Source organism: Magnolia sinica, chromosome 1 (genome assembly GCF_029962835.1).
Source record: "Magnolia sinica isolate HGM2019 chromosome 1, MsV1, whole genome shotgun sequence".
Classification (NCBI taxonomy): Eukaryota; Viridiplantae; Streptophyta; class Magnoliopsida; order Magnoliales; family Magnoliaceae; genus Magnolia; species Magnolia sinica.
Window position 1 is genome coordinate 93803110 of NC_080573.1, and position 72089 is coordinate 93875198.

General features: G+C 40.0%; 1 protein-coding gene across 3 annotated transcripts; it reads left to right on the forward strand.

The window, feature by feature from the left end:
• The first annotated feature begins 37593 nt into the window (after positions 1-37593).
• LOC131251724 (glucomannan 4-beta-mannosyltransferase 9-like) lies at positions 37594-57352 on the forward strand. 3 transcript variants are annotated; one of them, XM_058252647.1, is made up of 10 exons: positions 37594-37746; positions 38093-38577; positions 38709-38807; positions 39907-40159; positions 46687-46797; positions 52283-52419; positions 54385-54498; positions 54906-55105; positions 55634-55828; positions 56744-57352. In XM_058252647.1, the coding sequence occupies exons 2-10, from the start codon at positions 38248-38250 to the stop codon at positions 56904-56906; spliced, it is 1602 nt and encodes a 533-aa protein (XP_058108630.1). In that variant the 5' UTR covers positions 37594-37746; positions 38093-38247; the 3' UTR covers positions 56907-57352. The 3 variants fall into 3 exon arrangements, with proteins under 3 accessions (XP_058108630.1, XP_058108639.1, XP_058108622.1); XM_058252656.1 differs by having other exon boundaries at positions 37635-37746; positions 38096-38577; XM_058252639.1 differs by lacking the exons at positions 37594-37746; positions 38093-38577; positions 38709-38807 and adding an exon at positions 39574-39741.
• The last annotated feature ends 14737 nt before the right edge of the window (positions 57353-72089 follow it).

Genomic DNA, 72089 nt, shown 5'->3' on the forward strand with positions numbered 1-72089 from the left:
GACCCACTGTTGTTAAGTCACTATCCCAAAATCAGATTGATTAAACAATCCTGGTCTATGATTGGTGGATATTTGTTTGTTGCAAGAGGACCGTTGAAATTTTCATCTTTAATAGTCCAATAAATGTCCACCAATACAATGGTCAGATTAAGCTTAAAATTTTTGTTAATGATACTAGCCATTGAAGTGGGACCAGTGCTGATTACTTGTATGCCAGGTGCGCAGTTTTCGAGTGCCTACGTATCATCTACCATGCTCTGCCAGATTATCAACGTTTTTCTCATTATCTTATGGCTTTAGAAAAATGAGAAATTTACGACCGTGGACCCCACCTTTTATCCAGCGGTTTTTTTGAAGCAATACAAACTTAGAATACGCAGTTGGACCTCCTCGTACGGAGTCGAAATTTCATGACGAAAATACCCCTCCTCCTGACGGAAACAGATTCGGTACTCCCCCTGCCACCAGCTAATGGCGGACTGTCGGCGTTCAGTGAGCCCCACCATGATGTATGCTTTTCATCCATGCCGTCCATACATTTTTCCACATCATTTTATGGTATGAGACCAAAAATGAGGTACATCCAAATCTCAAGTGTACCACGTTACAGGAAACAGTGTTGAATGAGCGTCAACCACTAGAAACCATTAGAGGGCCATAAAAATTTAGGATGAACTTGATTTTTGTTGTTTCCTTTCATCTATGCCTGTATGAACTAATCAACAGATTAGATGTCAATTAAACAGTTCATTGGGCCCTAGGAGAAATTTAATTGTCAATATCCAATCAATATTATCTTCTTGTTGTGTGGTCCACCTGAGATTTATATCCCTCTCATTTTTTGGACGAAGGATTAAAATGAACTGAAAAAAAGGATGAACGGAATGGATGAAACACATACATCATGGTGGGGCTCACAGACCACCGACCACAGCCATTGGGTGGTGGCAGGGTGAGTAGCCAATCCGTTTCCTTTCCTTTAAACCCCTGTTGCTTTCACTCCCTTCTCAAAATAACAGTCTTTCACTCCTTTTCAACGATAAACCGACGCACGGAGGTTATTCTTCTCATTTTCCTCGTCGAATCTTAGTGAATCATGTAGATATCATCATTCTACATTTGCCATTTTCTTTCTTGGCTGGGGTTACGTGAAATCTCATGAAGTGGCTGCATTTGCAATCCTTGAGAAGGTTGAAAATATTCCCTCACTCCAAAGCACCTCTCTTCAACCTACATTTGACCTGTACTACGGTAGTCGGTGGTACAAATATTTTTAAAAAATGCTCGGCTCGTACAATTGCATTGCATGCGAAGTTCGGTCAATTCCATGTATTAGGCTTACTCAATTTCATGTGTTAGGCTTAGTTAATTTTATATGTTGATCGGTCCAATCCATGTGGAACTCGCTCAATTCCATTTGAAGCTCACTCAATTCCATGTTAGAGCTCACTTGATCTCATGCTATGCTCGCTGAATTTCATGTTTACCCTGCTCAATTTCATGCTAGCATCGCTCAATTTAATGTTAGCCCAACTTAATTTCATGGTACGTAAGATAAGGTCAATTTAATGTTTGCTTCGATAAATTTCATGCCAGAATCAGTCAATTTAATGTTTGCCCAGCTTAATTTCATGCCTAGATAAGATAAGTTCAATTTAATGTTTGCCTCGATAAATTTCATGCTAGTATCGCTCAATTTAATATTTGCCCAGCTCAATTTCATGATAGATAAGGTCAATTTAATGTTTGCCTCGATAAATTTCATGCTAGGATTGCTCAATTTAATGTTTGCCTAGCTCAATATCATGCTATGCTCGCTCGATTTAATTTTTGCCCCGCTCAATATCATCTTATGCCATCGATTTAATGTTTGCCCATTGAATATGATGTTATGCTCGCTCGATTCAATCTTTGCCCCAGAATATCATACTATGCTCACTCGATTTAATATTTGCACTCAATATCATGCTATGCTCGCTCGAAATATCATTTGCCCACATTAATATGCTATACCCGCTCGATTTAATGTTTGCTTGCATAGCTGAATTTATAGTTTGTCCCGCTCAATTTTCTGTTTGCCCTGATCAATATCTAGTTTGCCCGGCTGATTTTTTAGATTTTCCTGTTGAATTTTGTAGTTTGCCCCCCTCCATTTCTAGTTTGTCCCATTCAATTTTCATGTTTGCTCTGCTCAATTTTAGTTTGCCCCGCTGATTTTCTAGTTTACCCTGTTGAGTTTCATGTTGGCCCCGCTCAATTCCATGTTTCCCCAGCTCAATTTCTAGTTTGCCCCGCTCATATTTTCAATGTATGAGTTTTGGTTGTTTATTTGATGCTAGCTCAATGAATTTATTGATGTACTTATTTGATGCTAGCTACGGTCAATTTAATGCAAGTTGATGCGCATGTGTTAGACTTAATCAAATTTATGCGTTAGGCTTATTGAATTTAATGCGTTGATGGGGATTACATACACTCGATTTAATATTTGCTTGCATAGCTTAATTAATAGTTTGCCCCACATAATTCTATGCTATGCTCGTTGAATTTCATTTCGCTCAATTTCATGTTTGCCCTGTTGAATCTCACGCTTAAACCCCCCCCCCCCCCCCCTGAATTTCATATTTGCCCTGCTCAATTTGTACGTTGTCTTACTCATTTTTCCAGTTTACCCCGCTCAATGTCATGTTAGATTGCCTTACTCAATTTAATAAAATACGATACGAAATCATTCATAGAAGGCCTAATCCATATAAGCTCTGGTTGTTTACATGAAAATTTAACGCGTTACTTATTCTTTATTTCCTTAAGCTTTGTATCATTCTCATGTATAAGGGAAAGCGAGTTTTCGGTCTTTTATTATTTTATTGAGTTTTGTCTTATGGGAAGCTTCCGTTGTTTAACGATTTATTGATAATTTGTCATTGTAATGAATTTTACAGATAATGGCTACGAGAATCATCTGTTGCTATGGCGGGGAGTTAGAATGTGAAAACAAGCAATGGACGTACACGAGTGGAAGTACGAAAACTATTTCGCTAGATGTTGATACTAGGTACGAGGAACTTCTATCTAGAATGTACAGGATTATTAAGAGAACACCAACAGATTGTGATATTCAGATGAAAGTTTTGTATCCATGCTCCAATAAATCAATCCCTCCAACCGTACTTGAGGACGACGATGATGTCAAAGTGTTCCTGGCAACACAGTTGGAGCATTCGAAAAAGTTCATCCCTTTAGTCATCGAGACAATCGAACACATTAATATGGCATCACACGTTGACAGTGTGGCAGAAGAGCATGGCGTGGAATTTGAATATAAGCCAAATCCATTACAAGTAGTAGGAACAAATGATCAACTGTCTGAGCAGCCCCAAACATCAAAATTTGTGAGTACCCAAGCCTGCGGTGCACGTGACATTGACCTCATTTGTGATTGCATGACACCGCCTCTAGCAACAACAGCAAATCTGCCGTCATCATCCACAGCCTGAAGATACATTAGTCCTGAAAGCAACATCCCACATCCAAACCTTCCCGAAACAACAAACTTCAACACCCGTCAAGTTCCTGTGCCGTTTGATGATGCTGCATTCACTAATGCAGCAATGCTGGAATATACGGATTCGTTGAGTGAATCGATCGAGATAGCCGTTGAGCAAACATTTAAGGATAAGAGTCAGTGTCAGCATGTTTTGAGCCAATTTGCCTTTCAAAATAAATTTCAGTACAGGGTACTGTACTCAAATTCTACGAGATTTACGGTTGTATGCTTCGAAGAAAGATGCGAGTGGAGGGTTCATGCATCACGCGTGGGTGATTCAGGAATTTTCAAGATACGGACTTATACGCCAAATCACACGTGTGGCATGTCATGGATGAGGAGTGATCACCGGCAAGCAAGCAGTAAGTTAGCATGTGATTTGGTTGTTAGCCGCATAGAGCAACGCCTAGGGTTGAGGTCACGTGATATTATCTTCGCCATGCAAGAGAAGTATAATATTGTTATCAGTTATAGGAAGGCATGGGCAGCCAAGGAGCTTGCAATCAATCAGGTGATGGGGTCTTATGAAGACTCCTACAATCAACTCCCCTTGTATTTACATGAATTGAGGACGGTTAACCCAGGGACAGTGACTGCCCTACATGTTAACAAAGAGACTTTCAAGTTCGAAAGATGTTTTGTTACGCTCGTACAATGCGTTAGAAGTTTTCAGAAATCATTGCGGAGGGTATTAGCCATTGGCGGGACACACTTAAAGGAAAAATACAAGGGTGTTTTATTCATCGCCACGGCCTTAGATGGGGACAATCATATATTTCCAGTTGCGTTTGGCATCGGGGAATCGGAGAACGGTAGCAGTTGGAATTGGTTCCTTACTTACCTTGGCGATGCGATAGGGTCTCCGGAGGATCTTGTGATTATATCCGATAGACATAAAGGTTTACTGAAAGAGGTACCCCATGTCTTCCCACGTGCAATCCATGGCTAATGCGCATATCATATCTACAGAAACTTGGTGGACACCTTTAAAGACAAGTCATTGGAGATGTACTACTGGCGGGCAGTGAAGACATGTAGGGTGGCTAAATTCGAAAAATTAATGCATGATATCGAAATGGCCAACCCCGCAGTACATGCATGGCTGACAGAAATCGGATACGAGAGATGGGCATCTTCACACTTTCCAGGAAAAAGATTCAACTTGGTTACTACAAACATTTCCGAGTGTGTCAATGCCCTCTTCAAAGAAGCACGCGAATACCCCGTTACGAAATTGATAGAAGGGGTTAGATTGAAGATACAAGAATTGTTTTATAAGAGAAGAGAATCTGCGGCATCGTTTATAGGGCCATTGACACCATGGGCGGAGCAGCAGTTAAAGGATCTTGTGCAGAAGGCGCGAGATGTTCGCTGTCATCCTATTTCTCGAGACGAGTACTATGTTGTGGGAGATTATAATGATACAGTCAATCTCAGTAAGTTTTCGTGTACATGTCGCGAGTTTAGCGTGAAGGGGTATCCCTGTATGCATGTCTTGTCAGCATGTATAAACTACAATCTCCCTCATTACTCATACTGTTCCCCATTCTACACGGTGCAAAATTACAAAGCCACGTATAGTGAATCGGTGTACCCAGTACGTGACAAGAGTGAGTGGGAAGAAATTTCGGTGAGCTTCAAGGAGTATTGTGCGCAAATTAAACCCCCAGGACAAAGGAGGTCAGCTGGCAGACCCAAAAAGCTTAGAATTCCATCGCGTGGAGAAGAATCGAAAACAACAAAGTGTGGGCGATGCAAACAAACTGGGCATAATCGCCGGAGGTGCAAGTTTCCCATATCTGAAAAATAGCATACTTTGTAAATTCTTTAGTGTTTTGATGTATAGCATACTTTGTAAACTTGGTGGATGATGAATGAACTTTCTACTTTGTCCCACTGTATTTTCAATTTGTCCCGCTAAGCTCGTCGAAAAGGAAAATGCACATGAATAGTATATGCAAGGCAATTGCCAAGATACTAGAATGAGCAAAACCAAAAACTGATGGCTGATAGACAAGAACTTCACAGGCATAGAAGGGAAACCCCTTGGCCCGCTCATTTTCATGAGAAATTCACTGAATTCCTAGTTTGCCCCCCTCAATTTCATGTTTCCCCCACTGCGTTTCTATTTTGGCCCGCTCAAGTTTAAATGGCTACAAAGCAGGGCTGGACCACAGTTCCAAAGCACGATCGGAGGTGGAAGTGGCACCGGGAATAGAAGGATTATGCAACTAAGGATTGGAGCACATGCAAATAGTCACACCAATGAGGTGAATTACATCCACCTGAGATCTGCTGCAGAATTTGGACTGCAAACTAGCCTCTAGTGGTTCCCAACTAGATGATTAAGATAATCCAATGAGGAGTGACTTTTGATTCTCCATCCAAAATGGGCCACATGACTGCATATGCCTAAATTGACTTAAATTACATGCACGGTGGATGAGTTGCAAACATTTAATAGACGATGGGAGAACACACGTGAGTCCTTGGAAATGACGTGGACAAATGAGACCTGACATCATTAGTGTACCTTCTACATAAACAATCCACACTCAATTATAATTTATAAGTAACTAATATAACAATCCACGCTCATACTTAAGTTTGCCCCACTGTTTTCCTAATTTGCCCCGCTCATAATTCAGTTTGCCCCGCTGTTTTTCTAGTTTGGCCCGCTTATATTTCAGTTTGCCCCGCTGTTTTTATAGTTTGCCCCGCTCATATTTCAGTTTGCCCCGCTGCTTTTTAAGTTTGCATCGCTCATATTTCAGTTTGCCCCTCTGTTTTTCTAAGTTTGCCTCGCTCATATGACAGTTTGCCCCGCTGCTTTTCTAATTTGCCCCGCTCATATTTCAGTTTGCCCCCCTCGGGTGGTAGACTCTTAGGAGTTTCAACACCCAGTCAAGCGTTCGAGTATCCATAGGTGATGAAATTCCACTAGTGTGAGTGTGTGGGGGTATGTGTTCATGTTTCCCCTACTAAATTTCATGTTTCCCCCGATCAAATTTCTAATTTGCCCCACTCAATGTTTTCTCAAAGTGATCGTTTTATATATATTGCAATAGAGAATTCCATCGTTTATAGTTGAAAAGAGGAGTCAAAAGAGATATTATGGGGTGAATTCCATCGTATATATATCACTGATCAAAAGTTTCCATGTGGGGTGAAGATATTATCACGTGCACTCCACAGATTCCATGAAACATGCATCAAAGCAGCATTCCTCTTCTGCTTATAGTAAGGAGAAGATGATTTCCTAGTAAATAAGGAAACAAAGTCACCATAGGAAACGAAGAATGTATTTTACCCAAAGACAATCAGTTTCCTGATTCATCCTATTGTTTTCTGATCCCATTCCCACCTATTCATACAGCATACCCTGCGTCCACTCATTGTGTAGGCCACTGCACATGGGACAAATTAATGGCTGGCTAAGCATGTTTTAGCTGTTCATTTGTTTTGTAGACTGTGCCCCATCTGATGGATCAACTGCTAGCGCCCACTGATTACTGAGCCAGACCGTTGAAGGAGCAATGCCCAACTGATGGACAGCTTGGATCTTGCAGTTGTTTACTATCTAGGCACATGTGATGGCATGTAAATCGGCTGGATTGTAAACGCTTGAGACTTTGAAGTCTCATTACATTCTTAAGCATTCAAAGAAAGGATATTAACTGTTAAGAGCAATGGAGTTTAATTGGCAAACTGGAAAAAAAATTAAAAAATATTAATTAATATTATTAAAAGTTAGAACGTGTGTAATTATAGTTTATGGTGTGAATGAAGCAGAGGGAAATAAAGCAAAGAAGAAGAAAAGCGGGGGAGACTAGAAGATCAGCGGGGGAGACTAGAAGATCAGCGGGGGAAACTAGAAGATCTGCGGGGCACACTAGAAGATCAGCGGGGCAAACTACTAAATCAGCGGGGCAAACTAGACGATCAGCGGGTGCTATGAAAGGTAACATGGATGAGTTGCCACAATGACAATTTCACATCAAAATCTAGCCCATCAAAATGTTAGGGTGCTTTGCCTGGGAAGGGTGGCTACGAATTGTGAGCAAACCTTTTGTTGGGGGGATTTTCAGATATTGGTAGCATACATATTAGCAGAGAACATTAAAAACAAACCATAGATTCAAGAATTCCCAGCAAATATCACCCGAAACATAACTACATCCATACATTCTTCCCCTATATACCTAACCAGTAGAAAAAACATAAGGTACCCAACTACAAACTATTAAACTATTAGGTGGAAATTCTCCATTTCTTACAACCCACAAAACACAAAACACATAACCACAACCATGGCTTCACCCGAGACCTAATGGTCCTGTGAATCAGTTGGATGTGGCTCTGCTCCATCCTTTTGGACGCAGCATAACACTTCCTTCAAGGTGCGTAAGATCTTCTTGTTCCATTGCTCTTGTTCAGTTACTTTGGCCTTCATTTCAGTCCTGAAATCAGTTAATTCAGACCGAACCGATGTCAACTCCTCTTCCACCCGATTGAAGCGCTCATGTATAAGCGGGGGGGCCACAAAATCTTCGTCGATGTCTTCATCATCGTCTTCCTCTTCTGCCTCTTCTTCTTCCTCCTCCTCTCCTTCTCCTTCTTCATATCGTTCTCCTCTTTCAACCTCTTGTTCCCTGTTCAATTTCATCCTTTTAATAGAATTAGCGTCAATAAAATTCTGCGGCTCAAGCCTCGCATTGCAGTTGAAACTAAACCCACAGTCCTTCGCTATCTTACAGACCAACCGTCCAAAGGGTAAGGACAGATTGGAATTTGTGGCCGCCATCAATATATGCCGCATTACAATAGATGGGTAGCAAACCTTTTTGCGGGTACCTACTAAGTACAGAACCTCCAACATATACTGTGTTAGTTGTGTATGATTACCCGATCTAGGATACACATTGTACGTGAAAACAAGGTGGAGGAACCTGTAAACTGGAAGCATCTTTGTTACCTTCAACCAATTATCAACCTTCAAACAATTATCATCCTGTATCCAAGGCTTGTTTTCACCACAAACATGAACAGTCCTCTCCTCCTTGTACCTGGACCTCTTCGAATCCTTATATGGAACAACCACTGTCCCACGTGGCACCCCAGAAATCCTCTCAATGTCAGTAATACTAAAAGTTCTCAAGGAATTACCGATTAACACGTCGAAGGTCATTGACTGTAGACTTGGATTTTTAATTGAAGCGTAGAAATGTCGCACAGTATCAGCGTCGGCATTGTTGTAGGGTGTGAAGATGGGATTCCACCCAAGTGAGGCAAGCCACTTGCGCTCTTGGGTATCGGCGAACAAGTCCTTATGCACGTACCGCTCAAAGCATATCTTGCGTTTGACGAATCTTCCAAAATCCACTGCTTGTTCTGCCCCGACTCCCCGGCCGCGAGACGTTGACGGACCCGCCCGAGACATGGATGGACCCTTTTGAGGTCCCGAGGTAACTCTCTTCTCCCGAGTAGCTGCGACCGTTGAGGTTGGCGCTCCAGTGTCCTCCCTTCGCTTGGAGCGACGATTGTATTGTTCTTCTTCTGTTTCCTGTGCACCACGCTTCTTAGCCATAAGGCTCACCATTAATGGGAATAGTAGCCATGAAGAAACGAGAAGAAGGAAATCCCCCATTGGAAATTATCAATGGGTTTTGTTTGAAATTTTGTAGATTTCGGTGGAATAAGATAGAAAAATGAAGAAAATGAAGGAAATGAAAGTGGGTTATGGGATTTGTATGGGAGTAAAGAAGGGAGCAAAGAAGGATTTGAGAAAATAAGAAGGATTGTGGAAGAAGATTTTAGAGAATGGAATGAAGATGATGATGGGTTTAGGATTGTGAAAGAAGGGAACGTGACTAGAAGATGAGAAGGTGTGTGGAAGAAGAGGAAGTGGGTTTTAGGCAATGGGTTTAGAAGATATAACTTACATTTCGACCGGGCTTCAGGCTTCGGGCCTGTTGTTAGGCATTTTAATGGTCAAAACCGTCGACTGGCTAAAAGTACAGGACAGCGAGATGGGGTCGACCGGGTCAACCCGGTCGACCGGGTAACCATATATAAGGTCAACATGTATATAGCAAGATGGGGTCGACCGGGTAGACCCAGTCGACCAGGTAAAAGTGTATTAGAGCTAGATGGGGTCGACCGGGTCAATATAACAGCAATACCCGGTCAACCGGGTTGACCCGGTCGACCGGGTAAAGGGCATATTCCAAAAAAAAAAAAATGAAATAGATCCAAAACCAAGTTTCTTCTTCTTTTTTCCTTTATTTTAGGGCCTGGCTGATAATCCTTTATTCAATCGTTCTCCTCTTTTTTGTCAACCTCACTCAGCAAAACCAAGATTCAACTCAAATACAACATATGTATAGTATTTTTACGGATATTTGGAAAGAGAAAACCCGATTAAATGCTTCAACCTGGGGTTTGGGTCAAGGGTCGTCAGAACCTATCCAACACACGAAGTTTATAAGGATAGTTGGAAAGAGAAAATCCAATTAACCTATGATTTAGATCAAGGGTCGGATCTCACCTCTTAGTTGATTCCCCGATTGTATTGTCTTCCGGTTCTCTTTGTGTTAGTTGTGTCAGGACACATGCATGCGGCCATAGCTACGAAAATTGGAAGAGAGCTCGAATTTGTTACCTTTTATCAGCCACACTTCGCATCCACTACGGTAGGACCGAGGTCTCCTTGCGAATACACCCACACACACTTCGTCCATGTTGCTGGAATTGTTGTAGGAGTGAGTGAAAGAGAGGGGTTAAAGGGTTTTATACCCTGGTTTTAGGTCAGTTGGCCCCAGCTTTCGCTAATTCACCCAAATGGCCTTGTTAGACTTTATTCCGGTCACCATCTCTCAATCAAGGGTCAGATTTGACTGCCCCGCTGCAAGGACATATCTTCAATATTCAAAGCGAAAATTGAGGTGAAATCTGAAGGCCGAAATGCCCCAGTTGACTGTCCCAATTGGCTGGGCCATTTGTTTAAAAAACACAAGATTTTATTTCATGGCTATAGCGATATGCACTTTACAAGTGCCCACTAGTCGATGTGATTCCTTCATTTACCCGTGCGGTCCGGATCTATCGTCCGTGATGTACCACAAGCCCAATGAGCCCAAAGACCTCCCACTCAGTCAGATTTTTTTGCCCTTCACTGGGCCATGCATAGCCCGATAAGACAGTCGCCAAGTACAATTTGCACCGACACCAGGGATATAGCAATCCAATGGGTCTCAAGACACTCCACTGCCAACACCATCATTACCTCGAAATCCATGCCATCCACCGTAATACCATTCAATCCCTTCCAAACCACCTGGCCAAACGGGCCTTAAAATCAGCGGGGGAAACTAGAATATCAGCGGGGGAAACTATAAGGGACTGGATGGTATTGGAAGGGATTGGAAGTTAAATCCCGGGATTGGCCGGGCGTGCCAAACAGAGACGGTGATCTGACCCCAATCCCATAGATCTTAAGACAACCCACTGACAACATCATCATTACCTTTAAATCCCATCCAATCCACGCTAATCCGTTCAAATTTGCCCCGGACGTGTTTGGTTCGAGGGATTGGAAGGGATGGGAAGGCTTAGTCTTGGGATTGGCCGGGCGTGCCAAACAGACGGGATATAACAATTCAGGGATATAGCAATCCCATGGATCTCAAGACAATCCACTGACAACACCAACATTACCTAGAAATCCATGCCATCCACCTTAATACCATTCAATCCCTTCCAATCCACCCGGCCAAACGGGCCCTAAAATTTGCCAGGGACGTGTTTGGTTCGAGGGATTGGAAGGGATGGGGAGGTTTAATCCCAGGATTAGCCGGGCGTGCCAAACAGACTGGATGTAGCAATCCAGTCTAATAGCAATCCCATGGATCTCAAGACAATCCACTGCCAACACCATCATTACCTCGAAATCCATGCCATCACCGTAATACCATTCAATCCCTTCCAAACCACCCGGCCAAACGGGCCCTAAAATCACACCTCAGCTACAATCCTGGCCTTCAATTTCTAAAGCTGGATGTGAGCCATTCAAAATTCCTAATGTTGATTAGAGTCATCGAAAAATCAGCGGGACTAACATGAAAATGAGCGGGGGAAACATGAAAATCAGAGGGGGAAACATGAACATCAGCAAGGCAAACTAGAAAATGAGCGGGGCAAGCATGAAAATGAGCGGGTCAAGCATGAGGATGAGCCGGCCAATCTCAAGCACTGAGACACAGCAACAGCATACTTGATCGATAAGCATAGCGAGGCAAACGAAAAATATAGTGGGACAACGTATAAAGTTCATTTCATCATCCACCAAAATTACAAAGTATGCTATACATCATAACTTACAATTCCGACGAATATGCCAAATTTTTTTAAAAGTATGCTATCCACCAAAATTACAAAGTATGCTATACATCAAAACTTACAAAGTATGCTATACATCATAACTTACAATGTACATTCAACGATGTATATAGTACAATGTATACAACATATTTCGAAAATTCATCTCATGCCCTAAACAAATATCATCTACAAACTAGAGACAAGCAATCATATGCTATTGACTTCCTCCAAACAGCGGTGAATTTTTACATGTCTATTCCCGCCAAGGTGAGACCGCTACACAAAATGTCGATGTATTTCATTACGAATATACCACAGTCATAACCATTGTCCTGCTTCGGCGCATATTCATCGACTCTGACGGTCCACTTCTTCCCTTCAAGCGCAGTGCTGTCTCCAGTAGCATGGAAGAGGGTGGGGAGTGCATCAGTCATCATCTTCATCTTTTGCTTGTACTTCGGCAATAAACGGGTGCACAAGCTATCCACAATAACAATTTCTCTTGCTCTAGGATAGATGACTAGCAGAAACCAATGTGAATTATCGTGATTTATGGGCGCATAGACCTGTTCGTGATTCACAGGATAATATATTAGTCAAACATGATAGAAGACATAACAGTAAGAGATGATGTTCTGCGACAAGTGCATTACCCATTCATAACACCAAATTGCTTTAGCGTATGGTCTATCTCGCTGTTTGGCAACTGCGTAGGCCGTACCCATCTGACCTATTAGCTCGGCCTGCTCTGACGCTGATATGGATGCCTGGTATGCAGTCAAAATAGGCAAACACCCCTCAAGGCTTTGCTGTTACAAACATGATGAACGTTCACGTCATGTAAGAAAATCAAATTTTCAAACAAATTATGGATTAGCGCAATAAACAGTTACCGTAAAATACGTAGGACAGAATTTACAATCTTGAGGATATGCTATTGTAAGGTCGTTATGCCTTCTCTCAAGGAACTCGATGTATGTGTCGATAGCCTAATCAATAGGATAGTACGATTTAGTCATAGATAAATATAACACATAATTATATGTCAAGATTGTATAATATAGAATAAATTAGTAATACTTACCTCGCTATCAACCCACGCATCATTCAGCCATATCGTACCGAACCATTTTCCCGCTGCCCTGGCTTTGTTTGCTTCATACCAGTCCTCTACCTCTTTAACCTTATGTGCGGATAGTATCCTGAAAGGATCCATCTGTAGAGGAAATAGTATCGGAGATGTTGCAAAAGCTGTTACTTGCTCGGGTTTGGGAACCGCCGCAGGGGTTGTTTCGAATGCAGATAGGGACAAGTATGGAGAAATCTTGTAATATGACGGCTTCGGTATCCTTTTGGTTCTCCTTTCATAAACAGGATGAGAAGTGGATGCATTCAATACATTACCTTTGACATTACTATATGACTGCACATCTAGGTCCCCATGTCCATGCTCTTTATCTTCAATATCATTTACTTCCCCTCTCTTCCTCAACTCCTCACCCTCCTCCGTCACAAAACATTCCCTCCGTGTACGACTACATTCTTTTTCCTTAATAAACTCCTCCCTCTCATTCACTAACTTTTCCTTGTCCTCAAAAAACAAATCCTTCTCCCTCCAATTGTTCTTTTTCATTCAGCAACCTCTCCCTCTTGGCAAACATTGCTTCTTTCCTTCTCATCTCTTCCCTCTCTTTTCTCAATTCTTCCCTCTCCTTCTTCAATTCCTCTCTCTCCTTCTTCAACTCTTCCCTCTCAATTCGAAATTCCTCCATAAAAATATCATTCTTCATAATACCCCCCCTCGGTCCCTCTCCCTCCACGCCTTTCTCATCGTTATCATCTGACTCATCCTCCTCATGATCAGTCTCATTACCCTCATCATCATTATCTTCCTAGGTCTCGGTAAGCTACAAGATGTATAGATGGATATGTAAGAGTAAGGATAAATTTACAATGACAGAAATTTATAGTTCATTTTTCATGACATCTCACCTGAAAACTGTCACACACCGAGCGTACGGCATCCGTTTCCCATTCTCGTAGAGTTGGTTCTAATTTCGTAGCTACTAATGTCTGGAAAAGAACAAAGAGTAATGGTAAATAATTAAGCGTATACGTCAACTCAAGCAAAGTAAATACTGCTGATATATAAACTTACCGCTTTACTCTCGAAAATAACATTTATTCTGTTGTACCTCCAACATTTCCAGCCTCGGTATTGAATGAACCGTGGAATTTGATGGGGAACATATGAAATAATACACTCTTGTAGGGCCGGATATGTCTCTACTGCCCATACCTGTTAGAATGAAATCAATATATGGTTAAAAATCTATAATTGAATATAGAGGGAAAATATAGGAAAGAAAAGGTGGTCTTACTTGTAAGGGAAGGACGCAACCACATACAGTGTACCGACGGGACATTGATGTGGCAATAGCAGATTCGATTCCTTGCAACATTGTATAGTATCCCAGACTGCCCCAGGGATACATATAGAAATCATCTAGCGAGTCCACCAAGTGAATATAATCCAAGCTGCACATGGTTTTCGGTTCGGTTCCCCTAAGAAAGCACTTTACAACTAGAAGTAGGGCAACCTTCACGACAACCTCATGTTTATTGGTGTCAACTAATCTCTCAAACACATCCATTAGGTGCTTCTTTAAGATTGGATATTCTTTGAAGTATTTATCTCTTAGTGTACTCGTAGTGCAATGATTCTTTGGTACAGTAAGATCTCCAATCTTAAGACCAGTAATGAGGGCGAAGTCCATCTCCGAAAACTGCAATCGCCTCCCCCTGATCTCAAATACTGAATCACCTTTGTATTTTAATAAAAGAACGTGAAATATAGCCCCTATAAATCTAAAGGATGTAACATGCAATAGAAACGAGAAGGGGGATTGCCTAAACAGATTTAGGCGACTATTGTGTTTTTCCACTCCACCCTTCACCTTCTCAAACCACCATGTCAGTGTACACCTAGATATTGGGTTGGAGATTACGGCAGAATATTCATCACCTACAGAAATGATTTGAAAAACATATCAACCATACAAGTCACAAGATAAACATAGTGTACAAACTTGGAATCATTTCTGAAAACAATGTAGCATTTCATTAATTTGAACAAGTTTCATATGAAATATAAATATAAAATGAGCAAGGAAATACCAAAAATTGGACAGAGACAAACAATCAACATAAGCTATACATTGATCGGAGCTAACAAGAATTTGGAAATTGATCAGGGCAAGCTGGACATTTTACCAAGTTCAACGTTGGCCAGTTTAGTCTCTTTTTTATAGTGGTAGTGTCAACAACAAGATGTTATTTGCAACTACATTTATAGTTGGTTCATTGGTCATATTTTCTTCTTGAAGAGAGTTGTTCATCTTCAAAGAAGCAGGCCGAAATCATTATGCCCACTGTTTTCATCGCAAAATGTATACACCAAAGCCCCATATGTGGAAGGGAACCTAGACATTGAGGGTGGACACCTAGACATTCAGCGGGACAAACCTGAAATTGAACAGGGCAAACTAGAAGATGAGCGGGGGAGACTAGAAGATCAGCGGGGGAGACTAGAAGATCAGCGGGGCAAACTAGAAGATGAGCGGGGGAGACTAGAAGATGAGCGGGGGAGACTAGAAGATCAGCGGGGGAAACTAAAAGATCAGTGAGGCACACTAGAAGATCAGCGGGGGAGACTAGAAGATCAGCGGGGCAAACTAGAAGATCAGCGGGGCAAACTCAATAAATAATTTCGTAGCTTGAGTCGAAAAATCTAAATATATCCAGTGTTCAAATGGACCACGCCACATGATATTTTGAGTTGAACTTCTAATGTTGATCATTTCTTAGGGGCCACAGAAGTTTTGGTTCAAGCTTACAGTTGTGTTTTCTGTTAATCCATATATGTATGATCTTGTGGTAGAAATCATTATGCCCACTATTTCCCACGGTATGATCCACTTGATCTTTTGATATGCTTCAATTTGGGGGCTAGACATTACAAAATAAATGAAGAATCGGATGGACTATGTGGATATATTACATGCATTCATTGTGGGCCCAACTGAGTTTACATAGTACAATGGGAACGTACTACTAACTCAGTACGCGACCCAACTAAGCAGAAGAGGAATGCTACTTTGATGCATGTTTCATGGAATCTGTGGAGTGCACGTGATAATATCTTCACCCCACATGGACACTTTTGATCTGTGATATATATACGATGGAATTCACCCCATAATATCTCTTTTGACTCCTCTTTTCAACTATAAACGATGGAATTCTCTATTGCGATATATATAAAACGATCACTTTGAGAAAACATTGAGTGGGGCAAATTAGAAATTTGATCGGGGGAAACATGAAATTTAGTAGGGGAAACATGAACACATACCCCCACACACTCACACTAGTGGAATTTCATCACCTATGGATACTCGAACGCTTGACTGGGTGTTGAAACTCCTAAGAGTCTACCACCCGAGGGGGGCAAACTGAAATATGAGCGGTGCAAATTAAAAAAGCAGCGGGGCAAACTGTCATATGAGCGAGGCAAACTTAGAAAATCAGCGGGGCACACTAGAAGATCAGCGGGGGAGACTAGAAGATCAGCGGGGCAAACTAGAAGATCAGCGGAGGAGACTAGAAGATCAGCGGGGCAAACTAGAAGATCAGCGGGAGAGACTAGAAGATCAGCGGGGCAAACTAGAAGATCAGTTGCGCCGAAAAATCTAAACATATCCAATGTTCAAATGGACCACACCACATGAAATTTTGAGTTGAACTTCTAATGTTGATCATTTCTTAGGGGCCACAGAAGTTTTGGTTCAAGCTTACAATTGTGTTTTCTGTTAATCCATATATGTATGATCTTGTGGTAGAAATCATTATGCCCACTGTTTCCCACGGTATGATCCACTTGAACTTATGATATGCTTTAATTTGGGGGCTAGACATTACAAAATAAATGAAAAATCGGATGGACTGTGTGGATATATTACATACATTCATTGTGGGCCCAACTGAGTTTACATAGTACAATGGGAACGTACTACTAACTCAGTACGCAATCCGATTACGCTTGCTACGCCCCATGATGGTGTTTTATTTGTAATACATCATGTTCATCGGATTATGTAATTCCCATCCGTTTTCATCGCAATATGTATACACCAAAGCCCCATATGTGGAAGGGAACCTAGACATTCAGCGGGACAAACCTGAAATTGAACGGGGCAAACTAGAAGATCGGCGGGGGAGACTAGAAGATCAGCGGGGCACACTAGAAGATCAGCGGGGGAGACTAGAAGATCAGCGGGGCAAACTAGAAGATCAGCGGGGCAAACTTAACAAATAATTTCGTAGCTTGAGCCGAAAAATCTAAACATATCCAATGTTCAAATGGACCACACCACATGAAATTTTGAGTTGAACTTCTAATGTTGATCATTTCTTAGGGGCCACAGTCAGGCCGTTCAAGCTTACAGTTTTGTTTTCTGTTAATCCATATATGTATGATCTTGTGAATAGGTTTAATAACAAACAAACATCACTGTTGGGCCGGCTATGGTTTCGGTGGTAGAAATCATTATGCCCACTGTTTCCCATGGTATGATCCACTTGATCTTTTGATATGCTTCGATTTGGGGGCTAGACCCCTCAAAATAAATGAAAAAATGGATGAACGGTGTGGATATATTACATACATTCATTGTGGGCCCAACTGAGTTTACATAGTACAATGGGAATGTACTACTAACTCAGTACGCAATCCGATTACGCTTGCTACGCCCTATGATGGTGTTTCATTTGTAATACATCATGTTCATCGGATTATGTAATGTCCATCCGTTTTCATCACAATATGTATACACCAAAGCCCCATATGTGGAAGGGAACCTAGACATTGAGGGAGGACACCTAGACATTCAGTGGGACAAACATGAAATTGAACGGGGCGCAAATTCAAGCATACATTCCCAATTTACAATATCAAAAAATGATATATACATATCCAAACATTAACTAACTAAAATTGCACATGGTGTAGGATACCATGACTACACGTGGAGGCTTGGCAGAGCTATAAAATGAAAACCATGTCCTATATGTGGTTGATTAGGACCAAATAAATTTTTTGAAAATTATCCACACAATTGGTTATTTAAACTAATGTACCTATTTAAACTAAGTAAAGCTTATAATTGTTTATTCTATTAATCAATATATGTATGATCTTATGAATAGGTTTGATAACAAACAAACATCACTGTTGGGCCGACTATGGTTTCGGCGGTGGAAATCATTATGCCCACTGTTTCCCGTGGTATGATGCATTTGATCTTTTGATCTGCTTCAATATGGGGCTCAACCCCTTAAAATTTTCCGTTAACGGATGGATAACATGAATAGTAAATTCAATGTGGGCCCAACTGAGTTTAAAATATAAAAGGGAAACGGATTGGCTACTCCCCCTGACACCAGCCCCGGAGCTGGTGGTCGGTGCTCTATGGGCCCCACCATGATGTATGTATTTCATCCATTCCGTTCATCCATTTTTAAATATCATTTTAGGTTTTAATCCCAAAAATGAGAGGGATATAAATCTCAGGTGGACCACACCACAAGAAAACAATAGTGATTGGAAATCCATCATTTAAGTCCTCCTAAGGCCCACTGTACTGTTTGTTTGACATCCAATATGTTGATTAGGTCATAAATATCCAGATGAAGGGAAAAAAACAAAGGTCAACTTGATCCAATACTTTTATGGCCCCAGAAAGTTTTTAATGGTCGAAGTTCATTTAACATTGTTTCCTGTAATGTGGTCCCCTTGAGACTGATATATATCTCATTTTTTGTTTATTACTATAAATTGATCTAGAAAAATAGATGGACGGAATGGATGAAAAACATACATTATTATGGGGCCCACAGAGCACCGACCACCAGCCATTGGCTGGTGGCAGGGGGAGTAGCCAATCCGTTTCCATATAAAAGGTGGGGTCCTTACTCTTGCTTGGGTGGTAACCTCTCAGTAGTTTCAACTCTCGGTCAGGAGTTCGAGTGCCATAGGTGGTGAAATTCCACCAGCGTGAGTGTGCGCGGTGTGTGTGCAGCGTGAGTGTGTGCGGTGTGTGTCTGTCCGTGTGTAATAATAATAAAATAATATATATATGTACCTGTCTTGTGTGCTTTCTTCGCTGGACCCACCATTTCAAGAAGAAAAGATGAAATGCTGATAAGGGGCCGACAAAAAGGGTGTTTTTTTGGGTCTTTCTACGGGAAATGCAGTGGGGAAATGGGGGTGACAGCAACGGCAGGGAAAGTGGCAGCAGAAAGGGAAAGGAAAAGCAAAGAGAGGAAATGGAGAGGAAGAGCCGTTTCCGTCAGGAGGAGGGGTATTTTCGTCCTGAAATTCCGACTCCGTACGAGGAGGTCCAACTGCGTATTCTAAGTTTGTATTGCTTCAAAAAAACCGCTGGATAAAAGGTGGGGTCCACAGTCGTAAATTTCTCTAGAAAAATCAGGGAATCAGGGGAGCGGATTAGGTGTTACTCTTACTGTGGGACCAATATTGATGATGTATTGTATATCCACGCCATCCATCGGTTTTTTCAAGCCCATTTTAGTACTTGGTACCAAAAAATTAATCAGATTAAAATCTCAGGTGGACCACACCACAGGAAACAGGGAGTATTGAACATCCACCGTTAAAAACTACCTAGGCCCACTGTAAGAAAGTACGTAATGTTTATTTTCCATCCAACCAGTTAATAAGGTTAAAATGACCTGGATGAATAGAAAATACAAAGAACAGCTTGATCCAATACTTTTGTGGCCTAAGAAAGATTTTTAATGGCCATTTACTACTTTTTCCAGTTGTGTGGTATATAGGATACATGTATCTGTTTAATTTTTTGAAATAACTTCCTAGAATGATCTGAATAAACAGATGGACGGCGTGGATGTACATCATATTCATTAAGGTGGTCCCCACACGGTAAGGGTAATACCCACCAAGGTGTTAGCAGGGTAACACCTAATCCGCTCCCTTATTAAAGGTACAGACAGACACAATAATTGGACCTTTCACTTGTACAGGTGGGACCGTGGTTCTTTGATCCAAGACGTTGATATGATGTGACTCATCATGGACGGATCATCCACCAAAAGGGTTCCCAGAATAGAAGATCGTAGCCATAAAATGTTTTTCCTTTTTTATAGCTTGAATGGGTAGTGGTGCTCTATCTTCTTTCTTGACCGTTCATTTGTTAGCCATCTATTGAAAGGTTTAGGTTCATCCACGTGGAGAATTTGTGTGCATGTGATCACCCGCGTTGGGTCCCGTAACATAAACGGTTTGGATGATAAAAACAATGAGCCACACGTATGCAAACTGGTTCCCGGATCGATCCGTGTAGCACACAGCAACTAGGCGAGTACCGTGTGCTCCTGGAAAAGAAAAAATTAGCACTGTAGAATATTCCGTACTATGTTTTTGTTTTTTCCCCCGGACGCCCGAAAACTTAGGGCCTGTTCGGGAGCGTGGATGTTTGGACCCCTGTGTTCGGGGTGTAAATCAACTTTAATTCAAAATTACCAATGCATGGTATATTTATGAGGGGTTTGAATTTAATTACTAAATCAATTTTAATATCCCTAATTAGTGAGATATATAATTTTTGACATTATGGTTGTGATAAGCCGGCTGAAATATATATGTTTTACTTGAAAATGATGAAATTCCAAGTCTTGGATGGACCGCAAGAACAAGATCATGTCCGAGTGAATAACCAACGATTTTTAATCGTTGATTAATATGGACAATGTTTGGACGGTGCTGATCATCATTAGTTGGCCATGTGCCCAATAGAATGATAGTGTACTGTGACATACATGTTACACCTGTAACTATTGAAATGATTTTAGGTGTAATCCAAGCTCTCACCGTGGATTACAAACCCCCTCAAAGAGGGGATTGGAAACCCCTTGGATTGGCAGTCCCCAATTACTTTATGCTTCCAAACAACCAAGGGGATTGGAAACCTCCTCCAATCCCCTCTAATCCCCTCCAATCCACAGTGCCAAACGACCCCTTATGCTACCAAAGCAGATTTTTAGGATACGGAAATAGGGTCTTGGACAAAAATACCCTTGGTTTTTAGGGCAAAGCAACTGGAAAAAGTAGGGGTATTTTTGTCTTTATGAGTTCGTCCGTACGAGTAGAGGTCTAATTTGGTTAGGTAGGTTTTGTTCGAGTCGAGTAAAAAAACGTGGGTGCTCCGTCAGGTCTATATTAAAAACTTACCCGCTGGAAAAGCTTGTGGGCACCGCATGATGTTTGTGTTTTATCCACTCTGTCCATTCATTTTTCCAATATTATTTTAGGGCATGAGATCAAAATGAGAATGATCAAAATCTCAGGTGGACCACACCATAAGAAACAATGGTGATTGAACACTGCAAGTTTTAGATTAAGCTGATATTCATTTTTCCCTTCATCCAAGTCTACGTGACCTAATCAAAAGAAAAGGTTGGATGGCAAATAAGTATTATAGTGGGCCGGAGTAAGTTTTCATGCTGGGCCTTCAATCAATGCTAGCAAAATGGATGGACGGCAGGGATAAAACACATGCATCATGATGGAGCCCACGGAGCTTTTTCGGCAGCACATAGCACCGACGTTGGTGTTGTGTGCTACACGAAATCGGATTGCACACTCTTATCGTACTGAGTAAACTCTGTTAGGCCCACCGTGAATTAGGGGTGCACACGGGTCAATTTGGTCCAGTTCTGGGGTGAAACCGGAACCGAACCGTTCCTGATGGTTCTTCAGTTTTTGGAATCGGAACCGGACTGTTAGCACCCTAGAACCGGACCGGAACCAGACCCTGAAAAACGGTTCGGTTCCGGATCGGTTCCACGGTTCTGGGCTAACCCATTTGAGATTTTCCCAAAACAGAACGAAACCCTCTCCTCAAATCATCAGAAAATAAGCAAAACCTACCCGTTTCTGCAATGAGAAGAGATTGATAGGCGTCACTGTCGCTGCCGCTACTGCTGCAGAGGCAACAGCTTCTCTTCCCCTCTTCCGTGGGTCATCGCTAGATGCTAAGAAGCACAAGGGACCGCATGTTAGAATTGACCAAATCAATCTAGAATGGGAGGGAGAATGGAAAATAGAGAAAACCCATCACACCTCCATTGCTAAATAACACATGGGATTGATCAATGAGTCCCCCTCCCTGTGTTTACATTGAGTAATCTCCTCCGAGCATGTTCTTCCTCTCCCGCCCGTTTCTGCAACGACCCAAAAAAGAGAAAAAGAAACATTAGAGATAGAGATGCAGATTGAGAGAGAGAGAGGGGGGGGGGGGGGCAGAGGGACTGAGGGAGGGCTAGAGAGAGAGAGAGGGCAGAGGGACTTTAGGGTTTTTTGCAGGGGCGAGAGGGCCGAGAGGCAGGGCCGTAGGGGGGTGTTAAAGCTAAAGGTGGAACTTTAGGGTTATTTTTTTTATAAACGAATGCTCGATCCACGGTTCGGATCTACGGTTTGTTGCACGGTTCGGATCAACAGTTCAGTTCAATGGTTCGGATATACGATTCGAATCATTTCTACAAGGCCCTAAACCGGAACCGATCCGTAATCAACGATTTTGAGAATTTCAAAACCGGAACCGGATCGTTAGCATCTTAGAACCGGACCAAACTGGACCGATCCAACGGTTTCGATCCGGTTATACGGATCCAACGGTTAGATGTGCACCCCTACCGTGAATGCATGTGGTTTATCCACGCCGTCCATTCATTCATTTTTGCAAATCATTTTAAGGGTTGAACCTAAAATTGATGCATATCCAAAGCTCAAGTGGACGATACCACAAGAAAAAGTAGAAATATTGATTTCCACTATTGAACACTTTCTAAGACCCCAGTGATGTTTATTTGTCATCTAACCTGTTCATAAGATCAGACAGGCATGGATGAAGGGAAAACACAAATATCAGCTTGATCTAAAACTTCTTTGGCACCCAATAATTTTTTAATGGTAGATGTTCAATTCACACTGTTTCCAGTGGTATACTCCACTTAAGGATTGGATACACTCCATTTTTGGGATAAAGCCCTAAAATTATCTGTTAAAAGAGATGGACGGAGTGGATTAAAGGCATGAATGACATTTGCGCCCACAGAGTTTACTCAGTACGCAATCTGCTTCCATGCTACACTACGCAATCGACTCTGGCAAATATTTGGCCCGGCTTTGGTGGATTCTCAGATCCATCGAGATACGTGGGACCCTGTGTAATGACCTGGATAAATTTTAATCAATCTGTTCATGTATGCACGTATCAAACCAAACCACACACACCATACATTCTTCACATGTCGCACACATGTGACACATATTGAAAAAAAAAAGAAGAAATAAATGAATATAAATACAAATAAAAGAAAAAAATTGTGTCAGAAGAAACGTGGGAGGCCTATCCACATTGTTTTAATTAGTTTTATTTATTGTGTTCATGTTAGAAATTTCAAACTCTACTTATCTGGACCATTCAAATTAATCTCATTATACTCACCTTCATCAACTAGTCAATATATCCTCACATCAATCTAAAGTTCAATCCTTTACCTACTTCATAATAGATGGTCTAACCAATCAAAACCATCCAGGGGCAAACCGTATTATCTGGTCTATTGAATTGGAATTTGCCATGTGGACTGTCCATCTAGAAATCTAAACCATTCATTATCCATACCATATAAGTATACATCTAATTAATGGTATTCTAAATACAGATATCGCTTATGTACAAATTATTTTAATTAGAAATAAAGGTATTAGCATGAGCCCTAGCATGAGAGGTGCTTACGTACGTAGACTGAAACTTTTTAGTATTAGTATTAAATATAACATTGATATTAGTATTTAAGTTATGACTTTTTAAATTCAATTTTTTTCTCTCTTCATGCATGAAAATCAACATTAAATTTAGTTTTAAAAAAACTTATTTACAGTTAATGTTAGGACTCATATTTTGCTTCACATATCATGCACGTGCATGAAAATTTATGGCATAAGTCTTATAAATAGGTGTTTAGATATGAGCTTACGGCATGAAGTAGAAGTATGATTCCAGTAGAGTTTGAGTGTGGATCCATCCTTAGAATCATAAAACAATAGTCAATGTGCGCATGTGATGCATAAGTGTGAATCAATCAAGACTTAATTTTAGACATTGTGTACATTGAGTGTATACGTCAGGTTTGTACCACATAAGGTTTGGTCCAACACTTCAAATCAAGTGGATGATCTTAACTTATAGTTTAAAATTTTCAGCTTGTTGTTATGTCATCTTATTCCAAATTTAATAATAATATTGCTTAAATTAGTTATTGATGTGATCAATCTTTTTTTTAAAAAAAATTATTTAATTATTTAGCTTAATTGTTGAAATTTTGAAATATACCTTCAAGTAATTATTGAGTTAAATCGATTTGGTTCATTGTAAAATTCTAATTTAATATTCAATTTTTTTTAAGAATCTTATTTAGCTTAGAATATAATATTACTTAATTATTAAATTATTGAAAGTATAATTTGATTTAAATAAAAAAAATCTAATTTTAATTATAAACTTTTAGAAATTAATAATTTAAATAAATTTTGTTATGAAAATAATCAAATTCATCAACTTTGGAATTTATTTAATAAATTATATTATAATTTGATTGATTTAAATCAATTTCATCTAAAGTTAAATGTAAATATAAATTAATTCTTTAATTATAAAAAATACTTGATTTATATAAATTTGTTAACTTTTGATTTAATATCAAAACAATTGAAAATTTTATTTGTTAAGTTTATATTATAATTAAAATAAATTTTAAATTTTAGAATTTAATGAATAAAAATAATAATAATTTTCTTATGTTAATATGATTTATTATATTTATTTTTAAAAATATAAATTAAGTAAAAATTTTAATTTAATTAAAGTTAGAATTTAAAATAAAGTTTTCTTATACATTATCAAATATCAATAATTCCTAAATTTAATAATAGTAAATTAAAAATATTTTATTTAAGAATTTTTAATTATTAAAGTTTCGACAAAATTATATCTAGAAATATTAATTAGAAATAAAAATTTGTATTATAGATATTTTAAGAATTCAATTATGTAATTATTGATTCTTATAATAATTTTTAAGGGTAGCAAAAGCATGTGAATAAATCCATAATAACTTTATAATTATATTTAGAATTTTTGATTGTGAAGTAATAATTCATCTTAAATGCATGTTTAGTATTTATAGAGCATCACTATTAATATGCTAGGTGTAATGTAAATAAGTAGGGCAATCGTGTCCCTTGGGTGGAAGACCCTAAAGCCAGCGAGTATGGTGATTATGTTCCTTAAGTTAAAGACCCTAAAATCTGTTGGATCTTTTGGAGTCTCCTTTGTTACGGCATATGAACATAATTGTGTACACAGACATACGTCAGAGGTACAACTGGAGAAGTTGTCTAACAACTAATGTATAAATGGGTCCCTCACCATAAGGTACCAATGCGTGGGCTTTTAATTCAATGTGGTCATCCACTTGGGTATAATGTTGTAGGGATTATGGATATTATTTATGAGAATCATGGAAAGTATCATATGCATAACATATTTACGATTATGGTGCTTAAATTCATATTATTTTATTATCCGTATTCTCTTTTTCTCTCTTGTTTATAAAAATTTGATATAATCTAAATATTTTAAATTTTGTATAAGAAATGATCTTACTAGCTTATTATGATCACCTTATTACAAAAACAATGCACAAGTGTAAAGTTGTAATAATACGAGTAAGCGGGTCTCTATTATGAATTTTCATTTCTCTAGAAAATTAGGTTTAGTTTGAATTTCAATTTAGTTTTTGTTCTTTAGGTTTAGTTGGAATTCCAAATTTTGATGTAGAAAATAAAACTACCAAGAGAGTTGAATTTAGTAAACATTATATTATTTCAACAGTATTTTCCTTAAAGCATGCCTTGGCGGTAGAAAAAGATATTAATGAATTTCGAAAAAATCGCGATCAGAAAAGGGATGTAACGAGCAGTGTCAGAACCACTTCACACATGCCACCAATCCTATAAGACACAGTCAAAAGGCAGATGACGATATTGACACTGATGGCCAGACCAGCCTCAATACAACCTTTGCCGTGATTTCTAGGAATTTCTTATAACTACGGACTCGAGGGTCACGCCTCCCGTAATTGCCTCCGACTACAATGACTTCAGTACCCATAGAAACATGGAACGCTACAATCGTCTTGTAGGCCACTGCAACATTACGTGCCACCGCCTTCATATCATCGACCCCCACAAAAATTTTCAATGTCTCGGCCGGATCTGAGACCACCTCATCTATACTGGCAAATACCTCCTCAACTACATCTGAGATCACCTTAAAAAGGGCCACCATCGGCATATTAGAGGTCACCCAATCAACCATAATAGTAGTATAGATCTTCACAATTTAAGTAGCAAAGACAGGAAGGTCAAATACCTCATCCTCAAGCTCAAGATCGCACTTACGCCTTCGTGCAACCTAATGACGACACAACTAAGTCATATGATGACCATGCACAACAATATGATGACCCGTCACATGGATATGATGACTCAGTGCAATCATATGATGACATAATACATGAATTTGATGATCCAATACCCCCATATGAGGATCCAACACCACCGACAGACTTAACCACATTACCAGACACCGAAACTACTAGTGATGTAGTCGAAGGTACCACCATTATATTCGCATCTCTAGTTAGATTATTATTTAATTTTAGAGCGTCGCATTCATTTATCTCATATTGCCTCATATGCTCGTTGGGATTATCTCATGTTTCATTATATAAGAAGTTAGTAGTTGCAACCCCTCTTGGTAAATCAATCAACTTAGATCAGATATGTAAATCCTACCGGATTATGCTTACAAATATAGAGTTGCCAGCTAATCTTATAGTTCTGACAATGAGAGAATAAGATATCATCCTAGGAATGAATTGATTGTCCTTATATCAGGCCAAAATAGATCGCTTCAAGAAGATGGTAACTTTAAACGTTGTTGAGTGACCGCCACTACAGTTCTTTAGGACGTAAAGGAGAGAAGCACCATTTAGTCTATTAACTCTTTCAAAAGCGGACCTATAGGAAGAAGGAATAGAACAAATCCCAGTCATTAACGAATTTTTGAAAACATTTCAGGACATTCCAGGATTACCGCTACGAAGGGAAGTAGATTTTAGTATCGATCTTGTCCCATGGACCGCACCGATCTCTAGAGCACTATATCGCATGGCTCCAATAGAATTGAAGGAACTAAAAGAACAAATTCAATAACTCATGAATCAAGGTTTCATTAGGCCAAGTACATCACCATGGGGAGCACTGGTTTTATTGGTGAGGAAAAATGATATTTTTATGAGGTTGTACATCAACTATCGACAACTTAATAAGGCGACCATTAAAAACAAGTACCCATTACAAAGGATAAATGACTTATTTAATCAGTTGAAGGGAGCGCGATATTTTTTCAAGATAGACTTACGATCCGGATATCATCAATTGAAAATTAAAGACAAGAACGTACCTAATTAGACCTCTTTTAGGACACAATATGGCTACTACAAATTTCTAGTGATGCCCTTTAGTCAAACGAATGCCCCAACAATATTTATGCATCTTATAAATAGGGTCTTCAAATTATATTTGGATCAATTCGTGATAGTATTTATAAATGATATCTTAATATATTCTAAGACTCGGGAAGATCATGTGGGACACCTAAGAATCATTTTGCAAACATTAAAAGAAAATCAGTTGTACACTAAGTTGACGAATTGTGATTTTTGTAAAGAAAATGTGAAATTCTTGAGTCACATGGTTTCAAATAAAGAAGTGTTTGTGGATCCATCAAAGGTCGAGGCAGTAATGAAATGAGAGCATCCCAAGAATGTGACTAAGATGCGTAGTTTTCTTGGTTTAGTTGGATATTGTAAGAGATTTATCGAAGGATTTTCTAAAATTGCTAGATCGTTAACTCAGCTGATAAGAAAAGGCACGCATTTGAAATGAAATAAAAATTGTGAATTAGCTTTCTCCGAATTGAAAAATCGATTAACTTCAGCTCCAGTTCTAACCTTACCAACCAAAAGAAAAAGATTTGTAGTGTATAGTAATGCGTCACATAAAGAGTTGAGATGCATTCTTATGCAAGGCAGTAAAATAATAGCATATGTGTCAAGGCAGTTAAAAACTCATGAACAAAACTATCCTACGCACAATTTGAAACTAGCAGCGATAATATTTGCCCTAAATATTTGGAGACATTATCTATACGACAAGTAATTTGAATTATATTCTTATCACAAGAATCTAAAATATCTTTTTGACAAAAAAGATTTAAATATACAGCAGAGGAGATTGATGAAATTATTAAAAGATTATGATTTCAACCTTTGTTATCATCCAGGTAAGGAAAATTTTATAGCCGATGCATTAAGTAGGAGGACACATAAACTTATGGCATCTCTAGCGATTTAAGAGTGAAAAATGCTTAATAAAATAAAAGATTTTAATATGCAACTTAGAGTAGATGGTACATGTGCTTATCTTAGTAACATAGTGGTGTAGCCCACTCTAATGAGTCGAGTGATGGAATCACAAAATAATGATGTCTGGCTACAAGCAAGAATAGCGAAAGCAGTAGGAAATGATAACTTAAAATGATGTGTAGACCTCGATGATGGAATCAGACTTCGAGGAAGATTATGCGTTCCCCATATTTCTGAATTGAAAAAGGAAATTTTAGATAAAGCACATCACTCGAAGTTCACAGTTCACTCAGGGGCACGAAAATGTACCACGACGTTCGACGATAATATTGGTGGAACAACATGAAGAGAGAAATTGTCGAATATGTGTTTAGATGATATGTCTATCAACAAGTCAAAACCGAGCATAAAAAACCTTTAAGGTTACTTCAGCCCTTGCCAGTTACAAAGTGGAAGTTGGAGCACATTGCTATGGATTTTGTTGTGGGATTTTCGAGGACCAGATGCAATCACGATGCTGTTTGTGATTGTTGATTGATTAACCAAGTCTGCACACTTCCTCCCTATTCGTATTTCTTCATTGATAGACGAGTTGAGCAAGCTTTACATCAAGGAGATCGTTAGACAGCATGGTATCTCCATATCCATTATATCCGATCGAGACTCTAGATTCACGTCGCACTTTTGGAGGAGTTTTCAAGATGCTCTGTGGACATCACTTGACTTCAGAACTGCTTTTTATCCGCAGATGGACGAATAAACCGAACGAGTGAATCAGATCCTTGAAGATATATTTCGCGCTTGCATTCTTGAACTCAAAGGAAATTGGGATGATCATCTACCATTGATCGAGTTTGCGTATAATAACAGTTTTCAAGCTAGCATCAGTATGACACCATATGAAGCATTGTATGGAAGACTACGTCGATCGCGAAACTATTAGACCGAGGTTAGTGAAAGAAGCATGCCTGGACCAGAGATTATGCAGGAAATGACCGAGAAGATACAAATCATTAAGGATCGCCTACGTATGGCACAAAGTCAACTGAAGAGCTACACAAATTACTGAATAAAAGACTTAGAGTTCTTTGTAGGCGATCATGTTCTACTCAAGGTATCATCAATGAAAGGACTGATGCAATTTTAAAAAAAAGAAAGTTAGCACCGCGCTACATTGGGTCATTCGAGATCCTGCAAAGAGTAGGTGTCATGGCCTATAAACTAACTCTACCAACATAGCTATCTTGCATTCGCAACGTATTTGACATATCAATGTTACGAAAGTACGAGAGAGACACGTCACACATTATTGACTGGCAGCCACTAGAAATTCACGAAGATGTCACATACACAGAACAACCAGTTCATATAATTGGTAGAAGAGATCAGGTACTTTGAACCAAAATCATACCACTCATAAAAGTGTGGTGGGAACATCACGATGAATAAGAAGCTTCATGAGAGCGCGGAGATGAAATTCAAGAAAAATACCCGCATCCTTTTACACTATAGGTTCGTTCAATTTTGAGGACAAAATTTCTTTTAAGGGGAAAGAATATAATGACCTGGACAAATTTTAACCAATCCATCCATACATGCGCATACCAAACTAAACTACACACATCATACACCCTTCACATATTGCACACCTGTGACACACATGCGAAAAAATAGAAGAAATAAATTAATATAAATACAAGTAAAAGAAAAAAATGTATTAGAAGAAATGCGGGAGGTCTACCCACGTTGTTTTAATTAGTTTTATTTATTGAGTCTATGTTAGAAATTCCACACACTGCACCTATATAGACCATTCAAATCTCATTATACTCACATTCATCAACTAGCCAATGTATCCTCACATCAATCTAAACCGTTAAAAGAGTTCAATCATTGACCTACTTTATAGTAAATGTTCTAACCAACTAAAATCATCCAGGGGCGAATCGTATCATTTAGTCTATTAAATTGAGATCTGCCATGTGGACTATCCATCTAGAAATCTAAACCATTCATTATCCACACCATCTAAGCATACATCTAATGAATGGTATTTTAAATACAAATCTTGCTTGTGTAGAAATTATTTTAATTAGAAATAGAGGTATAACATGAGCCTTAACATGAGAGGTGCTTACGTTTGTAGGCTGAAACTCTTTAGTATTAGCATTAAATATAACATTGATATTAGTATTTAAGTTAGGACTTTTTAAATTCATTTTTTTTTTCTCTCTTCATGCATGAAAATCAACATTAAATTTAGTTTTAAAAAAACTTATTTGTAGTTAATGTTAAGACTCCTATTTTGCTTCACATATGAAGCGCGTGCATGAAAATTTATGGCATAAGTCCTATAAATAGGTGTTTAGATATGAGCTTACGGCATAAAGTGAAAGCATGAGTCCAGTATGATTTGAGTGTGGGTCCATCCTTAGAATCATATAACAATAGTCAGTATGCACATGTGGTGCATAAGTGTAAGTCAGTTAAGACTCGATTTTAGACATTATGTACATTGAGTGCATACGTTGGGTTTGTACTACATAAGGTTTGTTCTAACACTTCAAATCAAGTGGGTGATCTTAACTTAAAGTTTAAAATTTTCAGCTTACTGTTATGTTATCTTATTCCAAATTTATTTCTTAAATTAGTTATTGATGTGATTGATTTTTTTATTTAAAATTTATTTAATTATTTAGCTTAATTATTGAAATTTTGAAATATACCTTCACGTAATTGTTGAGTTAAATTGATTTGGTTCATTGTAAAATTTTAATTTAATATTCAATTTTTTTAAAAAGGAATCTTATTTAGTTTAGAATATAATATTACTTAATTATTAAATTATTGAAAGTATAATTTGATTTAAATAAAAAATCTAATTTTAATTATAAACTTTTAGAAATTAATAATTTAAATAAATTTTGTTATTAAAATAATCAAATTCATTAGCTTTGGAATTTATTTAATAAATTATATTATAATTTGATTAATTTAAATCAATTTCATCCAAAGTAAAATTTAAATATGAATTAATTCTTTAGTTGTAAAAATACTTGGTTTATATATATTTGTTAAGTTTTGATTTAATATTAGAACAATTGAAAATTTTATTTGTTAAGTTTATATTATAATTAAAATAAATTTTAAATTTTAGAATTTAGTGAATAAAAAAATAAATTTTTTATATTAATATGTTTTATTATATTTAATTTTTTTAAATATGAATTTATTAAATTTTTTTGATTTACTTAAAGTTAGAATTTAAAATAAAATTTTCTTATACATGATCAAATATCAATATTTCTTAAATTTAATAATAGTAAATTAAAAATATTTTATTTAAGAATTTTAATTATTAAAGTTTCAACGAAATTATATCTAGAATTATTAATTAGAAATAAAAATTTGTATTGTTGATATTTTGAGAATTTAATTAAGTAATTATTGATTTTTATAATAATTTTTAAGATTAGCAAAAGTATGTGAATAAATCCATAATAACTTTATGTTTATATTTAGAATTTTTCATTATGAAGCAATGATTCATCTTACATGCATATCTAGCATTTATTGAACATCACTATTGATATGTTGGGTGTAATATAAATAAGTAGAGCAATCGTATCTCTTGGGTGGAAGACTCTAAAATCAGTAAGTATGACAATTGTGTCCCTTGGGTGAAAGACCCTAGAACTCACTAGATGCTTTGGAATCTCCTTTGTGTATGACATATGAGTATAATTGTGTGTACGGACATACGTCAGAGGTACAACTGGAGCAGTTGTCTGACTAAATAATATATAAATGAATTCATCACCATAAGGTACCGGTGCGTGAGCCTTAATGCAATGTGACCATCTACTTGGGTACGATATTGTAAGATATTACGGATATTATTTATGAGAACTCATGAAAAGCATCACATGCATAATATATTTACGATTCTACTGCTTAAATTCATATTATTTTATTATCTGTATTATATTTTTCTCTTATTTATAAAAATTTGATATAATATGAACATTTAAAATTTTGAGTATGAAATGATCCTATTAGGCTATTATGTTCACCCTATTTTAAAAAATGCAAAGGTTCAAAGGTGAAATACTACGAGCAGGCAAGACTCTACTATTAAAAATTTTTTTCTTGAAAATTAGGTTTAGTTAAAATTTCAATTCAAGTTTTGTTCTTTAGGTTTAGTTTGAATTTCAAATTTCGATGTAGAAAAGAAAACTATCAAGAAAGTTGAATTTAGTAAATATTATATTATTTTAATAGTATTTTCCTTTTAGATGAATCTGAATATCTATTAAATTTAATGGAATTATGTGAATTGTAATAAATATCAATATATCAAACCTTATGAACTTGAGATTCAAGTCCCAAATATCTTATTTGGGTACCCGAATTTCTTGGTGTGACACCCTAACTATGGGCCCACCATGATCTATGTGATTACATTTGCACCATCCATTTGTACTGAAAACTAAATTTAACGCATGATCTAAAAAATAATGTAGATCCAAATGTCAAACAGACCATATTATAGGAAATAATAATAAATAACCATTAAAAACTTCTCATGGACCACAAAAGATTTAAATCAAGATGATATTTGTGTGGTTTCTTCATATAGGTCTTTGTGGCCTTATCAATAGGTTGAATGGAAAATAAACATTTCGGTAGACTTCATGAAGTTTTTAATGGCAGGGATTCAATCAAGACTAGTTTCTCTGGTGTAGTCCACCTAAGATTTGAGCATGCTTCATTTTTGGGTTTATACCTTAAAATGTGATTTCAAAATGGTTCGATAGTGTGGATTTAAGGCACATACATCACTATAAGCCCCACCCATCTTGGATCCACTGGGGATCGATCCAGCTGCACCGCAAAAATAATGGAAGCGGATTGGCTGGTGTACCACACAACACCGATCTGGCTGGTGTGCTGACGTCACCAAATTCTGTGGGTCCCATCATAAGGTATGTGTTATATCCCAACCATCCTTCTATTTGGAGAGCTCCTTGTAAGGCTTGGGCCGAAAAATAAGACAGATCCAAAGATCAAGTGGATCAATACTGAAAAAAGCAGTGGGTATTGAACGTCCACCATTGAAAACCTTACGGGGGTCACGGAAGTTTTGGATCAATATGATATTTGTTTTTCTTCTTTGTACAGGTTCGTGTGATCTTATGAACTGATTGGACGGAAAATAAATGTTATGGTGGGCCCTGCGAATATTTCAACGGTGAGAATCATTTGTGGTGTTGTCCACTTAAGCTTTGGATATGAATTATTTTTGGGTTCATGCTCTAAAATGATCTCGCAAAATGGATGAACGGTGTAGATATAATAAATACATCATTTCGGGGGCCATGTAACTTTGATCTCCTTTGCACTAGACGTATCCACACCAGTCGGATCGGTGGTGTGTGGTACATCAGCCAATCCGCTTCCAAAAACAACAGGCGCGGATTGGATCCTGCCAACGTCTCTAGCCCCAAATGGGCAGTTCTGTGAGCGGGCCCACGGTGATTTATTTGTTCATGTAAGCCGTCTATCCCTTTTCTCAAATCATTTAAAATTTTTTATTTATTTTTATTTATTTTTTATTTGTTTATTTAAATAGGCAGATCTAACGCTCAAATGAACCACACTACACATGAATCTTGCATTTAATGATTGGTGCATTTAATGCAACCAAGCTTATTATTTGGTGTGGTCCACTTGAGTGGTGGATCTGCCTCATTTTTTTAATTTAAATCTTAAAATGATCTAAAAAAAGTGATGGACGGCTTGGATAAACAGATAAATCACGGTGGGCCCGCCCACAGAGCTGCCCGTTCGGGGCTGTAGCCCATTACCGCACCTCTATTTTTCAAATTCTACAAATACCCTTGTCATTTTATAAAAAGACCAACATATCTCTACCTCTTTTAAAAGCTACAAGTAGAGATCCCTCGGCATACGAGCAGCACACCTACACGCAATAATTAGACCTACTCCCATTCCCAGCATCAGAGAAACTGAAGTGCATCTAAAATAAGTATACCTTGATGCTCTGGTAGGGTGTGATGGTCCATACGTAGGCACTAAGAAAACTACACGTGGCATATGAATATATCAAATAAGACTGACCAAATTATAGGCCCTAGTTTAAATCGATCATAAACAAAATTTGACTGATTTCAATTTATCTAAATAGCTGACTGGTGGACATTTTTAATGGACGGTTGAGATGAAAGTTATCTGATTAGCAGAAGTTTTTAATGAATGTTTGAGATGAGAAATATCTGATTGCAGTAATCAAAGTTTGGGATTGCTCAAAAACTATGGTTTTAGATGAATGCGCATTAAAAATGGCATCTTAGATTGGAACAATTTAGAGATATTTACTACTGTAAATGCCACCTTTTACCCGGCGTCTTTTCCTAGCGCTCCTAAACTTTATCAAATCATTCCATATTGACACACCATTTGCAGGTGAAAATACTCTTACATTTACAACCCATAGCTAAGGATTATAGCCATAGCCATATGTATTGAGCCACCATGGTTGTAAAGGTATTTTCTACTGGAAATAGTGTTTTCATATGGTTTACTTTGGGAAAGTAAAGTTTAGGAGCGCTATGAAAAGACGCCGGATAAGAGGTAGCATCTATAATGGTCAATTTCTCAACAAGCTAGATAGAGTAATACATTTCTATTTTCCATCTGTCCTGTGTATCAACCATCGCCAGAGTATCAAGGGCTTGTTTGGGAGTGTGGATTTGGAACCCCCCATATTTGAAACCCCGTGGATTTGAAATCCTTGTATCGTGTTTAGTACCCTGGATTGGGAATCAAATTTAATTCAAAAGTAACTATGAATGATATATTTATAGGTGTTTGAATGTAATTGTTTAATCAATTTTAATATTTTTAATTAGTGATGTATGTAATGTTTGATACAATGGTTGTAATAAGCCCGCTGAAACATATACTTTGTCCAAAAATAATGAAATTTCAACTCTCAAATGGGCCACAAGCACTAAATCATGTTTGAGTGACTAACCAACAATTTTTAGTTGTTAATTTACATGGACAATGTTTGGATGGTGATATCATCATATTAAAGAAATTAGAGTCATGTAATTGGTAACCTAATTGTTTTTAGATATCATTAGTGGGTCATGTGCCTAATAGAATAATAGTATGGTGACACATATGTTACACATGCAACTATTGAGAAGATTTTAAGTGTAATCGAAGTTTTTACATTGGATTTCAAACCCAGAATTTGAAACCCCCCCGTTACCTCATGCTGGCAAACAACCGGAGGATTTGAAATCCCTAGTGCCAAACGCACCCCTTACAAAGATTACCCCGCTGATGTTACTCGCACGAGTTAGATGATAAAGTAGCACTATTTTGGTGCAGCATCGGAGAGATCTGAACCATTCGAGAGATGAGTACGATAGAAAACTGCAACTGCCACGAAAATAAATCTGGTCCACTGATCACGAAGACCAAAATTTCGTTGGGAAAGCTGACGGTTGATGAAAGCACTGTCTGTATGCAATGGGGCCATCTGGATCCCACCAAATAAGTTACCTTTTTTTACTCACAGAAGTAGCTATGTGACTTATTTCAAATAAGTAAATTTAGTTTATAATTAGTTATAAATAACTTTTTATTTAAAATTACTTGATCACTTAGTTATTATTATTATTATTATTATTTTTTTGACCTTTTGTACTTTTCATAAGTTGTCGAAGAGAAATGAAAGAGAGAAGAAGCTACTGATGCAACAAGAACATTGTTTGTAAATTTAAAATAAACTACTTATGCAGTAAGTAACTTATCTTAAGCAACTTAAAGAACTAAAAGCTCCCTCTAGTGTATATCTACATGCAGAATGATTTAAGTGGTCTGATTATTGCACGTGGTGGCACTATCCAGATGATGAGTGGCCCCAATTCCTCACAAGTGTGCCGAGCTACGTCAGCACGTGCACCGCGTGTCAACTTCTCCACCTCACTCGCCGTGACTCGCGCTGGCGACCCTGCGCAGCTGCCGGAGAATTAAACTCGGCGAGGGTATTTTCGTAAATAAATAATAAATTTTGGCGGGTGTAGCTCTTGCGAGTGCGAGTGTACTCTTTTATTGTTGCTCGACGGAAAAATGATTCGATACAAACGATGTATGATATGTTAATATACATATATTTCATACTACCAAAGTATGATATTTGACCAATATCTAATCCATGAAAATAATGGCCATACTGTGATAATTATTTTCTATGAAAATGAGACTCGTTCACTTATCAACCATAACACACCACCAAAAATCAATAAACAAACAGTTTTAATTACTTGGGTATAATTTTGAGGCCTATCAATGATTGATTCTGTATTGTTTTAGTTTTTATTCTTTATAATTGTGTGATCCACCTTTTAAACGGATTGGATACTCTAAAACTAATATAATTTACGGGAAATCAGTGATATATGATAAGTTCTGGTACAGCCACTGTTTCCGATTATCTCTCTTCTCGACGTGTGTATGGAAAGATTTTGGTGATTTTTGCGGTTGGAACTTACTACCGGAAGCGGGGAGAAAGAGGATAAATAAAGCGGAGAACGCTACGTGGATTCACGGGAAGAGACTGGACAGTTGAAACGCTGCACGCTTGACAACGTGGCATACGTACATGAATCAGGACCGTTCACTAAGCGCAGTCCACATATAGAACGCCATGCTTTTCAATTTAGGAAAATCCAATCATTAGGTAAGCTAGATAGTCGAAAGATAATAACCAACTGTCTATATTCAACACACATGCGTCAAACAGGTAATGTTAAAACAGCCCCAGCTGTTGGACGGCTTAGATTAAGTGGGCCCGGATTAAACTCTACTGTCGGATCGCTTCAGCATTTTATAAGTGAAAATGCAAGCACGTCATTTCGCCGGGATCTGACGCCTTCTCGCCGGGTTTCGTTCGTGTGGTGCTTTTATTTATAAGGGAAGATTCACAACTGTTGAAGTGTCGACTGCCTTTAAAATTCGTTTGAGAGAGAGGATTTTCATTCTCTTTCTCCAGGCGAGATAACTCTTATCTGCTACTGTTTGGAGTTTCATCAGTCACGCTTGCTGAAAGAGGAGCAAGTTGGCTGGTGGGGAATTTTTATTTATTTTATTTTATTTTAGATAGTAAGATCTGAATTGGGTTTTGTTTCTTTTGTTGAATTAAGATAGAAAAAGGTTAGATTTTTGGTGAAATTTTCTTCCTTTTGCTCTCTTTTGTTTGCTGCATTGCCTTTTTAATAGATGTGCGGATTTTTTTTTATTTTTTATTTAAAGGATGAGTATCTGAAATGGGTTTTTTATCTTTTGATTAGAAAACAGTTGTGTTTTGTTTTTCTTTCTTTTCTTTCTTTCTCTGGAATTCTAGTTGTGTGGGATGGTTTTTGAGCGATTTACTGACAGTCCAGCTCTGACGCACTGTCTTGCGTAATTCAGCAGCAAAAACGCAGCAAAGATAGAAGTTGAAAGAAAAAGGGAAGGAGAGATTCGTGCTCTTTTCGCAAAGGAAAGTGCTTTAAATACATGCAGATCTAGGGTGTTTATTTCCTGCCCCTGATTTCAGTCCCTCTGTTTTTCCAAGAGATAGAGCAATGGATCGTCTTTCTTCGACGGCTTATCTTCCAGAGGCTTTTCAGGGGACGAGAGATGACGTTACAGAGCAAATAGGCTTGATTTGGGAACAGATCAAAGCTCCTTTGATTGTTCCTCTGCTTCGAATTGCCCTTTTCCTCTGTTTGGCAATGTCTGTAATGCTGTTCATAGAGAGGGTTTACATGGGCGTCGTGATCGTCCTCGTTAAGGTCTTTGGGCGAAAACCTGAGAAGCGTTACAGGTGGGAGCCGATACGGGACGATGTCGAGCTAGGAAATGCTGCCTATCCGATGGTTCTCATCCAAATTCCTATGTATAATGAAAGAGAGGTCCTTTTTCTCTTTCCCCATCTCTGTTTTCTGGGTTTTCTATGCGTTCCTGCAATCTGCATTGCTCTGTTTTATTGATTTTGATGTGTTCTTCTTTGATGTTGTTGTTGTTCTTGGGTGTTATGATGCAGGTTTACCAGCTCTCTATTGGAGCTGCATGTGGGCTTTCATGGCCATCAGATCGAATTATAATCCAAGTGCTTGATGATTCTACAGACCCATCTGTCAAGGTCAATACAATCAGATCCATTAATGGAATACACCCAAAATGCAAAACAAACAAAAAAAGAGAAGGAAAAAAAAAAAAAAAAACTCAACTTTCTTTCAAAATTTTAGATTTTTTAATTTCTGTTCTGGGTTTTGTTTTTCATTTCTAGAGCAGATTTTAAGATCCTTAAATCTAAAAAAAAAAACGAGAGAGAGAGAGAGAGAGAGAGAGAGAGAGAGAGACAAAACCCAATAAAGTGAAGAAATTGCAACTTTTTCCTTCACATTTATTTAAGACGATGTTTTTAGATTTCTGATAAGAGTTTTATTGTCTTTTACTGTTCTAGATTCACAAAATCACTAAAATGAAAGAAAAAAGTAATTTTGTTTTCTTTTCTGTGAAAAATACGAGGTTTTCTTTTATTTTTATTTGTAATTTCTTCTTCAAATGAATCCCAAACAAGAAAAAATTTGCACTGCTACTCTTTACTTCTTTCCAAACTATGAAGTTTCATGTTTTCTTCTGATTTGTTATCTTTGTTTTTGCCTTTTCCTCTTCCAGTCCCAGCTATTAATGTTTTTATTCTAACCAAAAATAAAAATAAAAAATTGCCAATCTCCTCTATAGCTGGTAATCCGTGCCTTTCTTCTCTTTTCTTTTGTATTTTTAATTTCATATTTTTGGGGCTTTTCATCAAAACCAAACAAATAAAAACAGCCAAATCCCAATGTCATCTATCAATGCACTTCCTTCAAATGCCCATCAATGAAAACCACCAAAATCAGAAAGGAAAAGGGGTAAAAATGCATTTTTATTTCTCAAACTCCAAGTTTTCTCATTTGGGTCTGCTTTCTTTCTCATTTTTCTTTACTAAATTTCAAAAAAGACCTCATCTTTTGGTCTTTTTTCCTCTATTCCTCTTCAAATTTCACCTATTCCTTCAATCTGTCATCTGGGTATTTTCTCCAGTGCCATTACTCTCAATTAAATTCCTAAAATTTCTACAAATTTCTTCAATTTCTCATATGTTTCTTCTCTCCAATGCCATTTCTCTCCATCGAAATTTCGACATTCTTCTTCGATTTCTCACATGGGTCTGCTGGATTTTTTTTCTTGGGCAGGATTTGGTGGAGTTGGAATGCCAGAGGTGGGCTAGCAAAGGTATCAACATAAAGTACGAGATCCGCGACAACAGAAACGGTTACAAGGCAGGAGCTCTCAAGGAGGGAATGAAGCACAGCTACGTCAAGCACTGCGATTTCGTCGCCATCTTCGACGCTGATTTCCAGCCCGAACCAGATTTCCTTTGGAGAACCGTCCCTTTCCTCGTTCACAATCCAGAGATTGCACTCGTCCAAGCTCGCTGGAAGTTCGGTACGTCTATCTCATCATTTCCAGCTAATCTCCTTTAACTATAATTAATTACTGTCATGATTACTAGTTGCATCCTCTCATTCATGACGTGCTGCCAAGTGGGACCCACTTTTCATTTATCCCAACTTTTGATTTTTGAACCAAAATCCCTGCATTGGAAGAATTCTGGCCCTTCCATTGGTGGTCAGTAGATGACGGCTAATAGGATAACCATATTAACGGCTGGGGTAGAGATATGATCGTGGCCCACAAATGGTGAGGCTCAACCGTTTGGATCATTTTATAGTAGCCCCCATTTGTAGAAACTACGGACTGGATGCTCTAACTGTATTGTACGGCCTTTTCTACCTGAGCACTGTTTTTTTTTTTTTTTTTTAAAAGCACCTAGGCACTGTATTTAATTTTATTGTCGAACTGCGCTAGCGTACATCGCGCTAGATATCCACGGGGGTTAGTTTCGCAAACCGAGAGCCACGTGAGTGGAAATTTCATGAGATCCAACCTGTCCATCCGGTACAATTCTTCATTTTAACCGTTTAAAACAAAAATCATGATAATCTAAAACTAGGATAGGGGACACTTAGTAAATTGGAAGCGGATTGGCTGGTGTACCTCACACCAGCTATATAGCTGCTGTATTGACGTCAGCAAGTTCTGTGGGTCTGATCACGAGGTATCTGTTATATCCAAACCGTCCATCCATTTGACGAGCTCGTCTTAAGGCTTGAGACGAAAAATAAGACAGATCTAATTATAAAGTGGACCACGCTACAAAAAGCAGTGGGGGAGTGAACTTCTACCATTGATACCCTTTTTGAGGTCACAGAAGTTTTGGATCATTATGAATTTCTTTTTTCCTCTTCATTAGGTATTTGTGACCTTATGAATAGATTGGATGGAAAATAAACTTTATGGCGGGCCCTACAATTATTTTAACGGTGAAAATCATTATCTCCGCTGCTATTTATGGTGTGGTCCATATGATCTTTGGATATGATTCGTTTTTTGGTTAATGCTCTAAAATGATCTCTAAAAATAGATGAACGGTGTAGATATAATAAATACAACACTGTGGAGCCCATAAAACTTTGATCTCCTTTGAACCGTTCGTACAACTCGGAGCTGGAGGAGCGTCAGTGCTCGTCTACAGACTACAGTGCTAATTTTTTCGTGAAAGAATACCCAACATTACAGTATTAAAACTAATGTAGTAAGTACTACGTGCATTTAATGTTTTAGGTATGATTTTATTTTATTTATTTATTTATTTTTGTGTGTGGTGGCCCATCATCATTGAATCAGCCTGATTTTTGAGATAAGGCTAGAAAGGAGTACTTTATCCAATGGACGACATGGATTTTACGTTCTTTCCAACTGTTTAATGCGAGGTACGCAGCCGTAGTCCATTTCATCTCTGTTCAATAATTCATTTCCAGGTCTCCTATTGGTGGACGTGTGTCGGTGGTGGCCTTTTGAGTAAATAAGAGATGGAAACATTGATACTCTCGCAGAGTACGGATCTTTTGCGTAAATAATACAGCCAAACATTGATAGATACTCTCGCATAGTAGGAATATCCACACAACGTACACGTGTGGGTGCATATAACCCAATCTAAGCCGTCCAAACCTTTGGGCCCACTATAAATGGGTGGTAAACCAAACTTTGAATTTCTAATTGATGGCTAGAATATCGACATTTTTAATAGAAAACAGATGAAATTCATCAAGGGTTGAGATCTTCCAGTCAATCTGTACTGAGTCTGTTCTCTATTCCATTGAGACCCACTATCGTCACCCGTTTTGGATTAAGGTACACCCATCCACGCCGTGTGCTCCTACTCCTCCAGCCTCTTGAGGAAACAAACGGTAGATCAACCACCTTCTTACGAGGGCCCACCACGGGCATATAATGGTCAGTGGTTGGCATTGTCGGATGATGATCGATTGGATTTTGCTGTTAGCACATGTGATTTGCTGTCCGGTCCTTTTTTAAAAAAATATGTAGATCACTCATCACAACCGTCCAATCAGCATGAGCTTGCACTATGGCCCATATATAGTGAGTCCACAGGATGAACGTTCCAAACGCTTTGCACGTGTGTAGGTAGAGGGGTAAGCAGAGGGACCAAGCTCCTTTGTTTGATTGTTATGCTTGTTGAGATTAGAAGAGGTGTTTCATAGTCTGAAATTGATACTTTTGACAGAGAAAAGTGTCGGTGGTTTGGCTTTTCATACCAAAATGTTATTGTTTTCTCTGGCTGGCGATACCCATTGCTGTGATTGGGAGAGTTAGATTTCCTGATCCAGATGGGACCCATTTCACGAATCCGGACGTGGACAATGGTCCAGTCCAGTTTGATACGTCCAAGCACGTGGGATCTGAGCTGTGAAAAATGTCGGACATGATGTGATGAATAATATCCATAATGCATGATAGGACGATCCACTCGACATGTAGGCAAAATCTGTATGTTGGGTCAGATTGTACGGTCGTCGATTGAATTTGATCAATGGTCATGAATGGATGGTAAGGATTACCTGATAGAAGCGTAAGTAAGAACCATCCATGATGGGCTCAACTAATTGTTTATTAGAACTATTTTGTATTAACGATCGTTACCCTACATTTTATATTTATATATTAATAATCAACTATTTTTATTTTATGAATGGTTGGAATCACCCGATTAGTGCTTTTAATCTCTGGACGACTGCGGCAGGGCCTGCCACGTGAACAATCCTACTCCCGTCAGTGTTAGACACGTGTACGGTTTTTGGTCAGGGAAAACTTCTCTCTTTTTTTCTCACGTGGGAAACTGGGAATGCGTAGAAGCATGGGGGGCATGAACGGCCGGTGCGGCCATGCTTTGTTGTGCTTTGTAGGAAAGTAAAACTTCCATCATCCTCTTGCATTGCGTGATCGATCATACACAGGCACTTACAACTTACATGCAATATAAGTGATCCAAATTAGACCGTCCAAGTTATGGATAATAGTTTAGATCCATCTTGACCGAAATATTACTCTTATTTGGATATACAAGTATCAGATTGGTTGATATTTATTGATCGGCTAAAACGGCTAAAATGAAAATATGGTCTTAAAATAACAAAAAGTGTACTCCAATCGAAGGGTATCATTGCTCAACACTGTACTGGCCATGGCCCTGTTTGGCAGTGTGGATTCCGAACATGGATTGGGAATCTTCTAGAATTAAAATCCTTCAATGGTGTGTAGCGGCCTGCATAGGGAACCAACTTTAATCCAAAAGTAGCTATGCATGGTAGATTTACAGGGGTTTGAATTTAATTATTAAATTAATGTTAATAGCTCTAATTAGTGACATATGTAGCTCCAATCAGTGACATATGTAGTGTTTGACATAATAGTTGTATTACACCACTGCTTTGCATGAAAATGATGAAATTCTAAGTATTGAATAAGCCACAAGCACAAGATCATGTCCACATGACTAACCAACAATTTTAACCATTAATTTACATGAATAAAGTTTGGATGATGTTGATCATTATATTAAAGTAATTAATGATGATGTCATTGATAATCTAATTATTTTTAGATATCATTAGTGGGCCATGTGTCCAATAGAATAATAGTATGATGACACATATGTTACACATGTAACTATTAAAATGATTTTAGGTGTAATCCAAGCGCTCACCTTGAATTTCAAAATCCCTCTTGGTGGATTTCAAACCCTCCGTTGCTTAATGTTACCAAATAACTATGGGATTTGAAATCCCCTCAAATCTCCCCAGATCTATGGTGCCAGACGACGCCTAAGAAAAACAGCGTGTTCCACAATTTAGTTGGTTTAATTTAAGTTAGTACTTGTCATGTTTACTATTTCTAAATTCCTGCGTACCAAGCACAATATGCAGCATCTTGTCATGTTTACTATTTCTAAATTCCTGCATACCAAGTGCAATATGCAGCGCGCGCGCGCGCACACACACACTCAGTCTTTTCTGTAAACCAAGTGACCGACGCCGAGTCCTTGGGTTTTTCAAGCTTCGTCCTGGATTTCCAGGATATGATTCTCATTTTTTGGGAAATGTTAAGGAATGGCCCAAATTATTAGTGGGAGGTTTTCGAAGGGCAGATTTTATCGGAGAAAAGCACCAAAAACCCCCTCAACTAAGATTTCCAGACTAGAATGCCCACATGTGTGAACAGATTGTTCAATTTTTGCTAGGGAATGTTCATGGGTGGACCCCACCATTTTGAACGGCCTTAGATGTCACATGAGCATGCCACGTAGGCAGGTGTCCAGCTTGGTTGGTTCTTCATCTCATTCACAGGAATCAAAGGTTTAGATTGTCTCGCAGAGGATATTTTGCACACGTTCCATCCAACTTTGTGGCCCATCCGTCAAAGATCTGGATCATCCAGTAATGGTACACAGCTGTATGAGAAATCTGATTGGCTAGAGAACGTACCCACTAGATTACGGTCCAGATTTTAACGTCCATGTGGGGTCTAACTCCTGAAATGGACCGGCCTGATTTGGTGGTGCAGGGAATTTTCTTGGTGGGACCCACATATTGAATGGGCTTGATCCTACACATGGTAGCTTTCTCAGTGGCTGTGGTGTGCATTGCTACGGTTTTGTGTATGTGACCTCCACTCCGGACATCAGGTGGGCACTTCCTTTTTAGGCCCTGTAACCAAATTCATACCCAACCTTACGGGTGCACAAGGTGTCTATTCCATCCATTCCGTTCATGACGATCGACACAACTGGATGAATAAGCCCTATAAAAATCATCTTGATTCAAAACATAGGTGGGCCACATGATATGATGTTTTGGAGTGAATTAACGTTGTTTCTCATGGTATGGCCCATCTTAATTTCATATGGCGTTGGTTTTTGAGGCTTACGGTAAGAAGAAGAAGTCTCACCTGATGGACGGAGTGGATGTTTTCGCAGAACACGGAGTGCTACACATCAAAAACAAGTATTGTAGAGGATTCTAGAGCCCGATCCCACGTGCTAGAAAATATGGGGACAGGGCTGTCATTTGTGTGAAAGATGCCGCTAGATTGTTTTTCTGACCATCTTGTCCCTGGCGAGTTGAATTTTGGCTTCGGAGTATGTTGGGGCAATAGAAGTCGATTGAAGGGCATAGGAAGTCAATTTTTATTTATTAATATTATTTTTTTACCTCCCTTCCTCACAACCATTTAAAATAACATAAACGACCCTTGACCGAATACCAGCCAATCACACTAACACTAACCGATATGGAAAACAGTAGCTTGGATGGACTACTTCATGTAGACGAGATCCACCCCGTCTATCAGGTGCGCAGCCCCATGCTAGGTCTTGATCCAGAGAATCACACTGATATAAAACTCAGGTGGGCCTCACCATAGGAAACAACCTAAAATCTGCCTAAAACTAATAAATTCACGTGGTGTGGTCGACCTGAGTTTCAGAATAGTGTCATTTTCATTGAGTACCTTCATCATGGTGAGAGGAGTTGTATGAATGAATTGGATGGCATGTATAAACCATGGTGGGTCCCATAGAAACTAATGGTGGGTGTCCCATCACAACTCTTCCTTTTTGTGTGGCCCAACCGGGTTCTGGACCGACCCAATTTTTGGCTCACAAGGTGAACATGAAGCAGCAGACCTGATGGACAGCTTGGATCTCAACTCTCATGGAACTGGTGATTGATAAATGGTGGCCACGCTCACCATCTCTATGCATCCACAAATCCACTGTACACGTGGAATGCATGTACCTTAATCAAGACCGTTTGAACAACAAGATCAACTGTAGATGGTGGGGCACGATTTATGAACACCAAACACTTGATTTTTTTTTTTTTTTCTACACTTGTACAAAATGGTGGGACACGATAAATGAACATCCCCCATCTGGTATGTGCACTTCCACGGCAAGTAGAAACTAGGAACATGTTTCCGTGATCAGAGCCGCTCATCAGGCAATTGCTACTTTGTCTATGCCATATCTCAAAAACCTGGTTAATATGATTATCAAATCTTCCACACTTGTACAAAATAAACGAATGGTTAGGAGTGATTGACCAATGGCCTAAATTCTGTTTACACCTGTGGCCCACTTGATGATCATATTTTCAAAAAAATTTCAAACATCATGAATCCATCAGGGATCGCTTGATGAGCGGCTCCAATCTCTTACACGTGCTCATCATTGGATAGCATTTCCAAAAACCTTGTGGATCTCACTTGTGCAAGTGACAATGGAGAAGAATCTGGTAGTTTGAAGAACCGCCAGGTTACATGCTTCCATGTTCAATTTGATCAAAAAATTGGTATCCATCCATTTAAGTGGGGCCTACCTTGCCAAATAAATAAGTGGTCTTGATGGTCTCAATCAACCAGAACCATCCACTTAAAAGAGTAATGCCAGTCTTGCTGTTATTGCTGTTATTGTTGTTTTGGTTGCTGGTGCTCTTATCTTGTTGTGGTTGGGGAGTTGCTGACTTGTGATTTTCTTGCTGGCAATGCAGTTAACTCGGATGAGTGCCTGATGACAAGGATGCAAGAGATGTCACTGGACTACCACTTCAAGGTGGAGCAGGAAGTTGGCTCCTCCACCTATGCCTTCTTCGGCTTCAACGGTTAGTTTAAACGCAAGCACTGTACTACCAAATATGTGTAGCAATCCATTCCATCCAAGTGGTGGACCCTAAATAGATTGGCCACACCTAACATTGAGTCAGACCATTGGCTGTCCACTGCTCAATGCTGTGGCCCTCTCGATGAGCAGAACAACTTTCTTTCCCTTCCTGGCAATCCTCATGGTGTGGTCCACATTTTCTCACAGTTCATAAATCCTACGGGTGAAATTTTGGCTATTTGATGGTTCCTCTTATAAGACTCTAATGCAAGGACATTTTCACATCGGGCTTAAGTGGGGTGGCCTGTGAGATGTGGTGGCACACTCGGGGTGGGCAACCTGTGTGAGGCGGAACGCATGTGATTTGGGGGCCACGAGGGGGCGGAACGCATGTGATTTGGGGGCCACGAGGGGGCGGAACCCATGGATTTGTGGCCCACAATGAGGGTTCAGCCGAGGACCTAACCCGTGAATGTGGGGCTTGGGCTATGACATAAAGGGATTAATTCACCATGCTCTATCAGTTCAAGCTTTTAGAACAAGTGGTTAATTGTCCTGCATCGGACTCTCCACATGACTCGAATGCACACCTGGATGTCTGAGCATTGTGCATCCATTTTCCATCATCATTTAAAGATGGTTGGCAGGAATTTCGCAACATTTCAAAATTTAAATTTAAAAATATATTTTGAAATGTATGTCAAGGTTCCCACTCACCCTTTATGCACGAATGGAGGAAAACTCTGATGGGGACATCTCACGCACACGGACGCCCCCCTTACGCATGTACAGGGAGGAGGGCCCCACCTTCGATCCGGATCGATGACGACATCCATGGAGGGTCTCCTAGTTAGAGGATTATGTTTTGGTTCCTTGGGGTGAACCCGATCATCATGTGAATCCCGTCATTGGATCTCATGATCGTGGCCCACTACTTAGGTGACTTAAGACTTTGAGTTTTGCTTATTACCATTATTAGGAATATCATGAATGGTTTAGATTGCATTGATTAGCTGTTCTTTTTTATTACTTCGTCTTTCAGTAATAGTATGCGCACATGGCGTGGCTTTTGGAGTATAGGTTTTTCTTATAAATAGGCAACCCTTTGTAGGATTTTTTCATTGAAGATGATTAATAAAATTTTGCGTCTTCCTGCTTCTCTAATTCTTTGAGTTGTGGAAATCTAATTGGGTGCGAAACCCTCCCTTCTTCGAAGGGCTAATTACCGTGGTGCGAAGTCGCACCCATTCCAAATCGCCCTCATCTCCTACCCTCCATATTCCTTATCTTTTACAGGCATCCCCTCATCAAATCCACCCACGTTTGCAGAGAATCTTTCCCTTACAGTAGATTTCCAGAATCTGGCCTTGCAGGACGGCCGAAACTTCAGCGGAGTACCGCTTTCAAATCGATCATCCGTTTGACTTGAAATTTAGAGGGAAGGTGGCCCAACCCTGGCCAACCAGGCCCTAGTTGACCGATTCCAGAATCGTGGGCCCCACACACGCACAGGCTGATCACAGGTTCCCTCTCGTCTCTATTTGACTCCTCCCTCGCCTTGTTTCTAAAACCCTAATCTTATATCATCTCAAATACTTAAGTTCTATTTCACTTTTTCAACCCTAGGGTTTCCCTAATTGAAACATGTGAATCCATTGGATTGAGGAAATATTCCTATGCATGTGTGGATGAATCTACTATACTTTGAGCATTGTTTGGTATATAACTTTAATTGATCCAGCCCTAACATGTGTAGGCCTCGACCCGTATAAATTTCCCTTGATTAAGTGCTTGACTTTATGTGGGATGTGGAATTTTGTGTGATTGTTTTGAACTAGTATGATCTAAAACCTGGAATCTCGCATATCATGTTTAAAATTTCACGTCCTGCATCAAATTTGGTATCAGAGCTTAGGTTTTTCATAGGGGAATGCATTGCATGTTTAGGGTTTGGTCTATTCACGTTTAGTTTGCATTAACTCTCATCATAGAGTCCTATAGGATCATTTAGTCCCATTTAGTCGCATATAGTTGTGTTAGAAGGTCTTTGAGTTGAGGAGTAGTTGTATGCCCACACTTACTGGTCGCGGTTTTGGGTTGCACCCTGCACTAAACATGGAGCAATTACAAGAGTCAATGGACAATATAACCCGACAGTTTGAGTCTTTGGGTAGGCGCTTGGAATAACGTATTGACTAACACTGGGATTAGCTTAATGTGTGCGTTACCCAACTAGAGATATCCGCCTGGGTAAACCCCACCATTGGGGAAGATGCCCAATCTCAGGTTGGTGGTTAGGAAGATAGACAAGGGAATGGGGCTGACCAAAGAAACAGACATGGGCGCGCACCCATGTACCCACCCCATAAGGGGCATCATGATTATTATGACGCAGATGCACAACTCCTCAAGAGAGTTAGAGTAGAGGCCCCTACATTTAATGGCTACTTCAACCGTAAAGTTTTTCTAGATTGGTTAGCGGATATGGACCATTATTTTGAGTGGTACGACATGTCGGATGTTCGTCGAGTCCGATTTGCCAAGATGAAGCTTGTAGGTCAAGCAAAGAGGTTTTGGACTACTGTGGAGCGAAAGAAAGAGAGGTTGAGAGAACCCCCAATAGTCCATTAGAGAGAAATGAAAGAAACTCTTAAGGAAAAATAGCCTTTCTCTTGTCACTTGAGGTTGGTTGAGGAATCGGAGTCCAAGTCTAAGCCTTTCCATATTCTAAATACTAAAGACTTTGAGCGAGAGACTGAGTCGGACTCGATGGTGTATGCCCTTGTGGCTAGAGAAAGTGTACTAGAAGTTAATGCCGAGTTACCCACTGAGAAAATTACGGTAGTGGATGAGTTTCGTGATGTCTTTCCCGATGATCTACCGGATGAGCTTCCCCCTGTGGGGGATATACAACACACCATTAATTTAGTCCCTGAGGTGACTCTACCAAACTTGTCTGAGGTGGTCAATAGGAGTCTGGAAAATTTGCTCAGGTGTTTAGTGGGGGAGCACACCAAGATGTGGGACACCGCACTACCTATAGCCGGGTTTGCATTTAATAGTTCTATTAATAGGTCCATAGGTTTAAGTTCTTTTGAAGTCGTTACTGGTTATAAACCTAGGAAGCCTTTTAATTTTTTCCCTATGTTATTGTCCCATAGGCCATCAGAGTCCACAGATTCCTTTGCGCATCACATTCATTCATTGCATCAGGAAATCAAACGAAAGATCACTACTAATAATGAACATTACAAACTTTCTGCAGACTAACATAAACATTTCAAGGAATTCAATGTAGGGGACTTTGTGATGGTCCACATCAGGCTAGAGTGGTACCCACAGGGAGCTGTTCATAAATAACACGCGTGTAGCACTAGACCATTTAAAATTATAAAACGAAACGGTCTTAATGCGTATGTGGTAGATCTTCTACCTTCCATGGGAATTAGTTCCACATTCAACGTATAGGATCTAGTTGCATTTTAGGTGACCACTGATACATTGTCCAGCCTGTCACCCAACCACCCTGATTCCCCAGACCTTTCCCTTGATCCCTGGTCCCCTCCCGACCCATCTTCCCAGCCTCTACCTCTCATACCTACCCTTCCCACACCCAGAGAGTAGATAGAGGATATTCTGGATCATCAGATAATATTGACGTCAAACGTCAGATCGCAAAAGTCCCTGTCAAGTGGAAGTCACGCCCAGCTTCAGACAGTACGTGGCTCATTGAGGAGAAGCTTTAGAGACTTGATCCTTACATCTTTGAGTGGTTTAGGAGTTTCATTTCTCTAGTGGCGAAATCTTTGTAGCTGGGGAGAGTTGATGAGGACATCTTGCGCACACGCACGCCCCCCTTATTTATGTATGCAAGGAGGACCCCACCTTCGATCCGGATTAATGACGACATCCATGGAGGGCCTCTTAGTTAGAGGATTGTGTTTTGGTTCCTTGGGGTGGACTCAATCATCATGTGGATCCCATCATTGGATCTTATGATCGTGGCCCACTACCCTAGGTGACTTAGGACTTTGAGTTTTGCTTATTACTGTTATCAGGAACATCATGAACAGTTTAGATTGCATTGATTAGTTGTTATTTTTGATTATTTCGTCTTTAAGTAATAGTATGTGCACATGGCATGGTTTTTGGGGTATAGGTTTTTCTTATAAATAGGCAACCACTTGTAGGATTTTTTTCATTGAAGATGATTAATAAAATTTTATATTTTCCTGCTTCTCTAATTCTTTGAGTTGTGAAAACCTAATAGGTTGCGAAACCCTCTTTTCATCGAAGGGCTAACTTTTATGGTGCGAAGCCACACCCATCCCAAATTGCCTTCATCTTCTACCCTCCATATTCCTTATCTCCTACAACCATCCCTCATCAAATCCACTCATATTTGCAGAGAATCTTTCCCCTACAACAGATTTTCAGAATCTAGCCCTGCAGGAGGGCTGAAACTTCGATGGAGCACCGCATTCAAACTGATCATCCTTTTAACCTGAAATTTGGAGGGAATGTGGCCCAACCCTGGCCGACTAGGCCCTAGTTAACTGATTCCAGAATCGTGGGCCCCACACACATGCGGGCCGCCATCCACGCACGTGTGTCAGGCCAGTTTGCTGTCCACAGCGCGGGCTGATCACAGGTTCCCTCTCATATCTATTTCACTCCTCTCTCGCATTGTTTCTAAAACCCGAACCCTAGATCATCTCAAATCCCCAAGTTCTATTCCACTTTTTCAACCCTAGGGTTTCCCGAATTGAAATATGTGAATCCCTTGGATTGGGAAAATATTCCTATGCATGTGTGGATGAATCTGTTATCCTTTGAGCATTGTTAGGTCTATAACTTTAATTGATTCAGCCTTAGCATGTGTAGGCCTCGATCCGCATAGATTCCCCTTGATTGAGTGCTTGACTTTATGTGGGATGTGGAATTTTGTGTGATTGTTTTGAACTTAGTATGATCTAAAGCCTGGAATCTCGCATATCATGTTTAAAATTTCATGTCCTACATCAAACTCTAATACTCTAGTAGACTGTGAAGAATGATTTGCAGGAACTTAAGAATTACTCAGAAATTGTATGCATGGCATACAAATAATTTAAATTAAACTGTCCAAATTATAGATCCCAGTTAAGACGTACCCTGAACCAAAAGACTATTGTATTTGTAGACATTTTATTGGATAGTCGCAATTGAAAAATAATCCAACGGTCCTATTTCAACAAACAAGTTTCTACAAGTCCCAGGTTAGGATTGTTCAAACAATCTTTTTTCTGGACAGTGACTTAGCAACAATGGGTTTCCACAATTTATGCCATGTCTACGATTTCTGAGTGCATGTGTGTAAAGGGTCCGTCATACTCTGCTAGAATATCAAACAACTGCCCTTTATGGATGATGGGAGATAACATTTTCTCAGCGGATGTTTGGCACGCACAATATTTTCCCTAATGATATTCTTATTATTATAATAGGGACTGCGGGAGTATGGAGGATAGCGGCAATCAGTGAGGCTGGAGGGTGGAAGGATCGGACCACAGTTGAGGACATGGACTTGGCCGTCCGTGCCAGCCTCAAGGGCTGGAAATTTGTTTACCTGGGCCACCTTAAGGTATCATGCATCCATTGCTATTGTATTCTTGGACAAGACTGTGTTGATAGTTCACCAGCATCTTTTTAAAGGACAGTTACCCATCGTAGTCATGTGTAAGCACACCATCCAAATCTTAGGATCCATTACGAATGGAGCACAGCCCAAAAATCACACCGATTGAATGATCATATCCATTCAATTGGTGGCTAGCAAGTGGAAAATTGAAATTAAATTGGCAAGTGGTCAAATATTATGGAGGCAGTCAGTTGCTTAAGATGAATGTGTAAAACACGAAAACTCAAGTCCAGTAAAAAAATCAAGTCGAATCGAGATGAGCTTTTCGAAAACCCATATCAGTATTTCAGTAATATTTAATATTTTAAAAATGTAAATAATAATATAAATAATGTCTGAGTTGCTAAATTGAGTCTGAGTTCTATCAATTTTTTTTGGTAGAGTTTTACCCTTTTTTTTTTTAGTTGAGTTGAGTGTTTTTTTTTTTTTTGGAGTTTTTAAACTATTTTAAGATCATTGCATTTATGTATTTTCAATACACAGTCCACCCACAAGCAACCCATTATTTGGACAGTCCAGATTGCCATACATGTGTGGCACGTGTCCAGTGGACAAGGCACAACGGTTTAAAAATGGTGCTGACCTATTTCAATAGTCTGGCTGCCTGTATGTTTCCTTAGACAGTACATTCTGAAGAACTGGATTAGGCAGGGGTTCACTGTGCAATACCTGTCAAATAGCATGATGTGTAATCACTGCATCTGTGTATTACATGGAAAATGGCGTGCTAAATCTTGACCGTTCAAAATTACTCAAAGTGAATGATCTAGTGGTCCTATCCATATATGTCCCATATTTCAAAAATTTCATTGAAGCTGATGATCCTCTCCACCAGTTTTTCCTCTTAAAAGTGGATAGTATATGTTATCTTCATTTTTACATTCATTTCGTTGTACTGTTCATATGGTTAAGAACAGTCAAGATAGTCCGTTTGTGTTAAGATGGTCTATTCATATGGTCAAGATTATGCTCTTGAACCTAGGGATATGCAGTCTCATTGGACATTCATGTTGTACACGTGGAGATCTGAACCATTTTCATGATTGCACTAATGCAGGCCCAGTCAGGTCCACTGTGGGGCCCATTCCACTTAAGCCCATTTAGGCTCTGTAGGGCCCAACCAGATGTCACCCATAGCCCACCCTAGAGCCCAACATGTGCTGATTATTTACAAATTTAGGGTCCTAAATCGAGTGTTGTAATTTAGTATTTTAGGGAGATATGGGGAGCTGATTTGAAGATGTGATTGCTATGATTGAAGATATGGGTTAGTTTTAGAGATATAATTACTTTTAATTTTTCTTTTTTATTATTAGATTTTTACCATATTAAGGAAAATTAGACTGGTTGGAAATAAATTGTAATTGATTTGAAATCAATCTTTTAGTTGGGTTTTTTAATTAAAAATTCATTTAGGATATTTGCTGGACACCAATCAAAGGGTAAGGATTGTCCCATCAAGAAATTATTGAGAGGGAGGTCCATCCACAGTTGACCTATCAACGGTATGGATCATCAAACCATGGGATCCACTAGTACAAACTAAAAGCTCAAGGATGATATGCAGATCCTTTGGTTGAGGATCGTATGATTCCTCAATTTTTAATATAGCTCATCCACATTGCCCACAATTTGAATGTTCTTGATCACAGCACATGTATATCAAATGTATAGTAATCACAGTCAGCATAAGTGGTCCTGTGGATCACTTATCCAGACTATGGCCCTTAAAAAGTTCATCAATGGGACAATGCTAGCCCTTCAAATGATAGTTTGAAAAATAGACGGATACAAATCAGCAATGTGCACATTTACAGACAAAAAGCCAAAGGTTGGATGATCTACAATCTTGTAGATTAATGTATATATCTATATGTTAGTACGTTACTAATTTTTCATTTGTCGTAGGTTAAAAATGAATTGCCAAGTACTTTCAAGGCTTACCGCTATCAGCAGCACCGATGGTCATGTGGGCCCGCGAATCTTTTCAGGAAAATGGCAATGGAGATTATAAGGAACAAGGTAAATACTTCTTCATCTCTCTGTTTTGACTTTGAGAGTCTGAAGACTATGGGTATCGTTATCCAGTCATAAAAATGACAATTTCAAATGATTCCTTTTTCTTTGTTTGTTTCTGAACTAGCCTGCCCTTGCCTCATCCACCTAGTAGTTGATTGTGTTTTTATACACCTTTCTTGGTATTAATCCGTCCAAAAGCTATATAAAAAATTTATAGAAAATTCTCTCTGTTCTTAAGAGATGCTTAGAATTTAAAGGAAATGAACTCTTTCATGTTAATTAATTATATAAAAGAAGGTGATCATGATATCTTTGAACTTGAATGTAGCTTTTCTCGATGGGTATTTTGGTGTTGGATTTTTGGACTTGCGTGCTTCTAGGAAATGTAAAACTTCTTTTTGGTGCTGCAGAAAGTATCTTTGTGGAAGAAAGTTCATGTGATCTACAACTTCTTCTTCGTTCGGAAGATTATAGCACATATTGTCACCTTCATTTTCTATTGCGTGGTAATCCCAACGACGGTTCTTGTTCCTGAAGTTGAGATTCCCAAGTGGGGGGCAGTTTACATCCCATCCATCATTACCCTTCTCAATGCAGTTGGAACACCAAGGTATTAAATCCTTGCAAGATTTTCCTTTGTTTTGTTTTCTCATCAGCAAGATTGAGTGTGTATTGAAGCAGAGGTATTTTAGGATACTCGATTGAATGAAATGGCTCTTTTTTGTTCACACAGCAACAACACAGGAGGGAACCTATTAGTAATCTGGGTCATTGACCCAGTTGACCCCATGACTGGATGGGTCATGCCAGCCCAATATCTCCTGTATTAGATGACCTTAGCTATCGTATGATAATGGACAATTTACAATCAATGGGGCTGATTGAAGCTAGATTTCTGGTCCTCTTCCATTCACCTTGGGGCCCACTATATGAATGACATAAATTGTGTTTCTTGGGTTAGCAGATGCTTTTTTTTTTTTGAAGGAGACAGATGCTCAATTGAATATTGTACTGCCTCATCAAAGCTTCATTGAAGGAGGGATGTTGGCTTTCGCCTTCATCTCAAGAGTTTCGATACTTCTTTTAAATTTCTATTTTGTTGTCCTCTTGGGGGTTTTTCAATCCATCAATGTCGCAGGTCGCTCCATCTACTGGTATTCTGGATCCTTTTCGAGAATGTTATGTCTCTGCATCGGGCGAAAGCGACAATGATTGGTCTGTTGGAGGCAGGAAGGGTAAACGAATGGGTTGTTACAGAGAAACTAGGAGATGCTCTCAAGACGAAGCCAAGCATCAAAGCAGCCAAGAAACCTCGATTCAGGATAGGGGACAGGTGAACTCCATTCCATATCCATTCATTTATCACAGTCGAAATAACCTCCATTTCCACCTGAAAATGTTTATTCTTAGGTTTCTTAACTCTGATGTATTTCATGTGAGTTAATGCATCAATCATTAAGTGAGTTTAGTAACTCACCAGGGAACAAAGAACAGTTGGAATGAACATGTCATCACTACCATATAAATCCCATAAGCTTTAGGCACGTGCATTTCAGGGCGAACTCGAGCATGTTGGATCAGGTTGATGGTCAACCCGAGCCCAACCAACCTCAAGAGGACCCAACTCGCAATTTGACCCGACTTGAATTTGAACCTGAGTGCACAACCAAAGTCCTCTATACTCTACCAACACTAACCAACCCAACCAAAATACATGTGATACTTCCCAATCTGAACCGAATTTGTTCAACCCGAACCCAACCCTACTTCAAATCAGGTTGGTGGTTTCCAACCCAAACCAACCTGGGAATCTTGACAACCCAACCCAACCCGACCCAAACTCAGGTTGGGTCAATCAGGTTCAGTTGACCTGAATCCAAGTTTCAGCCCTGATGCATGGTGCAAGCCGCTATAAGGGGACAATTTTCTAACCTTAAAGGTGTGTTTGAATGCTCAACTGAAGTTAATCTCAAACATCCAGTTTTATCAGGTAGTCCTCAAATTATAATATTATCTTCTACTAATTATAGCGAGGAAGCAACCCTCAAATTGGAATTCATGCCAATTTCAAGCCAATCTTGGAAGTAACGCGATTGCAATTTATTAACGGTGTGTTTGGTTGCACCAATTTCATGATATTGGTGCAACTAAACTCACCCTAAACTAAAAATTGCAGTTCAATTCAGGAGCGCTTCCAAATGGAGCCCAAGTGTATCTGATCTTGATTCATGGTTTATGATTTCATTAGGCTTCATGTCCTGGAGCTCGGCATCGGAGCCTACCTCTTCTTCTGTGCGTGCTACGATTTCGCATTCGGCAAGAACCATTATTTCATATACCTCTACCTCCAGGCCATCGCATTCTTCATTATGGGTTTCGGCTATGTGGGAACCTTCGTCCCCAACTCATAATGCATTGACCTGTCATCAAATACAAACTCACCTCGTTGGTACTCATCTCCTTTCCATATTTTCTCTTCGGCACATACATAGATACATATAAAATGGTTCTCTTCACAGGGTTCTTTCACATTTGGTTACTGTGCTAGTTTGTGAAAGAAAAAGACCCACCTTATTCTTTTATGATGGAGACAAGTATTCATTACATGCGATGAAGGATTCCATTGTGAATAATCAGAACCATGAAAGTAGCAAAATGTATATTTTTGTTTTGTAATGGATTTTATATTATATCATATAGAAGAGAAGAAAGAAGAAGAGCTATGCAGAAGTAGGAATAGCAGCAGCATTTGGGTGTTGAACTTTCTGTCCATGGATTGATGTAAACAACTGTGGATGGACTGTAATTGTGTGAGAGGAGGGAAATTTTTGAAGTGTGTTTTCAATATCTTTGTTTCTGTTTTCTGTCATTTGTTAGAATGAAATGGACCAATCCTTGTAGGGAGATGATACCATCAAACCGTAGGGCCAGAGGAACGGAAATATGGTAGATTCAACTCTCCCTAGTACATGTGGCACGCAGGATGTCTTGGTCACAACAATCTGCCACCTACGATCAGACTAATGAGCTGCACAGGTGGTCCATTGAGATTATGGACCGCACGTGGGGTTGTTTCGAATAATTGAAGATCAACATTTGATGGGTTGATCATGTGGATTATCATTCTCCCAAAACTATAGTTTTTGAAGTTCATTCAGTAATTTTTTTTAGAAGTTGTATTAATTTGTGGTGTTCATTGAAAAGAATTTCCACAAATTCTTTTCAATAAGGATTTCTACACTTGCTGCATCAATTTTGGTATCAGAGAAGGTTCCAATCCTTGGAAATTTACCTCACATCTTATTAGAAAAGAAAATAAATAAATAAATCTAGTTAAAACTGTTTCTACATTAGTCAGTTTCTGTTCTTCCATCAATTTAGTTTGTGGAGTTCTTAATGCAAACGGGTTAAAAGATTTAAAAATTGATATTTCAAGATTGTAGCATAAAAAAAGTCAAGTACTCAGTTTGTTTTCTGTTGCAAAACTTGTTCTAAAGCCAATCGATTTGATCTTGAATAAGTTTTTGTTGGAATAAGTATTATCACTTCTGCTAAACATTTGCTTCTTGAGTGGGCAGCTTCTCACGATTGTTTCAGAAATTTTGGTTTTTTCTTTTTATCTGTGATGTAAGGTCCACCCTCTCAGCGGACCGTCTCTGGTGGTGGGTCCAGCTTTGTTCTTTGTTTTCGTTGCTTTTCTCTTTCTCCTGTTTTCCTTTTCAATATAAGTAATCTTTCAAAAAAATAAAATAAAAATCCAACTAATCAAGTCAGCATTCTGGTTTACAGAGCAAATTCTATTCGGAGTCTGTTAGTCAATTTCCTGGTTTTTTTTTTCCTAAAAAACCTGGTATCTAGCATAGTATTTGTTGGGGGAAAAATAATTTGACCTATAAAAGGGGCGAACTTTACAATCAACATAGATCCAATGGGCTAAAACTACTTACGAGACATCTACTGGTCAAGAAAGGCCGACCTAAAGTAGGTCGGCACAGAAATAGGCCCACTCAATGAATGGTCAACCTATTTAATAGGTCGGAACAACTACATGACGGCTATAGGTCAGTTATAGGTTAGTTGTACGTCGACCCGACCATAGCTCAGCCATAGCTCGGCATTGTCTCCGAAATGGTTAAATGACCATCGGATTTCAACTAAGGTGAATGTTGATCTGTCAAACAACCCGATATTACCTACTTCCTGGGTACCGCATGCCTCCATCGCCCGACCTCTCAGACCTCGCCTCGAATGAACAGCCCAAGAATCTCTCGAACGACCCGAAGATCTCTCCCAAGATCTTCGGGGGATAAGATCGGGTCCCGAGGATCTTAGACGTTCATTATCTTGGGGAAATCTAAGGGGGATCGGATACCCGTGTGAGAAGATCTCCGGAGTATCAGGAGTCCTAAACAGGGAAAACTTCCTTATGTGTGATCTTCCATCTCATATAAATAGAAAAGCTTTTAGCCATTGTAAGGTCCACATAATCTATCTAAAATACGATTGGTGACTCTTTTCCAAAGAGATCATCTCCTTTAAATACCCAAGGTCCTGACTTAGGCATTGGAGGTTCCCCTGTACTAGCCAGGGTCTCCTTTGTCTCTCTTTTCTTGAGTGTAGGTTCTTGAGAGTCTAGCAAGGAGGGTCTACTGGATAACTGCATCGACAGTTTAGCGCCATCTGTGGGAAACGAAATTAAAGCTGTTCCCTTCTTTACCAGATAGACTATAATGGCCAGAGTGAAGAAGAAGACCCGGATCTCCCCAACAACACCTGACCTAACACCCCCCCAGGAGCAACTTGATAGTCACCGGGTTTCCTCTTCCCAACATCAGACTGATTCTGGCCCAGGAAGGCAAGGTTAGCAGTCTTGTGCCGAAGGAGGTCGACTGAACTCTCTCGAACAACAGGTCAAAATGTTGAACAACAACAAGAACTCCTTGAGGCAATTGTTGGAACAACTACAGCCTCAGCATGTACAGAAGATCAACAGGGACGATGAACAAGCAGGTCACAATCCTCCCCAACCTTCCAGCACACATGTTGCCTCTCAGAGGAGCCGACAATAAGGCTCGACCAAACAAGCTTCATCTCATGTTTTTGGGATTGTAGCTTTGCCTACATCTGACCTACGCCACGAGCTGCATCGAAAGAAGTGCGGCAAAGCCTCGGTCGAAGCTATTGCCGAAAGCGGCGAGCCTACCACACGAATGCATCGACTCCGATGGAAGCAATATTGGAGGAATCCGAACCTCCATTTACTGCCGACATCATATGGGCATGACTGTTGGACAGGTTCTGTTTACCTCAGATCACTCCGTTCTCAGGAAGTACCAACCCATCGGAGCATATAGAGTCCTTTTGGGTCTATATGGAACTCCATAACGCATCTGACATAGTAATGTGCCGAGCTTTCTCCCTAACCCTAATTGGAGCTGCTTAGCCGTGGTTCAAACAGTTGAAGCTGAACTCCATTAGTTCGTTCTCTCAGCTCAACCAAGCCTTCATCACAAACTTTATCGGGGTAAAGAAGAGACTCAAACTGGCTGCCCTCCTCCTTTATGTCATTCAGAAGGATGACAAACTACTGAAAAATTACATCAAATGCTTCAACCTGAAAGCATTGCAAGTCCGAAAGCATACTGAAGAACTCGCCCTGACCGCAATCATGGGAGGACTAAGAGATCGTTGGTTCCTCTTCTCACTAGACAAAAACCCTCCAATGACAATGACCGATCTATTGAATAGGTCGCATAAATATGCTAATGTTGAAGAAGACCGTGTCCTACGAGAGACTGTTCAGAACAAAGCTCCCCCGACCACAGAACAACAGACGAGGGCAGAACCAAGTTTGGTTACTACGAAGAGGAAGGATGACTAATCACGCGATAACCATCGACCGAATAAACTACCTGACAGAAGGTTTAAGACATACACTCCTCTTAATAAAACGTTCGAACAAGTCTTCATGGAGATTTAGGATAAGCACATCCTCACTTGGCTAAGCAAGTTGAAATCTGACCCTACTAAAAGAAGCAAGAGCAAATACTATTTCTTCCATTGAGATCACGATCATCTGATGCGCGATTGCTTTAATCTCAAACAGGAAATCGAGACACTTATTTGTAACAGTCACCTTGGAGAATATGTCAGTCATCGAGAAGAACGGGCCGTGACAAAAGATGCGCCCCTTGTCAGCAATGAACCAATAGGAGAAATCCGCACTATCTTCGGGGGACCTGGGGGTGGAGGAGATCCAAATCAAGCTCGGAAAGCCCATGCACGAAGCATTGTTCATTTCGACTCAAAACACGAAATCCTCACAACTAGTTAACCTTTGAAAGAGCAAAAGTTGGAGACTTGCAGCTTGACCTTTACCAAAGAGGACGCCTGAGGAGTCTACCATCCATACGATGATGCACTCGTGGTCACCCTGACCATAGCCAATCGTAAAGTGTTCTGAATCTTTGTGGACACTGGATCGTCGGTAGACATCCTCTTCGCATAGGCATTTGATAAAATGGGAGTTGGTCGGTCTAGACTTCGACCTGTCAAGACTCCACTGCTCTGTTTCTCTAGCGGTAAGGTCGTACCAAAAGGATCGATATAGCTTCTACTAACAGCCGGGGACAAGCAGAACCAGATGACTATGATGATTGACTTCTTGGTAGTAGATTGCCTGTCCGTCTACAATGCGATCCTCGGTCGACCATCTCTTAACACCCTGTGAGCTGTAGTCTTGACCTACCACCTGGCCATGAAATTTCCAACTGAACAGGGCGTTGGGTTAGTTAAAGGAGACCAACATGAGGTCCGGTAGTGCTACACGATGGTGCTAAGGGCTTCACACCAAACAATGACTGTCACCTCTCTGGACCCTCGCGAGGGTTCTGAAGAAAGAGGGTCTCTCATGGAGGACTTTGTTCTCATCCTGATCGACGATTCCACCCATTGAGAATGGTCCAAATTAGGTCATCCTTGACACCTCCATTGCGAGACAATGATAGCCCTCCTTTGACGCTATGTAGACATCTTCGCATGGTCTCATGAAGACATACCCGACATCAACCCAAAAGTCATCATGCATCACCTAAATGTCGATCCCGACCACTGATCGATTCCATAGAAGCATCACGCACTCGGCCCTGAACGATATGCCGTGATTGGAGAAGAAGTCGATAAACTTCTGAAAGTTGGATTCATTGAGAAAGTCTACTATCCAGACTAGATAGCCAACATAGTTTTGGTCAAAAAGTCTAATGGGAAATGACGGGTCCGCGTTGACTACACGGACCTGAACAAGGCCTGTACCAAAGATAGTTTCCCTCTTCCTCGAATTGATCAGCTTGTCGACAGTACATCAGGGCATGAACTACTTAGTTTTATGGATGCTTATTCTGGTTACAATCAAATTATAATGAATCCACATGATAAGACAAAAACAACCTCTGTCACTGACAAAGGTCTTTATTGTTACCGAGTTATGCCGTTTGAATTGAAAAATCCCGGAGCCACTTATCAGCTGCTAGTCAACAAGATATTCGCCCACCAAATAGGGTGAACCATGGAGTCTATGTTGACGATATGCCCGTCAAGAGCATCAAGGCCACAGACCATACTTTTGATCTTAAGGAAATGTTCCTCGTTCTTCGTGAATACAAGACGAAGTTGAATCCAAGAAAATGCGCCTTCGGGGTTAGCTCGAAAATGTTCCTCGGTTTCTTAGTTAGTCAATGAAGGATCTAAGCAAACCCTGAAAAGATCAAAGCTCTGCTTAACATGGATTCCTCAAAGACGACAAAAGATGTCCAATGGCTTATAGGAAGAATTGCCACACTTAATCGCTTCGTGTCCCAAGCTATGGACAAATGTCTCCCCTTCTTCAAACAGCCGAAGGGGAAACAGGTTATGGATTGGACAGAAGAATGTGAGACAACCTTTCAAAAGCTCAAACAATATCTAGGGTCGCCACCATTACTCTCCAAACTCGAGCATGGAGAATCTCTACTGCTATACTTGGCTGTTTTCGATGCAGCAGTTAGCTCAGCCTTAATTCAGGAACAAGCAGAAAATAATTTCTGGTATTTTACGTCAGCAAAGCCCTAGTTTTGGTTGAAACTAGATACCCAAGTCTAAAGGAATTAGCATTGGCATTGGTCATCTCTTCTTGATGATTGCGACCGTACTTCCAAACTGACACCATCATAGTCTTAACAGATCAATCGCTCCGTCAAGTGCTCCAAAAGCCAGAAGCCTCGAGAAGGCTCACCAAGTTGGCGATCGAGTTAAGTAAGTTCGATATCAAATATCAGCCTTGAACAACTATTAAAGGTCAGGCATTGGTTGACTTCATTGTCAAACTAACTCCCTCATCCGGATAAGAAACTGACCTATCCAGGTTAGAACCTGTCCCAGACGTTCCACCTGATCGCGCACTCGACTCCCAGGTTGGTCTTGACCTACCCAAGTGGACGTTATACATTGATGGCTCATCCAAGTCTAAGGCAAGTGGGGCTGGGATAGTCGTAGAGACCCCAGATCATATATACATGCAATATGCCTTAAGATTCATATTTCAAGCCTCCAACAATACAGTAGAATACAACGCGTTACTCATCGGACTAAGGCTAGTAGTCAGTATGGGAGCTCAGCACCTCGAAGTCTTCAGCAACTCCTAGTTGGTCATCAATTAAATAGCTGAAGCACACCAAACCAAGGAGGAACACATGAAAGCTTATCTACAGAAAGCCAAAGAATTGATCGAAAGATTCCAAAAATGCAATATAGCTTTGATTCCTTGAGCGAAAAATTCTAAAGCTGACATCTTAGCAAAGCTAGCCACTGCGGACGAAGATGATATTCCAAGGTCCGTTCTAATTGAATTCCTTACTAATCCGAGCATTAACGAGGCTGACCTCGCCTTAACTCTTCCAATAAACTCAGAACCTACTTGGATGGATCCGATCGTCAAGTATCTTAGGGAAGATAGGCTACCCAAAGACCGAATGGAAGCACGCAAACTATGGACCAAAGTAGCTCGCTACACCATAGTAAACGACATCCTCTACAAGAAAGGGTTTTATCTCCCTTATCTCAGATGTCTCCGAACAGAGGAAGCAGAGTACATCCTAAGGAACACCCATGAGGGCATCTATGAAAACCACTCAGGAGGACGAGCCTTAGCCCATAAGGTCATTCGGCAAGGATATTACTAGCTGACCATCCAAGTTGATGCTCAGGAGTTCGCTTGGAAATGTAACAAATGCCAGCATTTCACGAATGTACCTCTACAGCCCCTTGCAGAACTCACTCTTATGATTAGGCCATGGCCATTCGCCCAATGGGGGATCGACATCATCAGTCCTCTTCCAACCGGTAAAGGTCAGACCATGTTTACCGTGATTGTGGTCGACTACTTCACGAAATAGCTGGTGAAGATAACCAAGCAAAAGATTACAGACTTTGTTTGGAAAAACATCATATGTAGGTTCAGGATTCCTCGCACGATCGTCTCCGACAACAGAAAGCAGTTTGATAACGAGCATTTTCAAGGAATGTGCAAAAACCTTAGAATCTACAATGTTTACTCATCGCTACAACACTTGCAAGCCAATGGACAAGTCGAAGTGATCAACAAGATCATCAAGCATCACCTCCGAACAACTTGAAAAAGCTAAGGAGCATGGGCTGATAAACTCCTTAATGTCCTTTGAGCGTACAGAACTACGGCTCGAATGACCACTGGGGAATCTCCCTTTTCTTTAGCTTATGGAGCAAAAGCAGTCACTCCAGTAGAAATTGGGCTACCAATAGCTTGGACAGAGGCATTTGACGAACAACTGAACTCCGAGCTAATGGGATTAAGTCTTAACCTTCTCGAGGAAAGGAGAGAACTAACTTAGATCCGAATCGCTGTTTACCAACAGCAAGTGGTGTGTTTCTACAATGCCAGGGTGAATGTTAGGAGGTTCCGAGCTGGTGACTTAGTCCTTCGAAGAACCTTCCAAAACACTAAGGAACCAGGGTTGGGAACCTTGGGCCCAAATTGGGAAGGGCCCTACGTGGTAATAAGTACAAGCCGACCTCGATTGTACGGCTTAGAAGATCTGGATGGTCAGATCCTGCCTCATCCCTGGAACTCTGAACATTTCAAGATCTATCATCCTTAACAAACTGATTCGAAGTTTACTGTACACCGATCATATTCGTGATAGTGTAAATAAAAAATTTTGTAGTATGGTTTCTGTTGTGGTCGACCCACCTACAGGATCTGACCTATGGACGATCTATCTACATGATCCGACCTGTGACTGATCTATCTACTAGGTCTGACATATTGAATTCAACCCCTGGTCCGATCTACCTAACTTAAAAAAAATATGTGAATGAACACACCATTTCAAAAGATAAAAGGATAAATTCCATTGATAAGCTCCCAAGAGCACGATTACATTAGGCTTCATTGAGAGGAAGAAGAGGGTTACGAAAAGGGGGCCAATTTTCAAGCCTGTGAGGGGGGAGGGGGGTGTTTAGGAGGTGCCTCATCACCAAATGCGTCGGAGCTTAAATCAACGTCTTCATAACTAGAGAGGTCTAGCTCTGGAAAGACCTCCTTGATCAGAAGCTTCCACAAGAAGCTTCTTTATAGCGTCCGTAAGAAGCTTCCGCAAGAAGCTTCTTTATAGCGTCCAGGTCGACCTATAAAGAAGAAGCGCGAGCCTCCGCAGCAACAACCATAGCTTAGGACTATTCGGCTTCAGATTCCTTCTGTGCGAGCTTCTGATCGGTCTCGCACATTTGCCTTTATAGCTAAGTGATGTCGCGATGCACCTTCAACATGTAGGGGGCAAGTTGCCGAGGAAAAGAAAGAAAGAATGAGCAAAGTCGAATAAACAGAGAAAAAAATGAACTACTTATGGAAACACGCTTATCCCAAGAAGGCTCTTCATCGCAGATGGGAGGATCGCACTTGAGGTAGAGTCCAACGTGTTGAGGAATTCCTTCTTGGGCACGTTCCGATCAGCTTAAGGAAGGAGCTCCTTAATGGCTTCGCTGACGCTCTGACGCTCCTCCTCCTCCTCCTCATCCCAAACCCCTGAAGGATCAGCCAAAGGTCGGCCAGTCTCTTCAGTCTCTACAGGCTGAGCCTCCACAGGAGGCTCGACAGCCCCTTGGACCTCCGCAGGAGGGTCCTCTTCATGAACGGTCGTCTTGACCATCGCCTCAGCAGCAGCAGGGACAGGCTCCGCTGGTACTTCCTCATCTCCAGCATTTACAATAATTGTAAGAGACGAAGGGTTGACCCTCCCCTGACTCTTGGAGGTTGTCTTCTTTTTCTTCTTCTTCTTCGACACTGCAACTTCATCAAGGGGCAGTGCCTCACAGTTGGAAATGGGCCCCAGCAGGGAGCGAGCTTTAAGGATTTCTACATCACAACAAGAGAACTTAATTAGGAAATTCTATGAAGGTTTTATAAGTCCTAAAGGTCGACTAAAGTTCTTACCAAAGCTCTTACTGGTGAGAGTAGAGTCTAAACCCGACTTAAGAAGAAGCTCGGGTTGAAGGAGTTGTTTTAACTAGAAAAGAAATGCATTTGATTTAGGGGAATTTCTTATTTAACATTGATAAGGATAGAACAAAGAGAATATTCATCAATTTTATTTATTCTGAGTTCATTACATCCTCTTAATCTAGAATCTCTTAATAAAGAAAATAATACATGAAATTAAGTTATAAATGTGAATTTCGATAGCATTCTGGTGTATTTTCATCAAATCTCCAAGGGAAACAAGTTGTGCGGGTTTCCCCTGCTGGGATCCCTTAGAAATATTTGAAATAACTTGATCATTTGTCAGAAATTTCAGCATAACGACTGCCCTCAAAGATAATCTGCACAACTCATACCAGAGTTGCATGGCTGGCGAGTTGCGCAGACTTGCGCAACTTGTATGAGTTGCGTAGCCCTCTTTCCTCCCTTCTCTTTGCCCTCAATACCTGTCAGAGAGACTGATCTCCTGAACATTCAATCTGTCAAATGAAGGGGTGAGGGGGTATTTATAGGCATTCGCACATGTGAGCCCTCAATTCCTGTGCCATGGACCTCACCTCGCATCATTAGTTCCTTTGACAGAACTTGCGCATCCCAGCACAACTCGGGCGAGTTGCGCGGACCCGCCCAACTCAGGTCCTGCATAACTTATTTTCCCTTCCTCTCTCTCCTTTATCATGCCTTTCTCTTTTGTTGATCATTTTTAGTGCCCCAACAGATGCCCCCTTGATCCAAAATTTGATTTTTTCCTTAATCAATTTGAAGGATCAAACTTCGTCATGAAGAATCTAACTTGCGTGGCTCCATGCAACTCGCTCGCCCATGCAACTTTCTCACCCACGCAACTCTTTGATGGTGCCTTGAGCCTATAAATACTGGTCCATTCAACCGTTCCTCACTTCAAAATTCCATCTTCGAACCAAACTCTCCTTGCACGTAGATTATTTGCACTACTATCACGCGCAACTCTACTATGCAACTCATTCGCCCTTAGTTCGATAAATCTTTATCTCGAAACTCTGCCGAAATTTATTTAACTCTTCTCTTCCTTATCACCATGAATCCTCCAAAGGCTTCAACCTTAAGGAAAAGGGAATCCTTTGATTTCTTTCATTCGCAAACAATTCTCTCGTCACATTTGGACATGTGTGGAGATTAATGAAAAACTACTGGAATTTCACCACCCTTACTTGGATAAAATGATCTCTTATCCCATGAATCTTCAACGGCATTGATCAATCCCTCATTGCGAACCTTCTACCCACCAAAGTCACCTTGTCTTCGTAGATAATTCGATCATGAGAGAACCCCGAATCCTAGAAGGCCGGATAGAAGGAAAGGATTCACATCAGAAAGCTGGCATGATATAAAAAATGCGATTTCTACAACCTTGCCATGATTCTCATTAACCTTTTCCAATTCATTTCTTCGAGATTGCTCATCAACATTTCTTTATCAATCGTTCTCCCTAGAGGACAGATGATTTCATAGTTGAGGGTCTCCTGTCTCCTCAAGATTTCTATAGTGCCTGGGCTTGTGCTGTTGCCTGAAAACATGTGGTCATTTTGGAATGAGTTAATCTTTATGATGCTATCATAGCCATATCAGAGCATTTTTATGGAAACACAGCTATCTTCAGAGGCTTTCTTGACTTTTGGTCCCCCATATCTAACTCATTCCATCTTCCTCTCGGTGAGATGAGTATTACTTTATGGGATCTTTGTTGTATAGCGGGTCTTCCTATCATGGGCAACATCCTTGACATTTATATCCCTTCGAATGAAGAATTGTCTTGTGCTTCTGCAAAAACACACTCAATCCAAGATTTCAAAAACTACTTTGGAACTTTTCAGTGAATTGGTTAATTTTCCCCATCCTGAACGTATCACTCCTCTTAAATGGTTAGCTCATTTTTCTCGCAAACTACAGTGTACTTCTCTTTTCTTAATTCTTTTCTCTTTAGATCTTCATCTTTCTTCTAAAATAACCTTGTTATTTACTTTGACAGCTTTGCAGGCTATAACCATCAGAATCTTAAAACCATTCGTGAGAATATTACAAGCACTACTGAATACAGTCACTCTTGTGAATTAACTGCCTTCCTAGCTTATTGGTTAAGTTTGGTAATATTCCCTAGTTTAGAGAAAGTCATCAGACCATCTCTTTTCGTAGCTGCTGGCGTTATGGCTGAGGGTCAAAAGCATTCATTAGCTACTTCAGTTCTATGTTCCTTATATCGTGCTTTTGGTGATATAATTTCTGGGCCCATAAATTCATCACTCCGACCTTTCCCAATCTACGCTCCTTGGCATTTCTTTGTAGGTTGGTTGGGAATATACTTCCCTTGGACTTTTGAAGACCCACCGAAAGTATATTCAGATCCTCATCGGCTCCCTCTCCAACACTACCAACTAAGGAAGATGGTCGAAAAATCAAACGCTTGGATCACTTGTAAAATAGAAGATGGCCTGTTGACTTTCATCATTTCCTCTCACTATTCATCAAGAAGGCATATAAGCTATTGATAATGACTCCATCTCTCATGGTGAGTACTCATTCCTTGTCTCTATCAGATCGGGTACTCTTCCCTTAAGAGAAGGCTATCTAAGCAGATTTGCTCGTCAGTTTGGGTTTGACCAAACTGTGCTAGCGACTTGTGATATTGTTACCAGATCTATGAGGAATTGTGGCATCGAATCGTATAATTGGGGCTTGATATGGAGGCAACTCTTGAGTGTTAACACTGGGTCTCGCATTATACTCTTGGGCCAAGGATACCCAATTCACTCTTCCTATTCCTGGATACGTTGATGGGTCCGCCAATACTATTTGGTGTGCAGATATCATTTAGCTGACCATGCCATATTCATTCCTCCGCCTTGACTAAGGAGTTATTAAGAAGACCAAGGTATTGGTTATTACAGGGAGACTAACCATTCTCCCTATTCTTGTCAATTCTGTACGACGATTTCCTCAGAACACACTTCTCATGAGGCACCATTGGCCAATACCCTTGAAGGTTGGATAGCTTTTGGAATATCTCTGCAAAGTACTCATGAATCCTAAAACTTTTGAGAAGAAGATGATAATTCTGTGCAATTTCATCCTTCTCCCCCTTTGCAAGTTGTGAAAGACATTATTCCTGAGGTGTCAAGAAGGCAAGGGACCGATAAACACTGTCGTTCTCTTCGAAAGAACAAGCATATCTTCATTGAAAGCTTATCCTCTTCGGAATAGAACAATGGTAAATACATTCAGTTAAGTTTAACAGGAGTACATTTTGAACAGGAAATATAACTCTCTCTTTTTTATACCTTATATGAAACTTATTTATCTTAATGTCATATCTTCATGAGGCATATATTTATCTTATCATTGCATCATTTTGAACTTGAGCAATTTTCATAAGTATATTTGATAGATTTGTGGAACTTGAGTGATAAGTTATAATAATGGTTAGAATTACATTGCCTAAATGATATCCAAAATGGGCGGGACTATGTTTCGATTCCAGTTAGTTGCACACACAGTTTAAGCTCATAAGTAGTTGGAGCAACCATAATTTAAACTCATAAGTAGTTGGAGTTGGTCTTACATGAATGGCCGCTGTAACTTTCTAGAGTTCGGGGGGCTTATCGCGGCTGGGGAGTTCACAAACCGTGATCCATCAGAGGGGCCTAGTGAAGCTATCAGGGTTGTGGACTCAATAAGATTTACACATAAGGTTGGCCACATTAACTCTCTAGAGTTCACGGGGTGCGCGAGGCTACCGTTAAGCTACCAAATCCAAGACTGTTATCCTGGTTTGGAAACTCACTTTTCCATCACCTGCAAGGTCAAACCCATTCACAAGGGGTGCTCTCTGGCCATCCTCATGACGCTGCATGAAACTATACAGACGGCATGGCTCTTACATGACTACTTTGTTAATTGCCTGCATGTGTAAGACCCGTATCCTAGCCCATACTGTTCTATAGGCTTCCGCGGTCCTCCCGATCGAATTCCAGTGACTTGTGACACGTATACAGCAGTTGCACGTGATCTTGAGTCGTGTCCCATATATTAGAGTCAGCTCGACTCGAGACTTGTACCATTACGACCGCACCGTCGCCGTAGTTCTAATGCCACGACTCACGGACCGATCCGATACCCTGGCAGGAAAATGCGGTCCCACATTCAGTTTGAGGAAAAACACCGCGTGTTGCAAATCCTAAGAGAATTTCTACAACATGTCCCATCAATCAATCACTCCATCAATCAATCACATCACATCATGTCAAGTACAAGAGTAACCCATGCTTCCTTTTTCCACAAGTCAAGCAAACCCCAAAGTCAACCAATCTCTCACCTCACCCATCACTCACCTCACATCCATCACTCACATCTCTCTTACAACCACCACACCTCTTTCTCTTTCTCATCACAAATTCCAAGCAACAATTCCAAGAGAGAAGAGAGGTGGACGTCCATGCATTTCTAAGGAGAGAAGTGATTTTTGTGGCCCACTTTCCCATCCCATAAACTTTCATCCTAGCCATCCATCTCTCATCACCCTCCATCAAAGTGGAGCACAAGGAGACCAGCTTTCCAACGGACCAAGAAGATCGAAGGTGGGTGCTTATTAGGCTAGATTTTTCATGTTTTGATGATGGGCCAAGTGAGGCCTACCGATTGATGGTATGGATCTCACTTTGGACCCTAGGTGTGGCCGATGGCCCACCTTGATGCTCATGATCATTCCATGATGGGGCCATTCTCCATGGACCCCATCATGATGTTTATTTTCTTTGCATAGCTAGAGGTCATCTAGACCATCCATTTTGGGTGGAGGAGGAATCTCCACCATTGATCTTTGATTTGGTGGGCCCACATGTATTGGGACCCACTTGATGTATGATTGAATGCTTGAAACGGAGGGCCCAAGTGCCAGGGTCCCTCCATCACACGCGTCCCACTCTCTTTCTCTCTATCTCTCTCTCTCTCTCTCCCTCTCTCTTTCATTTCTTTTCATGTGATGAGGTGGCCGTGTGGCCCACCCGAATGGACCCCACCATAAGGCATGTATTTTATCTAAGCGATACATAAGTGGGGGCCCACTTTATATGTATTGTATCCACACCATCCATCATTTGGTGGCCCACCTGAGCAAGGCCCACCTTGCTACATGTGTTCTGCACAGATCGTCCACATCCAGGGACGCCCTTGGACATGAAATGAAAACACAAATATGAGCTTGTTTCAAGCTTTTGGGAATGGTCACTTGTATAGGTCCCACCTTGATGCATGTTGTTAATCCACGCTGTCCATTTCATTTCTCAGACCGTTTTAGGCGTTGAGCCAAAAAATGAAGTCCATCCGATCTTCTAGCGGGCCATAGTACATAAAATAGTGGTTTCTACCATTGAAAAACCATCCTGCCGTTTCTATAGACCGAAAAATATCAGATATTGGGCTTGATGGGTGGGTTATGGACTGCAGATTCCATTGGCCAGGGGGGATTCACTTGAAGTGGGCCCCATGTATGGAAAACCGTGATAAAACACGATTAAAAAAAATAAACATGCAGCAGCTGACGCTGCTGCTGTTAGAGACGCAGGCAGCGCCAGTGCTGCACTACGGGCGGACGGGTAGGACCACGAGTCCCCTGCCGTGGGCCTCACTATGATGTATGTGCAATATCCACACCGTCCATCTTGTTGGCCCTTAGGGCAGTGGGCCTCACACCAAAAATCATCTGTATACACGGCTCAAGTGGCCCACATCAAAGGAAACAGTGGGATTGTACATTTAACCTTGAAACCCTTTTATGGGCCACATAAGTTTTAGATTAAGATGAAATTTGTTTTTCCTCAGCGTCTAGGTCTATGTGACCTCATGGACAGATTGGATGGCAGATAAACATTACGGTGGCCCCATGTGGGACCCATAATGATATGTGTTTTATTCCCACCATCCAGGCGGACGGTGGAGCCCACAATATTATATGTGTTTTATTCACACCGTCCACTGCCGTGGATGGTGGAGCCCACCTAGATGTATGTGTTCA

What these genes read in the sequence shown, in the direction of transcription:
- LOC131251724 (XM_058252647.1), top strand. Translation starts at nt 38,248, where the DNA reads ATGGATCGTCTTTCTTCGACGGCTTATCTTCCAGAGGCTTTTCAGGGG. An exon ending in CTACAGACCCATCTGTCAAG is followed by an intron (nt 38,808 to 39,906) that starts GTCAATACAATC and finishes TTTCTTGGGCAG; the next exon opens with GATTTGGTGGAGTTGGAATG. An exon ending in CCAAGCTCGCTGGAAGTTCG is followed by an intron (nt 40,160 to 46,686) that starts GTACGTCTATCT and finishes CTGGCAATGCAG; the next exon opens with TTAACTCGGATGAGTGCCTG.